General features: G+C 41.0%; 1 protein-coding gene across 9 annotated transcripts; it reads right to left on the minus strand.

Moving 5' to 3' along the window:
* Positions 1-30,784: 30,784 nt before the first annotated feature.
* LOC126213237 (uncharacterized) lies at positions 30,785-56,160 on the minus strand. 9 transcript variants are annotated; one of them, XM_049940894.1, is made up of 5 exons: positions 56,025-56,159; positions 54,006-54,092; positions 46,315-46,377; positions 32,967-33,040; positions 30,785-31,104 (listed from the first exon to the last, which is right to left on the minus strand). In XM_049940894.1, the coding sequence occupies exons 2-5, from the start codon at positions 54,072-54,074 to the stop codon at positions 31,077-31,079; spliced, it is 234 nt and encodes a 77-aa protein (XP_049796851.1). In that variant the 5' UTR covers positions 54,075-54,092; positions 56,025-56,159; the 3' UTR covers positions 30,785-31,076. The 9 variants fall into 9 exon arrangements, 7 of the variants coding, with proteins under 7 accessions (XP_049796851.1, XP_049796849.1, XP_049796845.1 ...); XM_049940892.1 differs by lacking the exon at positions 32,967-33,040 and having other exon boundaries at positions 54,006-54,084; positions 56,025-56,160; XM_049940888.1 differs by lacking the exon at positions 32,967-33,040.
* Between the last annotated feature and the right edge of the window lie 15,929 nt (positions 56,161-72,089).

Consider the following 72,089-nt stretch of genomic DNA (forward strand, 5'->3'; position numbering starts at 1 on the left):
AATTAATTTAATACCTAGAAATGCTTTATGGTGATTCATTTTAAGATCATCAAATATGGCTGATCCTCCATCACAGAATTTGGTAGGCGAACTTAGATTATTACATAGAATTATGTCTATCTTCTTTTAGATTTTTTGCTTTGATCTTTTTATCTTTTTTGGTGCTATTTATACTTTGTATATATATTCTTATTCTCAGCATTGAAATTATTATTCTGGGGTTTATACTTGTTCTCTTGGTTATTTTCGTGAGTTTCATCTTTTACTTTTGTATTGATTGCCTTTGAATATTCTTCTTTCTTTAAAGGGTGAGTATATCTTTGTATAAATTGCTTAAGTATTTCAATTTAAAATATTGTTTTGTGGAATCAATGATATGAAGTTTTTCATCTTAGGCCATGAAATTATGTTCTATTTGTTCTTTGAGTTTTTTCTTTGTTCTTTTCTGGAACTATAATTTTTATTTTAGGTATTTATTATTTAATAATTGATTATAGAGTTTTTCCTGAATGAGCACTTTTTAATTTGAATGGTTCTACAGTTGTTATAACTCTAATTTTGGATTGAATATCTCTTATTTTTATGTCTTGTTATGTGTATTTCTTCTTTCATGATTTATTAGAGAGAGGATTATATATCAGGAGAAGCAAATATAAATCGTTTTATTATTATTGTTTTAATATTTATTCTTTCTAAACTGTTTTTAATTATTAGTCCTAATTTGATTAGAATTTTTTTTAAGGATGGGATGTTTAGTTTAGGTTTGTTATTGTTTAGTTATTATCAAGATGTAAAATCTTATAGTGCTGGTATATTAACTGCTCTCTCTAATAGTATTGGTGATGTTGCTATTTTAATTCTATTGCTTGAATATTAAATGTTGGTGGTTGAAATTATATTATGATTTTATTTCTAATTGTTTTGAAATAAAATTTATTACTATACTAATTGTTTTGGCAGCTGTAACTAAATGACCTCTAATTCCTTTTTCTTCTTGACTTCCTGCTGCTATGTTTGCTCTTACTCCTGTTTCTGCTTTAGTTCATTCTTCCACTCCTGTTACTGCTGGAGTTTATTTATTGATTCGTTTTAGACCAATATTAGATACTTACAATTGTTGTTGGTTTTTACTTTTAATTGGTTGTATAACTATATTTATGGCTAGATTGGTTGCTAATTTTGAATTTGATTTAAAGAAGATTATTGCTCTTTCTACTTTAAGACAACTTGGTTTAATAATAAGAATTTTGGCTATTTGTTATCCAGAGTTAGATTTCTTTCATTTATTGGGGTCATGCTTTGTTTAAGGCATTATTATTTATGTGTGCAGGTTCAATAATTCATAATTTAAAGGGTTCTCAAAATATTCGTTTTATGGGCTCAATTGTTAATTTTATACCTTTCACTTCTGTTTGTTTTAATGTTTCTAGTTTGTATCTGTGTGGTATACCTCTTTTGGCAGGATTTTATTCAAAGGACTTGATTCTCGAAATGGTTTGTTTAAGTTGAATTAATTGTTTAATTTTTTTATTTTTTCTACTGGTTTAACAGCTGCTTATTCTTTCGTTTATTATTCAATATCTGGGGATAATTTTTATTCTAAATTTTCCTTTGATGATGAGGGTTATTATGTCATTTGGTATGATTCGTTTATTATTTGTTGCTGTTTTTGGTGGTAGTCTTATCATGATTGATTTTCCCTATTCCTGATGTGATTGCTTTGCCTTATTATTTAAAGTTTTTGACGATTATAGTTCTTTTAGGTGCTTATTTGGGTTATCTGATTTCTAAGTTTGATTGTTCTCATAATTTATTTTCTGCAAGTATGCTTTATTTTGTTAGATTTGCTGGTTTTATATGATTTATACCTTTTCCTTCAACTAAGTTTGTTAGATATGTTTCGTTAAAGTTGGGTTATTAATCATCAAAATCATTTGCTATTGCTGGGGTGAGTTATTTGTTGGCCAAGGTTTATATAGATTATTTATTTAGTTAATTGGTTATATCCAAGGTTGATATGATTCTAACTTTAAGATTTATCTTTTAACTTTTATTTTTTGAATGTTAATCTTAAGAATGTTATTTTTCTTATACTTAAATAGCTTATAATTACAGTGTGACACTGAAGATGTTAAGTATTTTTACTTTTAGGTATTTACAAATATGAATCTTATTATTACAGTGAAAATGTAATGTTTTATTTAAACTATATAAATTTTAGGAATGTTAACGGAGTTTAACTGCTAATATAAAAAGTTAGCAGCTTTCATATTGGCCTTACATCTCCTTAGTAGGAACTTTATAGTTAAAATTTTATTATTAACAGTAATACACCTGTTTTTGGCTTCAATTAGTAAGAATAAGGGTATTTTATTTACCAATGTTTCAGGTCGAAAACAACTGCAATATTTCGCTTCTTATTCTATTTAAGGTTGATTGATTATATCATTACTTTTTGAACGCAACCCAAATGTTATAGTTAACTACAACCCTTTATTCTGTTCATTGTAAGGCTCGTTTATTTCATTCGTGATGTAGTCCGCGTAATAGGACTAGAATAAAAAATACTGTTGATACTGTTCAGATTACAATGTTTGAGGTCTTGAAAATAATTACAATTGGACCATGACATTTCTACATCAAAGAATAGAAAAATTACTGCGATTAGGAAGAATCGAAGTGAGAACTGTATTCATTCTGATCTTTTTGGATCGAATTCACACTCGAATGGTGATCTGGTGCTGCATCAGCAGCAGGACAACCAACCATCCAACAAAACAGTTTTACAAAGGAGTCATTATCCAAACTCATATTTAGTGAAAAAGAACAACATTTACTCAGGAAAGCGCTAAAGTACAACATAGAACCCAGATTAAGTACTAACAGCCTTAAAACATCACAGACATTAAAAAAGCAGCTGATTTAGCTTATCTTAATAACACTGAACAGACTGTCCTAGCCCACAACATAAATACAATTATTCAGGAAAGCGTAAGTAACCTTTACGAAACCCCCAAAGCAGTGCATCAAGGGAGAAAGCTATTAAACTGCATAATCATGAAACTCAATAACAATGGAATGATTCTGAAAGTTGACAAAAGCAGTTCTGCAGTAATTATGAAAAACGATGAATACATATCTAAAGCACTTTCTTTTCTGAAGATAACGTAACAGAGCTCAAGCAAGATCCTATTATAAATTTCCAAAACAAAATCAGAAAAATGGTTAATAAATTTAATTTCTTCTTCAGAGAAAAAGAAGCAAAAACATGCATTTTAATGAATCCCACAACCCTAAGACAGAGGTCAACCAGAGAGACCGAGCAGGGTTGTGCAGTGGTTAGCACACTCGACTCACATTCAGGAGGACAACAGTTCTAACACGTCTCCAGCCATCCAGATTTAGATTTCTGTGGTTTCCCTAAAACATTTCAGAATAATGCTGGGATGGTTCCTTAGAAACAGCATGGCAGATTTCCTTCCAAATCCTTCCCTAGTCCGAGCTTGAGTTCCTTCTCTAATGACCTCATTGTTCACATGACATTAAACACTACTTTCCTCCTCCTCAACCTAAGTCTCAAGTTCCATTGAGTTCTACTGTTAATTCTGGGATAGACCTGCTTTCAAAGTCTCCCAATTACTAACCAAAATTCTGAAGCAGTACTATACATTTCATACATCACACTCAGTTAAGAACATTAATTTTAGTTTCTAATTCCTTAAAGAGATAAATATTCCTGCAGGTGTCAGGTTTGCCTCTTTTGATGTAACTAACATATTTACAAATGTACCAACTAAAGAAATAGTAGACGTAATTTTTGAAAACTTAATATCATATAAAAATGTTAACTGCAGAAATATCAGAAGTCAAGGACATGTTGCAGCAAATATTGTCTCAGAATTACTTTACATTCAATGGGAAAGTTCACCAACAGAATTAAGGTCTTTCCATGGGCAGTAGCCTATCAATTGTTCTTGCAGACATATTTCTCAATCGTCTGGAAAGTAAGTTCTTTAATGAAAACAATAGATTCAAAAGTAAAATAAGATATTACTGGAGATGTGTTGTTGATACCTTGCTTCTATTTGATGGAACAAAAAATGAGTTCAAAGAACTACTAGCAGTATTAAATTCTTCTCCCCGAACACATAAAACTCACTGTAGAACAACAGGACAACAAAAGCATAAATTTCCTGGACCTTAAAATTACCAACCATCAACAAAAAACATAAGTTTAGCATACACAGAAAACACACACACACACACACACACACACACACACACACACACACACACACACGCACACACAGATATTACACTGGACAACTCATCATGTCATCCACCACACAGAAACAAGCTGCATTTAGGTCCATGCTACACAGAGTACACTACCTTGCTCTAGAAGGAAACACCCTCAAGAATGAGATGGATACAATGAAGAGCATTGAGATAAGGAATGCCTACACAACGATATCAATTGACAATTTAGAGAGACAAATACACAAAGGCACGACAACAAATGACAACACTATTAAAGAAGAGAATATATTCGCTAGTCTCCTGTACCTGTACCCCATCTCACAAAAATAGCTGACCTTTAAAAAGAAAGAAATTTAACAGTTTCATTCTCAACTAATAATAAATTAGGAAACTTACTCATCCATAACACAAAATCAGATACTGAAACATACAATAGTGGAGTGCATGAAATATCATGGCCTAGTTGTCCTGCCTACTATGTATGGAAAACAAGCAGAAACTACAAAACCTGTTTTTTAGAACATGTAAATGCTTTCAGGCTCAACCACTTTGAAAAATCAGTCATAAGTTGGAGACGAACCATGTCATCAACAATCTAGAAAATAATTTGGTAGTATTACATAATGAAGCCAATGGTAAGACCCTGCATCTGTTAGAACTGGAGATACACCTCCACAAAATCAAAAAACCATAATCAATATCAAATGAACAAAGAGATTTCGCAAGCCACAGCTTTTTCTGTAATTTTAAAGAACTGTTCCAAAGTTATTCCTGCATATGTCAATTGTTTGATTATTAAATCTTTAGCACTATGAAAAATGCATCTTTAACCACACCTTGTACAAAAAGTCTGAAGTGTTTACGAACATCTGTTTGTGAAGGTGTCTCTTGAATGAAATGATGTGCTTGAAAACGATGGAGGAAACTACTTATTCCGTTACTAAATCGTTAAAAACGATTTTCTTGGATTATTTGCAAGTGTACACCATCTTTACCACTATTTTGCACATATTTTTCGCATCTGACTTATGAAATTCGTAACCTAACATCAAACCTTTTCTTCACAGGAATATGCACTTCATCACATTCAAGAGAACAAATAAAACCCGGATTAATACGAATTACACCTGAAGATAGACCACAGGATCCGAAACGCAGCGTGTACTGAATAAAACACGACAAATTATGACTAAAGGCGTTTTTTTAATTCATACCTCAAGTGTACGAATTTCTAATTTCTTTGTTGCTTGAGGGTTCTCATCTATTACAAGTAGAACATTGTCTATATCTTGCCAATCTATACAAGGAAAGTTCTGCAGAAGTAGTCACATCTTTATCGGATTTCGTAGTGCTAAGATGGGTGACTTGCAGTACGTGTTCAGAATGTAAAATTTTACACTTCCAAAAAATGTAGGATCCCACTACTACAGTATCAATGAGTCACAGCTGGAAATGGTCCACTCATACAAGTATCTGAATGTAGCAATTTTTAGGAATTTGAAAGTCAACAATCACACAGGTTTAGCTATAGGTAAAGCCAATGGCAGACATCAGTTCAGTGGTAGACTACAGGATAAACACTATGCGCCTCAAAGGAGATGGCTTACTCACTCTTACAACCCATTCTAGTACAAACCTGAAGCATTCAGTACTTCTATGAAACAGGACTGACATGAGATACTGAACATATACCATGAAGAGCAGCAGCTCAAATGGAGAATGGTTAATTTGAACCGTGAGACAGCATTATGGACATGCTAACAACTACCCCTTGACCAATGGTGCAGCAGCAAGTAGTGTAAGTGCTTCTACATCTAAATCCGCATCTACAAAGCTCTGCAATTCACACAAATGTTTGACAAAAGTTCACAGAACTACTTCCAGAATATTTATCTCCTCTTCTACTCTCAAAAACGATGTGGGGGAAATATGAACACTATCTTTCTGTGCAAGCTCCTTACTCTCATGTTGGGGACCACACTTTATAGTTTTCATAAGTTGCTATTTTCCCACCATAAAGTTATCTTCTCTAAATCATTTTGGATTTGTCTTCTTCTGATGAGTTTACTAGAAAATAAAGATCTGTAAACAAAGACAGCTGCTCAGATTGTCTCCTATATCATTTACATAAATTAGGAACGAAAGATGCCCTAATACATTTCCTTGGGGAACCAACTAATTACTTCAGTCCCATTAGAAGACTTCCTGTCAGTTCCTATGAACTACGACCATACTGACAGAAAAACAGGAATCTAGTGCCATGAGTATGACAATCTGAAGGCACATAATTTGACTGGAAGCCAAATATGACAAATGATGTTAACAGCCGTCTAAAAATCTATAATTATGGTATCAACTTGAGATACGCTATCACAAGCATTTATCACCACATGTGAATATGATACCAGTCATGTTTCCCAAAGACATATTCTGAATCTCCGCTGATTATGTGCCAATAGATCATTTTCTTTACAGTATTTCATAATGTAGGAACTCACTATTTGTTCCAGTAGATGGGTCCCACATTTCGCATGTAGTGACAAAATGTGGGCTGCAATATGAACATGACCTCATGCTTTTGAGGAACTACCTAAAACATGGACACTTTTACAGTGACTCCAGCTACATGACATCAAAACAGAAGATACACTATGTGATCATAAGTATCCAGAGACCTGACTGAAAATGTCTTACCAGTTCATAGCACCCTCCATCAGTAATGCTGGAATTAAATATGGTGTTCACCTACCCTTAGCTATGATAACAGCTTCCACTCTCCCAGGCATATGTTCAGTCAGGTGCTGCGAGATTTCTTGGGGAATAGCAGCTCATTCTTCATGGAGTGCTGGACTGAGGAGAGGTATCCATGTCGGTTGGTGACGCCTGGTTCGAAGTCTGTGTTCCAAAACAACCCGAATGTTTCCAGAATGGGATTTCCACTCTGCACCGGATAGTGCGCTGATATGAAACTTCCTGGCAGATTAAAACTGTGTGCCGGACCGAGACTCGAACTCGGGACCTTTGCCTTTCGCGGGCAAGTGCTCTACCAGCTGAGCTACCCAAGCACGACTCACGCCCTGTCCTCACAGCTTTACTTCTGCCAGTACCTCGTCTCCTCCCTACCGGTCCAGCACAGAGTTTTGATCTGCCGGGAAGTTTCAACCCGAGTGTTTTCTGTAGAATTCTGGTCAGGACTCTGTGCAGGCCAGACAATTACAGGGATGTCATTGTCGCGTAACCACTCCGCCACAGGCCATGCATCATGAACAGGTGCTCGATCGTGTAGAAATATGAAATCGCCATTCCTGAATTGCTCTTCAACAGTGGGAAGCAAGAAGGTGCTTAGAATACAAATGTAGACCTGTGCTGTGATAGTGCCACACAAAACAATGGGTGCAAGCCCCCTCCATGAAAAACGTGACCACAACGTAACACCACCACCTCCGAATCTTACTGTTGGCACTATACATGCTGGCAGATGACTTTCACTGGGCATCTGCTGTACCCACACCCCGCCATCGGATCGCCACATTGTGTACCCGGTACCATGATTCACACTCCACACATTTTTGCACTGTTCAATCGCCCCATGTTTAAGCTCCTTACACCAAGCAAGGCGTCGTTTGGCATTCACTGGCTTGATTTGTGGCTTATCTACGTCTACGTGATTACTCTGCTATTCACAATTATATGCCTGGAAGACGATTCAATGAACCACCTTCAAGCTGTCTCTCTACTGTTCCACTCCAGAACGGCATGCGGGAAAAACGAACAACTTAAATTTTTCTGTGCAGGCCCTGATTTGCTTTATTTTATCGTCATGATCATTTCCCCCTATGTAGGTAGGTGCCAACAGAATGTTTTCGAAATCGGAAGAGAAAACTGGTGATTGAAATTTCATGGGAAGATTCCATCGCAACGAAAAACGCTTTTGTTTTAATGATTGCCACTCCAATTCACATACCATATCTATGGCACGATCTCCCCTATTTCGCAATAATACAAAACAAGCTGCCCTTCTTTGTACTTTTTCGATGTCATTCGTCAATCCCACCTGATGCGGATCCTACACCGCACAGCAGTACTCCAGAATAGGGCAGGCGAGTGTTGTGTAAGCCGTCTCTTTAGTAGACCTGTTGCACCTTCTAAGTGTTTTGCCGATGAATCGCAGTCTTTGGTTTGTTCTATCCAAAATATCTATGTGATCGTTCCAATTTAGGATATTTGTAATTGTAATCCCTAAGTATTTAGTTGAATTTACAGCCTTCGGATCTGTGTGACATATCACGTAATCGAAATTTAGCTAGTTTCTTTCAGTACTCATGTGAGTAACTTCACACTTTTCCTTATTCAGGTTGAATTGCCAATTTTCGCACCATACAGATATCTTATCTAAATCATTTTGCAAGTCGTTTTTATCATCTGATGACTTTACAAGACGGTAAATGACAGCATCATCTGCCAACAATCTAAGCCAACTACTCAGATTGTCTCCTGTCATTAACATGGATCAGGAACAATAGAGTGCCTATAACACTTCCTTGGGAAACGCCAGATATTAGTTCTGTTTTACTCGATGACTTTCCATCTCTTACTACGAACTGTGACCATTCTGACAGGAAATCATGAATCCAGTCGCACAACTGAGGTGATACTCCGTAGGCACACAGTTTGGTTAGAAAATGCTTGTGAGGAACAGTGTCGAAAGCCTTCTGTAAATCTAACAATATGGCATCTATTTCACATCCCCTGTCGATAGCACTTATTACTTCACGAGTATAAAGAGCTAGTTGTGTTTCACAAGAACGAAATTTTCTGAAACCGTGCTGACTATGTGTCAATAAGGTTTTCTTCAAGGTACTTCATTATGTCCAAACACAGAATATGTTCCAACACCCTACTGCAAATCGATGTTAGTGATATAGGCCTGTAATTCAGCGGATTACTCCTACTTCCCTTTTTGGGTGTTCGAGTGACTTCAGCAATTTTCCAGTCTTTAGGTACGGATCTTTGTGAGAGAGTGGTTGTATACAATTGCTAAATATGGAACTATTTCGTAAGGATTATCTGAGAGGAATCTGACCGGAGGCCTTGCCTTTATTAAGTGATTTAAACTGCTTTGTTACTCTGAGGATATCTACTTCTATGTTTCTCATCTTGTTTCTCTCTTGTTTTTACCCCTTGTACCTGTTTCTTGCTTCTCTCTGTGGTTTTCTTTTCCTGTTTCCTCCATAGTAGTGTTGGTTGTCAGACTTGTTATTTTGGTTCTGCCTTTCTCCTGTCATTTTGGTGTATGCCTCCTTTTCCTTCTTTCCATTGCCTAATTCTTTTACTGATGACCGCGCAGTTTGGTCCCTTCCCCCTCCACCTCTTTTATACCACAAAACATCCCTTTTGGGGTTCTCCCACAAACAGTCAGACAGGTGCCCACTTAGCTGACCTTGACCAACTTAACCACTTTTATCTTAATACAGGAGCACCCACATTGCTTTCCCACTCCTTGCACACCTAGTCCTATTTGGACATATACTTCTGCATCACCCAGGTTGCCCATGATCTCAAGCGGTCCATTACTTCCGACACCTACTTGAGTGACCATTTCCTGTGTGCTATCCATATGCTGACTCCTACCACACCTGCATGCACACCCACATAGCAGGTTACTAAGGCTGACTGGGGGCTTTACTCCTCCCTGATGGCCTTTGACGAAGAAGGTTTCACCAGTTGTGATGACCAGGTGGAATATCTCAGAAACATTATCCTTACTGCTGCAGAACATTCCATTCCTCACGCTTCCTCTTTACAACGCCATGTCCTGGGGCATGTAGATGTGCTATCTGCGTTTTCAACCATCATCCTACGAAGGCAAATTGCATTCATTATACAGCAATGCATGCACAGTGTCGTGTTTTTCAGGTCAGCAAAAAAGCTTGCTGGATTTCATTTACAAGTTCTTTTAACAGTTCCACTCCCTTTGTCATGTGGGCCAACCTCTGACAGCTCTCTGGTGCCAAGATCCATTCTCCAGTTTCCAGTCTGACGGTAGCAGATGATGCTGTTGTAGACTCCACTGTGATCTCGTAACGCCTTGGGCCGCCATTTTGCGGAAATTTCGAACTTTTCCCACTATCCCTCTCCTTTCCTCCACCGGAAATGAGCAGAGGAGGCTCAGACAATACCCTTCTCAAAATCGAGTGTGCTACAATGACGCTGATACTATGAAGGAGCTAGTTCATGCTCTCACTTCATCCCGATCCTCCACCTCAGGGCCAGATCTGGTCATATTCAGATGTTTTAGCTCCTTTGTCTTGCAGGCAAGCACTTTCTGCTTAGTATGTACAACCTCACCTGGGCAGAGGGCACGTTTCCCAGGCACTGATGTGAAGCCAGTCATACCCATACCTAAGCCTGCGAAGGACAACCACCTTCCTTCTAGCTACCACCCCATCTCTCTCACGAGCTGTGTTTGCAAGGTAATGGAACATACGATTCATGGCCAGCTGGTATGGTGGCTAGTCTCTCGCAGTTTGCTTATGACTGCACACTATGGATTTCGAGTGTGCCATTCTGCAGTTAACCATCTTGTCATTTTGCCCACCAATGTCATGAATGATTTTCTGCACAAAACCCAGGGTGTGGCTGTCTCTCTCGATTGGGAGAAAGCCTACGTCGTGTGCTGGAGGACTTATCGTCTGCAGTCTCTCCATGTGGGGCTTCCGTGGTTACATGCCCAATTTCCATGAGGAATTTTTAAGAGTGTCTTTTCAAGGTATGTGTGGGTTCTGCCTTGTCGGACACCTACATCCAGGAAAATGGTGTGCCTCAGGGTTCTGTCCTGAGCATCATCCTCTTTGCTATTGCCATTAACCCTATAATGCCCTGTCTCCCTCCTGGTACATCAAGCTCTTTTTGTTGTTTTTTCCATTCATTGCAGTTATCCAAGGACCTTTCTCATTGAGTAACATCTTCAGCGATGTCTCGATCGTCTTTTCACATGAAGCATCGACAATGGCTTTCGCTCTTCCACTGATAGAAGAGTTGGTATGAATTTCTAGCATGCAGTTGATTCCTTCCACTGTCTTTACATCTTGGCCCTGTTGCTCTTCTCTTCATGGAAACTGAAATACCTAGGTATCTTGCTCGGTAGGAAAGTTTCTTGGTCCTCCCATGTCTCACCTGCAGCCCACTCTATGCGATCCCTCAATGGTACGCCACCATCCTCGGTTTGTACTGATCCCTTGCATGTTTGAAATTAGACTACCAGTGCTTTGTTCATGCATCTACACTTATGGCTCTTGCTCCAGCAGCTTAACTTCACACTACCTGCAACTTTCCTTGTAGGTGTGAACCCTTGACAATCTCGGATTCATGTGGTGGCCCACGTTCACCTTGGCCTTTATTTGCTTCCTTGGGACACTACTCCAGCCTTGCTCTATTCCATTGCTGCACAACATGCATATGGAACGTCATGATAGTACCTTTGTGTACACTGACGTTTCTCAGACTGACAATGGTGTCGGTATACCTTCATCATTGACGATGTTTTTCAGTATCGGCTTCCAGCACACTGCTCAGTAGCTACAGCAGAGCTCTGCGCCCTGTATCAATGCTGGATTACATCTGGTGACACAGCCTTTTAAATTGTCATCTGCTCACTATCAGTGACCTTCAAAGCCTCTGTGCACTGTACACTGCCCATCCCTTAATGCAGTGAGTCCAGGAAAACTGTCACTTGCTCACTCCTGATGGAGGCACTCTGATATTTGTGGGTTCCTAGTCGTGTTGGTCTGACAGGAAATGTGGCTGCTGATGCTGCTGCCAAGACTGCATACCTTGTACCTCAGCCCACTAGTTCTTACATTCCCTCTGGTGATCTGTGTGTTGCTCTCTGGCAGGAGGTGGTGTCACTTCGGCATTGCCACATGTCCTCCCTTCATGGGAATAAGCTCCAGGTTTTTCATCATCGGCTAGGACAATCTCCTCTCGACCTTCCCCCTGCTGCAGACAGGTCATTTTAATTTCGATATGTATTGGGCGCTGCGGTTTTAGCTATCAGCATTTGGTAAGTGGCGCTCCCCCACCAATTTGTGCACATTGCGCCCAACTTGTTACTGTCTGCCATTTCCCGAGGAATGCCCTTTTTTTAACTGTTCATATACCTGTTTGGATTTGCTGTCTCAGTTTTTCGCCGTTTTTTTTCTTAGTGAATGAGGTGCAGGCTGTCGACTACATTATAATTTTTATCCATTATAGCGATATGGCAAACCCCATTTAATTTTCAGTTATGGACCTCTGTTTCTCTTTAATGTATTTTGTATACATTTCTCCATGTGCCTGTGTTTAGCTGTCTTCTCTTCAGTCGATTGGGATTAATGTGTGGCAATTGTTATCTCCTCTTTTTCCTCCATGTTTCAGAGTTTTTACATGGGCACGTATGATCCTAGTTGTTTTTACACCCTGACACAAAATACAAGCAAATGTGCCTGTGAACAACTAAATTTTATTTCACAACTTTATATTTTGAGATAATGGTTAAATATTGGACTACCCCACACATACACTATGTGATCAAAAGTATCCCTACACCCCCAAAACATACGTTTAACATATTAGGTGCATTGTGCTGCCAGGTAGTCCATAACAGCGACCTCAGTAGTAATCAGACATCGTGAGAGATCAGAATGGTGTGCTCTACGGAACTCATGGGCGTTGAACTTCGTGAGATGATAGGGTGTCACTTGTCATACATCTTTACACGAAATTTCCCCACTCCTAAACATCCCTAGGTCCACTCTTTCTGATGTGATAATGAAGTGGAAAGGTGAATGGACGTGTACAGCACAAAAGCATACAGGCCGACCTCATCTGTTGACTGACACAGACTGCCAACGGTTAAGGAGGGTCATAATGTGTAATAGGCAGACACCTATCTAGACCATCACACAGGAATTCCAAATTGCATGAGGATCCGCTTCATGTACCATGCCAGTTAGGTGGGAGGTGAGAATACTTGCATTTCATGGTCGAGTGGCGGGTCATAAGTTCAGTTAGACAGTCAGTGAGAGCAGCACCACTAGTTCCTGCTACTAATAATGCACGTAAACCACTTGTGTCTTACATATTTTTACCAGCTTCAAACAGCAGTGACTGCCGTAATGGATAGAAACTGTGATTGTTGTGTACAGATGTGAGCTGAGTTGGCGACCCTTCACTCACAGCTCCAGGCTGCTTTGGCTTACATTACACAACTTGAGGCTGCTGCCCAGGTGCGTTACTATGGGGGATCAAATGCAGGGACGCGAGGGTCGTCGAGCACATCCCACATGTCCTCCGAGCGGTCCACTGCTGTGGCTGCCCCGTGTACTGCTTGAACTGAGATTGACCCCTCACCTGTGGTCGAGTGGGAGATCATTCTAAACTCTTGCATGCAGCATAAAACTTTCCAAGGGGCCCGATCGTAGTGCCTCCCCAGTTTGTTTGATGAACAGGTTTCAGGTGTTATCTGTGGCTGATGTCTCTGACCTGGATGCAGTCATCCACCCTGTTCCAAAGGAAGCTTCTTGGCCCACATGGTCTGGGCATTCACAGAGGGTGGGTTTGCTTGTAGTTGGAAGCTCCAACGTTAGGTGTGTAGTAGGGCCACCTAGGAACATGGCTGCCAAGGAGGGGAAGAAAGCCAGTGAGCATTCTGGGGGAGTCATTCCAGATATGGAAAGGGTGCTTCTGGATGCCATGGAGAGTACAGGGTGCAGCCAGCTGCAGGTGGTGGCTCATTTCGGTACCAATGACGTTTGTCTCTTTGGATTGGAGGAGACTGTCTGGTTTCAGGCGGCTAGTGGAAATGGTAAAGACTGCCAGTCTTGCTTCTGAGATTAAGGTGGAGCTCATCGATAGAACCAACTGTGGTCCTTTTAGTGCAGAGCCGAGTGGAGGGTCTGAATCAGAGGCTCAGGCGGTTCTGTGACCATGTAGGCTGCATATCCCTTGTCTTGTGCCATTGGGTGGTGGTTTTCCAGGTTCTGCTTAATAGGTCAGGAGCCCACTACACACAGGAAGTGGCTAGACGAGTACTGGCAGTTGTGTGGAACGGACTGGGCTGATTTTTAGGTTGGAGGGTCTCAGGGAACCTCAGAAGGGACATCCATCTAAAAGTAGGCAGGTAAAAAAAAAACTGTAAGGTAGTTTTAGAAAAGATTGGTATTGTAGTTGTAAATTGTCGTAGCTGTGTTCGGATAGACCCAGAGCTCCAAGACCTAATAGAAAGCACTGAAGCTCAAATACTTGTAGGTACAGAGAGGTGGCTAAAGCCGGAAATAAGTTCAGCCGACATTTTTTCGAACGATCTAACAGTGTTAAGAAAGGATAGATTAAATACAGTTGGTGGTGTATTTCTTGCTGTCAGAGGTAGTTTGCCTTGTAGCGACGTTGAAGTAGATAGTTCGTGTGAAATAGTATGGAAAGACCTTATACCTGACAATCGGACTAGACTATTAATTGGATCTTTTTACCGACCCTCCCCCCTGACTCAGACGATATAGTAGCTGAACAGTTGAAACAAAACTTTAGTCATTTCAAATAAGTACCCCACTCATGCAATTATAGTCGGTGGCGACTTTAACCTACCCTCAATATGCTGGAAAAAGTATACGTTTAAAGCCGGTGGCAGCCATGAAACGTCATCAGAAATTGTAATGAATACTTTCTCAGAAAATTATTTTGAATCATTAGTTCATGAACCCACTCGAACCGTAAATGGTTGCCAAAGCATACTTAACCTTTTAGTAACAAATAATCATCGACATATAGTGAGTATTGTGACGAATACAGGAATTTGCGACCACAAGGCAGCTGCTGTTATGCTGAATACTGTAACACCTACAATCATCAAAAAGAAACGCCATCTATTTAAAAAAGCTGGTAATGCTCTTAAACCCTTTTTCAGAGACAGTCTACACTCCTTCCGATCTGATCATGCAAGTGTAGAAAAGTTGTGGAATGTTTTCAAAGAGATAGTATCGACAGCCATTGAGAGATATATACCACATAAATTAGTAAGTGAGGGTACTGATCCCCCATGGTACACAGAATGGGTCAGATCGTTGTTGTAGAAGCAACGAAAAAAGCATGTCACATTTAAAAGAACGCAAAATCCCCAAGATCGGCAAAGTTTTACAGAAGTTTGAAATATGGCGCTTTCTTCAATGCAAGATGATTTTAATAATTTCCACAATGAAATTCAGCCTCGAAATCTGGCAGAAAACCCAAAGAGATTCTGGTCGTACATAAAGCACACCGGTGGCAAGATACAATCAATACCTTCACTGCGTGATAACGGTGAAGTCACTGATGACAGTGCCACTAAAGCAGAGTTATTAAACACGGTTTTTCGAAACTCCTTCAGCAAAGAAGAAGTAGTAAATATTCCTGAATTCCCATCAAGAACAACTGGCTGCCAGACAACGAGAGTAAAAAGGAAAAAGCAGCCATTCTGCGACACATTAAAACATCCACCCTAAAAGCACTAGGGTGGAGGACACAGACATGCACTAAAACTCAGATCGAATGGTAATACCCACCCTCATAGAGGAAATGTAAAACAGAATCAGCTGATGAGGCGTCATCTGCTAAAATCAATGATAAGCCTGGCAACCGAAGATGAAGTCACAGGGCAGCCAAAGGAGGACAAAGCAGAAGAATTTATGTCACTGTCAACCAGGTGCTGCGCTGACACTGAGGTGGGTCTTCACAGCGCAGGAGGTTGTCGTGGGTCGCCCAGGCATGGCCGATGCAGAGCCGGCGGAGAACCACCAAGTTCCTGTGAGAGGCTCTTATCAAGGACTTCCACCCACTCATGGTCCCCTTTATGGCTCAAAGTTTGTTGTGCATACTGAAATTTTGCCATTCCGTCTCCCAAAGCTGAAAAACCTTGTGACGTAATAAAGATAGCAGGTTAGTTGCGGGGATGCTTATCTCCAGAAGTGGTTTCCGTGAAGCCTGTTTGGCCAGCCTGTCTAAGTTTATTTCCTGGTATTCTGGCGTGACCAGGGGTGCAGATAAACACCACTGAACGAATGCACCGTTACAGGGCATAGATGGAATCCTGGATGGATGATACCAATGGATGACGAGGGTAGCTCTGGTCGACAGTTTTCAGGCTGCTCAAAGAGCCTGTACATAAAAAGAAATGACTCCCCAGGGCATGAACAGACACACTGAGGTCCATGATAAATGGCCACCAGCTCTGCAGTTAATACATTGCTGTATCTGGTAAGGAATTCTGTTCACAATATGGCTGCGTTGAACGTAGACAAAGCCAACACGACCATCAGCCATCGAGCCATTGATGTAAACCACTACAGAGCCCCAGAACATGTCAATAATCGAGAGGAAGTGAAAGCAGACAACTGCAGGGTTAATGGAGTCCTTATGGCCACCTGAAAGGTCCAGACAAAGCTGCAGCCGATGTGTACACCATGGAGGAGTACGTGAATGGACTTCAAGTGGAGGTAATAAAGGAAAGGATTCCAGTTCGGAGAGAAGGGACCACCCACGAATCACAATCATTAGCCCTGACCTGGGCTGCCGATGCAGGAGATGAACCACCATGGGTGGGGAAAGGAGACAGTAATTTGGATGTGCAGGAGAACTATGAGTTTGTGCAATGTAACTGGCCAGCAGTTGTGCATACTTAATCTGAAATGGAGGTACTCTGGCCTCCACAAGGACATTGGTTACTGGACTCATCCTAAAAGCTCCTGTCGCTAAATGTAGGCCACAGTGGAGCACTGGGTGGAGTAAATGCAACGCTGAGGGCGCCTCCAAACCATAAACCAGACTCCAATAGTCAGGGTGGGATTGAATGTAGAGCTGCAGCAGCATAGAGCTATCAGCACTCCAGTTGGTGTTACTTAGGCAGTAGAGAGCATTGAAGTGCTGCCAGTACTTCCACTTAAGCTCATGAAGTTGAGGATGAAATGTTGATCGGGTGTCGCAAACCACTCCTAAGAATCGATATGGCTCCACTACAGTTACTGGATCGTCATGAAGGTAAAGTTCTGGTTGCGGATGAGCGGTACGATGCCGACAGAAGTGCATGTCACACGACTTAGCGGCCGAAAACTGGAAACTGTGGGCTAGATACCATGACTGCATCTTCTGAATTGCTCCCTTAGGCGCCACTCAGCAACACCCTTACTGGTGGAGCAGTACGAAATGCACAAGTCGTCTGCATACGGAGAAGGTGAGATGGACGACTCAACACCTGCTGCTAGACAATTAATGGCCACCAAAAGCAGAGAAACACTTAATACATCGCCCTGTGGGAGCTCATTCTCCTGGATATGGAGCGAACTATGAGAGGCACTAACTCTGACACCAAAAGTGCCCAGTGACAGGAAATTCTCGATAAAAATCTAGAGCGTGCCTTGGAGACCCCCTCGTATAATGTGGCAAGGATATGATGTCGCCAGGTGGTGTCGTATACGTTTCATAAATCAAAAAAGTCGGCAACCAGGTGTTGGCAGCTGGAAAAGGCTTTTCAGATGGTAGGCTCAAGTGACAAGATTATCAGTGGTAGAGCGACCCTAGTGGAAGCCGCCCTGACATGAAGCCAGTAGGCCACTTGACTCCAGGACCCAACCCAACTGCCGACACACCATACATTCCAGCAGCATACAAATAACGTTGTTGAGGCTGATGGGGCGACAGCTATCCACATCAAGTGGGTTTTTACTGGGTTTGAGCACTGGAATGATGGTACTCTCCCGCCATTGCAATATAAAGATGCCATCGCACCAGATTCTGTTGAAGACAAGGAGATGACGATTGTAGTCAGATGAGAGATGTTTAATCATCTGACAGTGAATCTGATCTGGTCCAGTAGCTGTGTCAGGGTGATGTGCAAGGTACTGAGGATCTCTCACTTTGTAAAAGGTGCATTATAGAATTCACTTTGGAGTGTAGTGAACGAGAGATCTTGTCCTTCCAGCAGCCATTTGAGAGTGCGAAAGCCTGTTAGGTAGTTCTCTGATGCAGAGGCCCGAGCATAGTGCTCAGCAAAGCGCTTGGCAATCACTTTTGTGTCGGTAGATAACACGCCATTTAGGTTAACACTGGCAACACCTTTTGGAGTCAGGTACCTGAAAACAAGTTTGATTTTGGCCCAGACTTGGGAAGATTATGTATCGCACCAAATGCTCAAAACATACCTCTCGAAACACTCCTGCTTCCGTTGTTTGATAAGTAGGTGAACATAGGCATGGAGCCATTTGAAGGCTATGAGGTGCACCAGAGAAGGGTGCCACTTATGCCGCTGCAGAGCTAGCCAACGCTTGTCAATTGCTTCAGTGACTTCCGGCGACCACCAAGGGACTGCCTTTCGCTGGGACACCCTGAAGAGCGAGGGATCGTGTTTTCTGCCACAGAAACGATTGTTGTAATTACCTGCTCAACCATCACATCGATGTTGCCGTGTGGGGAAGGTTCGATGGTGACAGCAGAGGTGAAAGTTTTCCAATCTACCTTGTTTAAAGTCCATCTGGGCAGGCGTCCATGGGCCTGACGCCAGGGCAGTGGCAGGAAGATGGGGAAGTGGTCACTACCGCACAGGTCGTCATGTGCTCTCCAGTAGATAGATGGGAGAAGTCCTGGGCTGCCAATTGATAAATCAATGGCCGAATCACTACCATGAGCCACACTGAAAAGTGTGGTGGCCCCAGTATTTAAGAGGCAGAGGTCGAACTGAGACAGTAAAGTTTCAACGTCTTCTGCCTCAGCCAGTAAGCACAGTGCCTTTGGATTTCTCTCACTGGGTTCCCTGGCTGGGAGAACTTCACTGATTCAGTCTCCGGGACTGAGGATGAGCGTGAAGCCCTATGACCAACTGCTTTTGGGCTCTTCAGCCAATGTTGAGTAGTATCTTTCCCACTAGCAGAAACCCGGGAAGGCAGTGACCCAAGTGACCCCTTCCTAGCAAGAGGATCCAAAGAAGACTTACGTTTCTCCAGCTCAGAAGTGGGTACCGATATCCAGAACAGTTGTGCACGCACGTGTGTGTGTGTGTGGGGGGGGGGGGGGGGACCAACACGGAGGGAAGTGCCCCGCACCATCAAGGGGGCAGGTGCAGCCTTCTGGTTCTGAGAGGCGACAAATGTTCTCATAGTGGCTGTGTAAGAGGTCACAGCTAAAGGTTGTAGGTTCTCAAATTTCATCTTAGCCTCAGTCGGTCCGGGGTCTTATATTCCACGAATTTCCTCTCTTCTTTTAAAATCCTCGTGATCAAGGTGAATAATGCTCTCCACAGTTGACACAGATGGGAGGCAGGGCACATGGACTATTGGGATGTGATGGACATTCACAATATCGACATGTGACACTGGAAGTACCGCAGGCAGACATATGGCCACTTCCAGCACTTCAAGCACTTCATCGGGGGATGTATATATGGCTTGACGTCAAAGCAGTAGACCATCACCTTCACCTTCTCAGGCAATGTAGCACCCTCGAAGGCCAAGATGAAGGCACCAGTGGCAAACTGATTATTCCTCGGACCCCGATTGATGCGGCAGATGAAATGAACACATCGCCGCTCTAAACTGGCATGCAGCTCGTTGTCAGACTGCAAAACTAGGTCTACATCTGCATCTACATTTGTACTCCGCAAGCCACCCAACGGTGTGTGGCGGAAGGCACTTTACGTGCCACTGTCATTACCTCCCTTTTCTGTTCAAGTCCCTGTGGAATGTAATACCCTGGACCAGATTTAAGATCTTATGGAGTGTGATGGAAAGAGAAACATCCCCCAATTTGTCACAAGCGAGTTATACCTGTGATTGGCAGAGGATTCTGTTTTTATAAGAGCGCATTTTGGACAAACCCTCGACCTTCCTGAACTTGTCACCGAAATGCTCCACGAAAAATTGAGGTTTCATGGACATCAAAGATTCCCCATGAACTCTTGTACATACGAGGTACTGGGGCGAATAAGCTTCACTGCCATCTTTAGCCTGGCGTTCCTGCCATGATATGGCCAGGGAGGGGGACGATTTGGGCTCATTTCTTAGCATTGAAGTTAGACTTTTCCCACTGAAAGACTGCTGGCAGCGGACCACTAGCATGAGATGACATACTACACATCATGGTGTGTCATCTGCCCTGATGCCTCCAACCCAATGCCACCATCTCCGAACAGGGGCACTCCCCACAGGTGCCACCCAGCCTCAGCAACGATCACCTGGCAGGATGGCCGTTTCTGGGAATACCGATGCCCTAGGGAGATGGCCATCTACTCCATGGCATATGTGGGGAGTTAATGGCGCAGACATCAGCAGAGTGATCCCTGTGTTGTCGGGGGACGCTGCAACCAACAGGGTACACACACACTGGACTAGATACCGTGCTGGATATGAGGTGCAATGAAGTCCATGGTCACCATAGGCACAGAAAGTGACGCTGCATAGTGCATGGTCGAAACGCATCCAGGAGGGTGTCTCACCCAAGATATGCAGAACGGGCAGGACTGCAATGCGATGACGAGAAAGTGTGTTAAAGATCTCAATGCATGATAGACACGATGCACCATGTAAGGCACCCTTCCCCACTTGGCTCCCTCTTCAGGAAAGTTTAGAAAGATTGTCAAGCCACACAGGGGACAATCACAAAGGCCAAGACGTATGAGACTCCTTTTAGTCGCCTCTTACGACAGGCCGGAATACCTCGGGCATGTTCTAACCACCGGACTTGCAGAGTTGGGGAGGGCGGGGGGGCAGAAGGGATGGTGTGCTTTAGTCACTGAGCAGCAGAAGTGGGTGAGGAAGTTGCCCAACAAGCTGCGAGAGTCTTCCCTGGCGACACTGAATGATGGAGGGATGTAAGTGGTGCAAAGGGAGAAGGTCGAATGAGGATGGAAAAGGCGAATTGGAACAGCTTGAAGACGGGGAGTCAGGGAGACTGCTTTACTACTATGAACATCATCCGGTATGAGCAGCTTGACTCCCCAATAGATGAGCTTGGGGAAAGTAAAATCAGACCAGGAAGAAGTGCAAAATCTTAATGCAGTTGAGGACACAATTTTATTCCCTGAGAGCAGAATATAAGTGGATGCTGCAATTCTAAAAGCAGCCCTAAATCCTCTTTGTTGGATTGAAGGCCATGAACATCCATTCAGGGAGTCGGGATAAGGAAACAATGAATGGATGTCACCTCAGAGGATGCCGATTGCCATCCTGTCAAGATTCACTGCTACAGGTCACAGAGCCATGACAATCGTGTTCCATTTAGTCTACAGACGTGTCGGCTTTGTTGTGCAGACAGCTTGCAGAGTTCAATACACAGAAATGGTTAGTGGTGCACACCAGAGACACAAAGGCCAGCCAGGCCAAGGTATCACGTGGCGACACCACCAAAGAGGCTCTTTGAATTGGCGAAGGAGAATACCATTTGCCTTTCTTGGACTTCTTCGGACCTTTCTGGCTAGCAGATGAAGACTCAGGCTGTGGTTGACAGGAGAGTCATTCGAGTTCTTCACGGGAATATTCCTGCTGTCCTTCCTGGCCTGCCAGTTGTATAACTGGTGACTTCACCCTGTGTGGCCAGAGTTGGATGGCTTGTTGCACAACTGGAAGAAGGAATAGTCATGCTACCGTAACACTGGGCAATTTCACAACCTCAGAGTAGAATTTAAGGTCTCAGGTTTGCATGGAGCGAGATTTAGCAAGAACGGTACTATAAGTACCAGACAGCAGAAGGCAGGGTTTGAGACTAGCCAGTAACTTTCGAACGACCAGCTAAAGCACTTTTTCTTTTAGCTAGATCTCCTGGACACCCCACTCATCAAGATACATGGGGCTATCTCAAGAGGAGCAGCATGGTGGCCATTTCTGTTTATACGGCAGGGAGGAAGAGAACAATTGCCCTTGTGTGCATCCCCACCATAGATTAAACATTTGGCCAGGTGTCAACAAGACATTCGAGTGATTGAAACAATGACACTGGTAGCAGCACATCAGATTTAGAATACATGGCTGGAATGTGATAACTTCATAGCCTGCTTTGATCTTTGACGGAAGCACCAATCTATCAATGGTGTGTGAGAGAGAGAGAGAGAGAGAGAGAGAGAGAGAGAGAGAGAGCGCGTGTGAGTGCGCGCGTGCATGCACACTAAGGAGGCACCTACCTTTTTCATCACCAGATTGACGGCAATGGCACCCTGGTCAGAGTGGTATGTTTGGATTTCAGCCTTGATCAGACCATCCAGCAGCCTACTGTACACACCAACACAGAAACAGTTCAGAGTTCTATGGGCCTCAAAACAAACAGAATGTCGTTGAGAAGCAAAGCAGCAAGCAGTCGTCATGCTTGAGAATCAGAAGCAGTTTCCAAAAGCAAAGTGCTATTCCGCAAAATGAGAGCAGGACATCACAGGGCTTGAAATTGCATCAACACCTTTCTGAATTAGGAACAGATTTACTGTTGTGAAGGACTGACCATCTTCAGCAAGTGAAACCACGAAGAGTAGACAACATTCCATTAGAACTACTGATAGCCTGATAGGCGAAATACCCTCAGATTTCAAGAAGAATACAATAATTCCAATCACAAAGAAAGCAGTTGTTTGAAAATTGCCAAGCTGTCAGTTTAATAAGTCACAGCTGCAAAATATTAACACGAATTTCTTACAGATGACTGGAAAAACTGGTAGAAGCTGACCTCACGGAAAATCAGTTTGGATTCCATACAAATGTTGGAACACGCGAGGCAATACTGAACCTACGACTTATCCAAATCTTCATCACCTGCATCTACATGGATACTCCGCAAATCACGTGCAAGTGCCTGGCAGAGAGTTCATTGAACGCAGAAGATAGATTTATGAAAGGCAAACCAGCATTTGTAGACTTAGAGAAAACTTTTGACAATGTTGACTAACACTGTCTGTCAAAGTTTGAAGGTGGCAGGAGTCAAATTCAGAGAACAAAAAGGTATTTACAATTTCTACAGAAACCAGGTGGCAGTTATGAGTCAAGTGGCATGAAAGGGAAGCAATGGTTGGGAAGGGAGTGGCACAGAGTTGTAGCCTATTCCTGATGCTATTCGATCACCATATTAAGCAAGCAGGAAAGGAAACAAAATACAAATTAGGAGTAGGAATTAAAATCCATGGATAAGAAACAAAAACCAGCCAATAACTTTTCTCAATCTACATGCAATATTAGTGATGTAAATGCTTGCAATATTCTCAAGATCATCCCACACCAAATTTAGTCTGGGATCCTCACTGATACAATCACTGTGACAAGATACTCCCAACAGAACTTCAAGAAAATGACAAATATGTTCAAATTAATACAGCTTGTGCAAATCTCTAATACAAACATATAATTTGCTCATCAGCTTTTCTAACCCACATTCCCATGATTCCACCTTGTGCTACATTTCACTGTGCTCTTTGCAGAGACACTAACAGCTCTCTGCTACGCTGTTACTTCACAGCACAGCCAGCACAGCACAACACACACTGACTCTGACCATCGTCTGGTGACCCAAGTTTGCCTCATGTTGCAGTGTTGTGCTTTTCCTATCCACACACCTTTTATCACTCGTCTTGAGCCTTCACCTGCCTATTGTTGCCCGCATTTATCAACTTAACTTCTTCTCACACTCACAGCTTTAGTGCAAATGAGTTCAGGCATTTGACACCCATTTCTGGGCAATGTATTATTGTTCTGGTAATCTTTGACTTCTCCTCATCAACAGTAGTGTCTTGCACTGGACCCAAGATAACATACAAGATTTTCAGCCTGCTAAAATTATTTAGCATTGACTGCCAGTATGACAATCAAGGACCTGGTTCTAGAAAGCAACAGGGTAATTTAATTGAACACTATTTAGAATTACTTTAGGACTGGCAACTAGAAATTAAATAGTGTGGTGATACAAGCATTCATTCAGTCTATCCCAAGGGATATACCTTCACCACACTGCCAATATATTTCCCAAGTGCAGTACAGTTCAGTTTTAGGCAGCTCACTGTCCTATGGAAGCATTCACTGCACTATGGTATTTTGTTTGCATTCATTTCATATACTTCTAGTTGCAATGTTACCTGTCATTACTGTTAGCAGTTGTGGACTGTGCAGAGCTTAATGCTAAAAGCCACTTCAGCAAATGTTATTCAGTGGATATATCAATACATTTCTAACATTTGTAGACTTAGAGAAAGCTTTTGACAATGTTGACTGGAATACTCTCTTTCAAATTCTGAAGTTAGTACAGGGAGCGAAAGGCTATTTACAATTTGTACAGAAAGCAGATGGCAGTTATAAGAGTCGAGGGACATGAAAGGGAAGGAGTGGTTGGGAAGGGAGTGAGACAAAGTTGTAGCCTCTCCCCAATGCTATTCAATCTGTATATTGAGCAAGCAGTAAAGGAAACAAAAGAAAAGCTCTGAGTACGTATTAAAATCCATGGAGAAGAAATAAAAACTTTGAGGTTCGCTGATGACGTTGTAAGCAAAGGACCTGGAAGAGCAGTTGAATGAAATGGAGAGTGTCTTGAAAGGAGGGTATAAGATGAACATCAACAAAAGCAAAACAAGGATAATGGAATGTAGTCGAATTAAATCAGGTGATGCTGAGGGAATTAGATTAGGAAATGAGACACTTAAAGTAGTAAAGGAGTTTCGCTATTTGAGGAGCAAAATAACTGATGATGGTCGAAGTAGTGCGGATATAAAATGTAGACTGGCAATAGCAAGGAAGCCGTTTCTGAAGACGAGAAATTTGTTAACATCGAGTATAGTTGTAAGTGTCAGGAAGTCGTTTCTGAAAGTATTTGTATGGAGTGTAGCCATGTATGGAAGTGAAACATGGATGATAAATAGTTTAGACAAGAAGAGAATAGAAGCTTTCAAAATGTGGTGCTACAGAAGAATGCTTAAGATTAGATGGGTAGATCACATAACTAATGAGGTGTTGAATACAATTGGGGAGAAGAGGAGTCTGTGGCACAACTTGACCAGAAGAAGGGATAGGTTAGTAGAACATGTTGTGAGGCATTAAGGGATTACCAATTTAGTACTGGAGAGCAGCGTGGAGGGTAAAAGTCGTGAAGGGAGATCAAGAGATGAATACACTAAGCAGATTCAGAAGGATGTAGGCTGCAGTAGGTACTGGGAGATGAAGCTTGCATAGGATAGAGTAGCATGGATAGCTGCATCAAACCAGTCTCAGGACTGAAGACCACAACAACAACAACATATCAATATCACTCCTGTTCAAGGCATTGCGATATAAAATCAGTTGAGAGAAATGGTTTGTGCATAATCTGCCTACATCATCAACACCTTTTGTTGATAGTGCTCCCGAATGTACTGTTGTTGATGAGAAACATATGCTAAAATAAAAAGAGGAAATTATTGGCTTCAGAACCCGTAAGTGGAAGTAAGTGAAAAATTTGAAAAGGTAGAGCATATAAATCCAATACCTCTCAACAAACCAGTTGGCCACATACAAAAACTTACAGGTTGACAAAAACATACAGGCATAAAATAATTAGGCTGATAACTTCTCACTGGCACTTCAACCCAACGGAATTGATATGGGCCTAAATTGAAGATTATGTTGCAAAACATTGATGAAACAAGTAAAAAAGGTACACTGTCCAGTTGGGGAACTCAGTGATGAAGCTGTTAAGAGAATTACCACAGAATGTGTGGTGTATTTACCTGCAGAGCAGATTGTATTTTCATTACTAAGAAGGCTTTTATTGGCAACTACAATCAAATGAAGTGCACCTCAGGAATTCAGCACTAGTGACACTAACTAAATTTTAATTTTTTGAATCATAATTGTTGTAATTAGAAGGTAGTGAATGATGTTATCACTAGTCTTCTTACTTTCAAACTGTTACATTTCCTTACCTCTACCAAAATTGGTAACTTTCTTGTTACATGGATTTGTAATGTTTGATCAGAAAATGTAATGTCATGTTAACTGTAAATCCTGTGCTGTGTTTCTCTCAACAAAACAGATGACTGATACCTTATCACATGAGCAGAGCATCACACATAATATTAAATTTAAATTAATCTTATGTTAGCCGTCTCTGATAGAGTTTGGAGCTGTTGAAAATAAGATAAATTCCAAGTATTTTGCTAACACAATTTGGTCATTTAAACTCAGTAACAAAGTTTCCCTACGACTCAAATTTTCAGGAACATTAGATAATGGATTTTCGAAAATATTCTGCATATAAAACAAAATTTATTGCCACAAACAAATCTAAAATGAGAATGTAGTGCAACTCTTCCAGAACCCACTTCCACCTTTGTACACTGATTAGTATGCAAATTAGAGTGTGTTCAATGAAATGTCAGATCATACCAACAGTCAAAGAAGAATGAGGCAACTGCATTTTGCATCTCATTGTGTTCCTGCTGTAATGTCAATACCAAAGTACTTTTGGGGACAGTATAGATCACAAGCCTCAGTTTTAATTTTACTGTAGATTGTGATTTTACACACAATCATTTTCATAATTTCAATGTTATTGATCTACTAGTGTTCTAGTGCTTTAAATTCAGCTGTAGCTTGTACCCATGTGTCAACAGTTCTCAACCTGTTTTCTCAGGTAATGCTCTACAGACCAGCTTTCATGCATGCTATGGACAACCATTTTCGCTCTGGAATTTGCTATGACAGTGCCAAGCACAGATTTTCCCATTCAATTTGTCCCATTCATTTGTCAAGTATTATGTTGAACACACTTGAACAATGATGACGATGTTTTTCAACACCCTCACAGTGCTGTGTAATCATTGTCTGTGAGTACTGTGATCTTTAAGAAATGGGTTCCTTATTCTCTCATAATAAATGTCAGATTAGAGTCCATACCCCTGCCTATTAATATCCGATTCTTTGTACACCTATATCTACACCAGACTAGTCACCCAATGGTGCATGGAAGAGCGTACAACTGGTACCACTACATCCATTACTTCACCCTTTCCTACTCCATATCAAGGTGGTGTCTGTGGGAGAACAATTGCCAGGAAGCATCTATATTAGCTCTAATGCCTCCTATTTTGTTGCCACACTCATTTTGCAAGATATATACTGGAATAAATAGTACATTGTCCAAATCTTGCTGTGTACTGAATTACACTATATCCTCAAAAAAGCTCTTCTTTATCTACTAGTTTAGAGTTGCAAGTGCATGATGAGGTTCCACTATTGACTATGTAACTAACATAAAAATTAACTACACTCTATTTAAAGTTCCTATTTGATATGTGTAATAGTAGCATTTTTCCCCAAGTGAGATGGAAACACATCTGACTAGTTCACTACCTGATGTCTTAACACTTATCCAATCATCCTGTCCCTTCTTTTAGTCAGCATTTTCTGTACATTTCTTTCCTTAACAGTTCTACTGAGTTCTCCATATTCCTTGTAAGTTCACTTAATTTTCAGTGGCATTCTCTAATCCCACATCTGAAATGTTTCAGTTCCCTTCTTTCCATTTTCCAATCACGTCTACCCAGTAAAAATTCCAATATTCACCACAACTGATCTTAGTCCACAGAGCTGGATACTGTTACAAAGAATAGATTTCTAGTAAGTGTTAAAAATTTTTCTAAACAGCATTAAATTTGACTGTTTGCTTTCCCAGCAAAGACTGTTTAAGGTTTCTTGGGTCTCCAGCCGGGTGGTAGCATTGATATCTTGCAACGTTTTTGACAAAAAGGGATATGAATGATATCAGAGCCATGATCAATTTGGCTGGAAAAGAACTGGACATTGCCACAATCGCAGTCCTCAAGAAAGAAGTGAATTTTGCCCCTATCCCCAGAACAAACCCGAAACGAGACATTATAGTGGTGTGGAAGAAGCAGTAAGGGCTTCCAAAGGAGGAAGCAGAGGAAGTCAGGTGGGAAACTTCCAGAATAATCGACAGATCTCAGTTGCCTACAAATAATGTATCTGCGGAAGAACGAGCAGCTCTCTGATCCCTTAGAGATGACGGTGATATAACGATCCTACCAGCAGATAAAGGGAACACTACAGTGCTATTAAGCACTGCCGAGTACCGGTAGAAAATAAACCTGCTGCCAAAACACGAGGCCTATAAGATGCTGAAGAAGGATCCAACCCCGACGATGAGTAGAAAGATGATAGCTCTGCTGAAGAAATCTGGCTTACCTGAGCCAATGAAGAAGTGGCTGTACCCTAGAGTGCCAGCAATACCACACCTCTATGGACTCCCTAAGATCCATAAGGAAGGGGTACCTCTCGACAGATTGCAGACTCCAACTCTCATAGTTAAGGACTTGCTAAATGCCTAGCAACACTGAAAAACCCCTTGTGTGACACTGCAGCCACCATGTGAGAAACTCAGCCAAATTCGTAAAAATACTCAGGGACATGCTACTACAAATCGAGGAGCTTCAACATGACGTCGCTTTTCACGAAAGTGTCCTTCAAGACTCCTTGACACTTTTAGCCCAGCACAACCACAAAGTCAGCCTCTTCGAACAAGCACTAACAACCTACTTTTAGCACCACAGGGAATTCATCGAACAGATTGACAATGTGGCCATGGGCTTCACACTGGCTCCTGTGAATTCAAACCTATATATCGAACATTTTGAGGAGGTGGCCCTTCAAAGTGCAGACAGAAACGAAAGCACTTCTTACGCTATGTCGACGACACTTTTGTTATATGCGGACATGGAAAACAGGTGCTAGATGAGTTTCAGGAACACCTCAACAGCATCCATCCAAACACCAAATTTATAATGGAAATAGAGGAAAATGGATGCCTCCCCTTCCTTGATATTTTAATTAAGAGGAAGGCAGATGGTTCACTAGGTCTTGCAGTACATAGGAAGAAGACACACACAGACCTATACCTTCATGCAACAACCTGCCACCATCCAGCACAAAGACAAACAGTACTTAAATGGCTCTGAGCACTATGGAACTTCTGTGGTCATCAGTCCCCTAGAACTTAGAACTACTTAAACCTAACTAACCTAAGGTCATCACACACATCCACACCCGAGGCAGGATTCAAACCTGCAACCGTAGCGGTCGTGCAGTTCCAAACTGCAGCGCCTAGAACCCTCGGCCACTCCGGCCGGCCAAACAGTACATAGGGCGCATGCCATCTGCAACTAAGACAGCCAACCATCCGAGCTCCAACACCTGAGGGAAGTCTTCCTCCAAAATTGCTAAAGTGAAACGCAGATGAACAGGGCACTGAAAAGGAAGAAGGAAGCAGTGAGAACCCCAGATTATGATGAAGTAGGAGACAAACGACTCGCTTTCCTTCCGTACACGGTTCCACTCTCAGCCAAAATTGCACTATTTCTTGGCAAATATAATATCAAAACCGTTCTCCAACTACCACCAAAGACAGGGAGCTCCTAGGTACTGCCAAAGACCTGCTGATCCTTAACACACCAGGAGTATAAAGCATACCATGCAAATGCATAAAACAATACATTGGGCAAACACAGCACTGTACATCTAAACGCTGTGAAGAACGTATCAGATGTGTGCGACTAGGCCACACAGAAAAATCAGCTGAAGCAAAATACAGCATAAATGAAAAAAAACACCAACTTCAAAAACACAAAGGTTCAGTGCCGAGCATCTGGCTTCTGGGAAAGCATTATCAAAGAGTCCATAGAAATAAGGTTTCACAACAATCTGGTCAACAGAGATGAGGGATCTCAACTCGGCGCAGCATGGAACTCTGCGATTGCAGCAGTCCATCGGGAGCTTACCCGTCAACGTCTTCCGCCACGGACGTAGACAGAATGCTTACACTGAGAACCAAACATGGCTGCCAAGGGCGACTGTCATCACCATCACCGTGTGCATGCCACTGGTCCACCGTGGCTACCCAAGGTCTACTTGAAGGGGGTGACTGCACATATAAATAACCCACTCTCCACCAATCTCAAAACTTAGCCAGAAGATGGGTAGTATGACAATTCCTGAAACGTTGCGAGATATCAACACTACCATGCAGCTGAAGACCTGAGAAACCTTCATCAGCATTAAGTTTAGTACACTATGGTGATAGTTAATTAAATGAATATGGAATTTCACACACTATCACTTAATGTGCTAAATTTAATGCTGTTTACAAGAATTCTGGCAATCACAATGTTTTCTCCTTGCAAGCAGTTTGGGATAAGCAATGTTCCATTACACTGTAAATTTATGTCATGCATACTGGATAAACCCATTGTCTTTACACAGAGCAAACATAATTCCAGTAATGCAGTATGTTTTTCATTAAATACTGCAGAGAAAAGAAATAGTGTGACAAATACCATACTTATCTGATAACATACTGCTTACAGTTGATTGCTTTACCTCTTACATCTTTTCTATTACAGAACTGTGACACAGACAAATTGACAGCTGCTGCAAAGAAGTCTTCTTTGGTACATTTGTTCCAAGAACAAATTTGAGACATTTATTATTTACATTTACAATAAAATTATGATGTGTTACAGTTAATAAACTTATGTTTCGTACAAGTTTCATTCAAATACCATTACACACAACAGAACAATATACCTACAGTCAACTGAAATACTATAAAAATTCTGGAGAAGTGCTCATATCCTAGGTTTTAATGATTCATCATTTATGATCACTGGAATTTACTGCACCAAATGCATTTCATGATATTCATACAGTACTTCATGCACAATGCATCACTGATGTGAAAACTTACATCATGCTCAATGCCATCTAAATCCCGTTTCAGTTCTAGGTCTTGCTTTATACGAAGACTAGGCATTACAATCCTTGGTGGATCTTGAAGAAACTGAAAAAAGAAAGAATGGCATATTCAAAGCTTCTGTTCTTGTGATTGTGTTACACATCAAGTGGGGCTAAAAAGCTATTGGTCACATGTATTCACTTACTGGCATTAGGTAACAAGAAAATGTGTCACATTAAATTAGATTTACTTTCATTCCAATTGATTCATACTGAGGAGGCCCTACAGGACGTAGGAAATGTCAGAAAAACATGATGATCATTTGAAATCAAAGTTCTGTTTACTTTGGAGGTAGACACATTAGATATCAACCAAGCAGAGATTATTTCATCCCTGCCAAGGAGCTACTACTAGTACTACTACTCCCCTCCCTCTCTCTCCCTCTCCCTCTCCCTCCCCCCCCCCCCCCCCCCCCGCTCTGAATGTGCCAAGGTGCAGGCTCCAATAAGAACATTTGATTTTATGATGATCTCAGCTCCCTATTTTGTGACCTATGTTATTCAGTGGAAGATGATAGGGTACCTCTGCAAAGCCAGTGAGGGCACTATGGTCAAGAAGAAACTAAGCAACTAGCAGGTTATATGCAGAATGCATTTTTTAGGTCATAAAACCACCTGTAAAGACAATAAGCAGTTATATGCAGATCTAAGTGTGGGTCACCAAATTTTGGTACTGAGGAAAATACATGTCTAATGTCACAAAAACTAATGCAAACCTGAAGTAAAAGTAAAGCTTTCAACAACCTGGAGTTAGTTATTAACATCTTAGTGCTCTGTTAGACATTGTCTTACTGGATGTGGTACACCACTGGCTTCATCCAACTTTTGAACTCACTGACACAGTAAGTTACATGAGGACCTAGAGCTTCACAATGGAATGGAAACTGTAATTTTCCACATAGACAATTTCCATGTGAAAAAGTGACAGATGATGCCTGGGATGGAACCCAGAACACTTGAATTTGTAGCCTCACACCCATTCAATAAGCAATCCTCTTACTCTTAGAAAAGTGTATATGCATTCAAGACAAGATCCAGAGTTTCATTAACTAACACTGGCATTATACACAACACTGGAAGGAAAACTAGAAATAATTAGCTACAAAATCAGATATTCCATGCTGAGGACCCACTAAAAGATGCTCCACAGAACACAGGCAGTAATACATTATCATGAAAAATAAGTACTGGACAATGAGATAAATCTGCCTTTATCTCATTGCATGTTACGGAAATTTGGAATCTGCATGCAGGTAAGTATCAATTGTGAGGAGAAAATAATTTTGAAGTGTCAAATGTGATGTGGAAAAAGTAACTATTTGAGTTCCAACATCCACCCACCATAGTACATTAATGCTTAAGAAATAGTCTGGTAAATATTGTATACAAATCAAAATCCTCTATCATACTGCAGTGACAGGATATATATACTTGTCAGCTACATAATTGAAGATGCATGAATTCAAACAGTGAAAAAGATTTGGAGGAAAATTACATCAATAAAGTACAACATGACATGAGGTTGACCAAATATAGACAACATGAGCCATGCTGTCCATTTCATTCAAGAGATTTAGAGAATCCATGCAAAATGTAGATCTAAATTTTGAGAGGACAAACTGAACTCTTTCATATCAAAATCATGTCCTGTGACATTAGCACAGCTGTGAAAACAAAAATTCCTGTGAAAATCTACAAAACATGTATTCCAAAACATTAGCCTGTGTAACTGTTTAGAAAACACACACAACAGGGAAATATTTATTCTGTTAGCAATAAACATGCCCAAAATAATAAATTCTCTAAATACAGAGATTGGAACATGAGCAATGGACTACTGAAGCATCACAGATTGCTACTGTTAAAAACAAACTCTGGAAGACAGGAACATACTTCTGCCCAACAAACCTTGTAAGGTGATCAAACATGATGCAACAGCCAATACACCCAGTATGAGGAATGTTGTGGAATACAGTGAGGACCTGAAAATGTTAACAACATTACATAGTTACATGACAGCAGATATCTCTACAGCAAATTCAAATGAAGCTAAATCCCCTGAATCCCCATGGTCAACCAAAAGTTGAACATATGAGAACCACCAAGACAGCTTATATAAGAAGCTTCCATTAATTTATAAGCAACATCGTATCTTGCAAAACATGAAACAAAAAACGAAAACTCCAGAACTTCTGAACAAAAATTTTAGAAAAGGGATCAAAGACATCTCTACGGTTGATAGTTGACATCGATGCAGATTGTAGCAGAACAGAAGACAGTAACAGAAAAGACATAATTGCAATGCTTTGCCTTAGAAATTTCCTCCACTAAAGAACATAAAAATGCATTTCACATTTCTTCTACAGCACAGATACTAAAATTACAGACACATAATTGACTAAAGTGGGGACAGGAGGGAGAAGGAAAAACCAAACTTTTTCTACACAATTGACCACTAGACCTGAAGAGGTAGCCATCAGATGAAATAAAACAAGTGGATGTTGCAGGATCACCTCTGGCAATGGAACTGTTATTTTATGGAACAGTGGCGTTTCATGGGAATAGAAAAATGCACAGGTCATTTCAGGTTGTAAGAAGAGGCACAGCAAACGTTTGGAGCTAAAGACCTAAACAGCAGATAATTTTGTTCTCCTGTATGATTTTGGAAAGAACAGTTCCTCTGCATGAATAAAAATGAATCATACAGTCATTCATCAAGTAAAATTGACTACTCTATTCACTCACTGTTCTGCTGAATGCAATCAGCGAATACAATTTTGAATACCAGGTGATTTAAGCTAATCAGAAACGTTCATATAGTGATCTAGTGACTGTCTAATATTAGAGATTTGTCTAACAACAGATGTAAAAATTTATTTTGGCTGCACTGATAAGTTAAACCTCGATTTCTTGCATTTTATGGTCTGCCACCTTAACCATTATGGACACATCCCTGTGAAAATAAGAACTTGACTGAAAAGGGTATCTTGCAGATCATCCTCTTCAATTTCCTTCAGATTTACAGTATTTGGAGTTTAGTGCTGGAACATCAATTTCCTAAACCAGCACTAGGCAGTAACCAAACTAAAAAAAATTTGACTTTGAAGATCGGAAGACTTCTGAGTGCTGCCTACTACAAAACATTTCCTATTTATTAACACAATTGCTGGTAATTGGAAGAATAGCATATAAGTACCTTAATGAAAAAGTTGCTGGTTCAGATCTCCTAGTAGGAACTACTACTTTTTAAAAAATTCCATGTCTACTAACAAACTGCAAATTTAACAAATACTGAATTGTAATGGTTTGGTAAAAATTACATGTTTTTTCATCATTCAACATATTAAAACAAAAATTTTGATACATTCATGCGAGATTTATTTATTTTCAATTTGATGCTCTCCATTTTTGTACCAAAATGTAAATTTTTAACAATACTCGCATTTTTATGTAACTTTTAACTAAAAATAACTATAAGAAAAGTGTGACTTAGCATGAATTAAAATTATTATTTGTTTTACATATGGAATTTAAATAAAACTAAAAGAACTGGTAGCACTTAGTGTGATCTGAACCATCAATTTTATGATTATTATAATATTATCCTATGCACTCAGCTACAGACAACTATGTAATACATTTTTTACACTTGCCAGCACTCACAAATCACCCAATTGCCGAATGCATTTCTTTTTTCTACTTTTATGGAGAACGGTATCATACTGCTTTACCAAATAATTGGCTGGCCACTGACCTTCAAATCCTGAACCTATGATGAAAATCTATGAGGACACACAACTGACATCCCCTTGGCAGCCCTGGAGGCATGCTTGGTTAGGGTAATTGTTAAAGTAACTGATCCTGAAACTAGGAGTTACAGCCTCAAATCTGAGACCAAGCAACAGTTTTCATCTGTTGGTTTGTATGTGTACCAATGCAGTCATACAGAATTGTTATTTATCTTCATATAGATAATGAAGTAATTCTACAGATATACATGCTAGAACTATTTCTCCTGCTCAAAGACAGCACTTTAAACAATAGTTCACCGTCCCCACCCCAAATGAGCCCCATGGACACTGCCGAGGCAGGGTTGCTTGCATGTCAACAACATTGAAAACAGTGTTAGGTGCAAACACAAATAAGTATTATCTGAGGAGATATCAAACTTAGACATGGATCCTCAAGAGGGGCAAAATACTTTTCAGCAGTTGCAGGAGCAATGGTCTGGATTATCAACTGACCTGGCCTTGTAGCATTAACCAACTTCCTGTACCAATAATGCAAATGGCTGAAAGCAAAGCGAAACTGTAGCTCTCTTTGTTTTTCTTCTCAAGAGCATGCAGCTCTATTGCACGAAATTATCTTAGGCAAAATATTCAGGAGGTAAAATAGTCCCCCATTAAGATCTCCAGGCAGAGTCTACTCAGGAGGATGTTATCAGGAAAAGCAGGCCAGGCAGTCTATATGTCTGAGTGTGGAGTATTATAAGTAGGATAAGCATATATCAATAGGGGCAAGATAGATATTGGCTACAGGAAAATTAAAGAGATCTTTAGAGAAAAGAGAAGCACTTGGATGAATATCAAGAGCTCAGATGTAAAACCAGTTCTAAGTGAAGAAGAGAAAGCAGAAAGGTGGAAGAATTATATAGAGGGTCTATAGAAGGGTAATTACTGTAGGGCAATATCATGGAAATAGAACAGGATGTAGATGAAGATGAAATGGGAGAAATGATACTGCATGACAAATTTGACAAAGCAGTGAGAGACCTGAGTCAAAACAAGGCCCTGAAAGTATACAACATTCCATTACAACTACTGATAGCCTTCGAAAGGCCAGCCCTGACAGACCTCTACCATGTGGTGAGTAGGATGTAGGAGATAGGTGAAATACCCCTCAGACTTTAAGAAGAATATAGTAATTCCAATCACAAAGAAAGAAGGTTTTAAACAGATGTGAAAATAACTAAACTATTAGTTTGGTAAGTCATGGGTGCAAAATACTAACATGAATACATTACAGATGAATGGAAAAACTGGTAGAAGCTGACCTTGGGAAAAATCAGTTTTGATTACATAGAAATGTTTGAAAACATGAGGCAATACTGACCCTACAACTTGTCTTGCAACACAGATTAAGGAAAGGAAAACCTATATTTCTAGCGTTTGCAGACTTGAAGAATCCTTTTGACAATGTTAACTTGATTACTCTCTCTAAAATTCTGAATGTTTCAGGGATCAAACACAGGGAACAAAAGGCTATTTACAATTTGTACAGTAAGCAGACAGCAGTTATAAAGAGTTGAGGGGCATGAAAGAGAAAGAGCAGTTGGGAAGGGTGTCAGACAGGGTTGTAGCCTAGCCCTGATGGTATTGAATCTGTATACTGAGCAAGCAGTGAGGAAAAAAAAATTCGGAGCAGAAATTAAAATCCATGGAGAAGAAATAAGAACTTTGACGTTTGCCGACAACATTTTAATTATGTCAGAGACAGTGAAGTACCTGGAAGAACAGTTGAACAGAAGGAACAGTGTATTTAAAGGAGAATTTAAGATGAACATCAACAAAAGCAAAATGGGGATAATGGAATGTAGTCGAATTAAATCAGTGATGCCGAGGGATTTATATTAGGAAATGAGACACAAAGTAGTATATGAGTTTTCCTATTTGGGGAGCAAAATAACTGATGATGGTCAATGTACACAGGATATAAAATGTAGGGTGGCCGTGGCAGGTAAAGCTTTTCTCGAGAAGACAAATTTGTTAACATCGAGTATAGATTTAACTGTTGGGAATTCTTTTCTGTAAGTATTTGTTTGGAGTGTAGTCTTGTATGTAAGTGGACAAGATGGATGACAAACAGTTTAAACAAGAAGAGAATAGAAGCAAACATCAAACAATGGAAAATCCAGAATGGAATGTAACAATACCAGAGAAGGAGTCTCTACTCATGATACAGCAGTGATGCTGAGTCACGATAGGCACAATAAAAAGATTCACACAATTAAGGCTTTCGGCCATTAAGGCCTTTGTCAGCAGTAGACACCCATTCGCACGCGGTCTCAGAGAGCTGAGAGCACAGCTTCGCAGTGTGGTCTCAGCTCCCCGCATGTGTGTGTGTGTGTGTGTGTGTGTGTGTGTGTGTGTGTGTGTGTGTGTGTGAAAATAGAAGCTTATGTGGTGCTATGGAAGAATGGTGAAGATTAGATAGGTAGATCATGTAACTAATGAGGAGGTACTGAATAGAATCGGGGAGATGAGGAATTTGTGGCACAACTTGACTAGAAAAAGGTATCTGTTGGTAGGACATGTTCTGAGGCATCAATGGATCCCCCATTTAGTATAGGAGGGCTGTGTGGAGGGTAAAAGTCAAAGAGAGAGACAAAGTGATGAATACACTAAGCAAATTCAGAAAGATGTAGAGTGGTTGGTTGGTTGTTTGAGGTTTAAGGGACCAAACAGCGAGGTCATCAGTCCCTTGTTTCAAATATACTCCATTCTGCTAACGGGACATCTCAGAAAAGTCAGAACAATAAAACGGAAAAAGGGAAAAAACGTAAAGGGCAGTCACGTTGTCATTGGTAAAAACAAATGAGGGAAGTCGGCAAGAGAACGAACCCAACACTATGCTGAAGCAGCATAGGCAAGACCACCTGTGACTTAAAAGGTACAACTGCTATAATGCAGAAAATACGTATGGGAATAAAAAGACTAACCAAGCCTTAAAAAAGGGTAAAAAGAGTAAAAGGGGAAGAAAAGAGGATTCCCATCAGGGAGGTGAATCGGGAATCTCTAAACACTGCCTACAGTGGGAGACACCCAAACACTCACCGCCCTGCCCCAACACCAGAGAGATTAAAAACCTTAAAACTGAGAATAAAAACCACTCTCCTGGAGGAAACCGAGAACCAGAGAGACCATCCGGGAATCGTCAGCCAACATCAAAGGTAAAGTGTGGGGGAGTCTGTACTTAGTACGCAGAGCCAAAAGAAGGGGGCATTCAACCAAAATGTGGGCCACTGACTGGAAGGCTCCACAACCACATAGCGGGGGTGGCTCATCACGCAAAAGAAAACCATGGGTCAGCCTGGTATGACCAATGCGGAGACGACACAGTGTGGTCGAGTCCTTTCGGGAGAGGCGATAGGAAGAACGCCATGGGCCTGGTGTCACCTTAATTGCACGAAGTTTATTAGACAGTGGAGTAGCCTCCCAAGAATTGGCCCATGACTGCGCGAAGTGGGATTTGATGTGAAGCCGTAAATCCGCTGCAGGAGGGGTTACAGGAAACGGGGGGTAAGTAACTGCTCCCCCAGCCAAACGATCAGCGAGCTCATTTCCCGGGATACCCACATGGCCAGGGACCCATAGGAAGTCAATGGAACAAGCAGCACGGTGAATATCAGCGAGATGGTCATGGATGGCAGAGACCAAGGGATGGCGCGAAAAACACCGGTCAATAGCAAGAAGGCCACTCATCGAGTCCGTACATAACAAAACGCGGTTGTGTTGGGATTGTTTAATAAAGGTAAGGGCCCGGGAAATTGCCATCAATTCCGCAGTAAACACCCCACATGTAGGTGGCAGCAGATGATTTTCCGTTCCAACAGAGGACGTGAAGGCATACCCAACATGATCAGTAGATTTAGAGCCATCAGTGTAAAAAACAACAGCATCCCGAAACTCCCATAAAATTTTGCGGAAAAAGGAACGAAACACCACCGGGGGGATGGAATCTTTCGGACCGCGGCGGAGATCCATCCGAATTCGAGGCCGAGGAACTAACCAAGGAGGGGTGGAGGGGAGGGAGCGAGGAAGACAGGACAAAGAAGGAAAGTGAAAATCACGGTAAAGAGACGCAAGGCGCAGCCCAACCGGTAAACCCGCCCGAGGGCGGGAGTCGGGTGGGCGACGTCCATGGTCTGGGAACAGGATAGAATAGGAAGGATGAGAGGGAGAAGAACGGATAGTGAGGGCATAAGACACCAGAAGCTGGGACCGCCGAACAGAAAGGGGTGGGATCCCAGCTTCAACCAGGAGACTATCAACAGGGCTAGTAGGGAAGGCACCGGTGGCCAAACGGATACCACGATGGTGGACTGGATCCAGCACGTGCAGTGTGGAAGGAGCAGCTGAACCATAAACTTGACAACCATAGTCCAAACGAGACAGAACTAGAGCACGATAAAGACGGAGGAGGAGAGAACGGTCCGCACCCCAAGAGGAGTGGGCAAGGAAGCGAAGGACATTGAGTTTACGTAAACATCCTACCTTCAGGAGTCTGATATGGGGCAACCAAGTGAGCTTGTTGTCGAAAAGAAGACCCAGGAAACGAAACTGTGAAACCACAGGCAATCGTTGTGCAGCGAGATAGAGCTCTGGATCAGGGTGGACCGTAGTACAGCGACAGAAGTGGACCACCCGCGATTTTAAAGGAGAGAATTGAAACCCGTGTGAGAGGGTCCATGCAGAGGCACGCCGTATAGCCACCTGGAGCTGCCGTTCTGCAGATGCCATCGAGGAGGAACTAACCCAAATGCAGAAATCATCCACATACAGGGCAGGGGCGACCAAGGGACCGACAGAGGCCACAAGTCCATTGATAGAAATGAGGAAAAGAAGGACGCTCAAGACAGAACCCTGTGGGATGCCCGTCTCCTGGGTCCGTGGAGAACTAAAAGCAGTACCAACTCTAACTCTGAATGACCGATGGATCAGGAACTGGCGGATAAAATTCGGGAGTGGGCCCCGAAGACCCCACTGATGAAGGGTTAGTAAGATGTGATAGCGCCAGGCCGTGTCATATGCCTTGCGAAGGTCAAAAAACACTGCAACCAAATGGCGGCGCTGGGAAAAAGCCTGCCGAACTGCGGATTCCAAGCGAAGTAAATGATCGATTGGAGATCGTCCCTCTCGAAAGCCACACTGGTAAGGGGACAATAGATCCCGAGATTCGAGGACCCAAGTGAGCCGACGGGCTACCATCCGTTCAAGTAACTTACAAACAACATTGGTCAAACTAATTGGCCGATAGCTGTCAACAGATAGGGGGTTCTTACCAGGCTTAAGGACAGGAACCACAATGCTATCCCTCCACTGAGAAGGGAAGTCACCCTGGAGCCAGATACGGTTAAACACCCGAAGAAGATGTTGCCGTTGTGGAGCACTGAGATGTTGAAGCAGTTGGTTATGAATGGAATCTGGGCCAGGGGCCGTATCATGAGAAGAAGATAGAGCAGAAAGAAATTCCCATTCAGTAAAAGGTGCGTTATAAGATTCTGACTCACAAGTGGTGAAACATAAGGTGAGAGCTTCAGCCTGCTGTTTGTGATGAAGGAAAGCAGCGGGATAGGAGGCTGACGCCGATGCCACTGCAAAATGGGTCGCAAGATGTTCGGCGATAACTAATGGGTCCGTACAAATGCCATCTGGGAGGTGAAGGCCTGGTAGGGTGGACTGCCGATGGCAACCTTGGAGAGAACGAAGTGTAGCCCATACCCGCGACAGAGGGACAGTGGAACCAAGGGAAGAAACGAATCGTTCCCAACATATCCGCTTGCTCTGTTTGATTAAATAACGGGCTTTAGCGCGAAGGCGTTTAAAAGTAGTAAGGCTGGCTACGGATGGGTGCCTCTTGAAGTGTTGCAAAGCTCGACGGCGATCACGAATGGCAATGGCAATGGCCGGACTCCACCACGGGACTTGCCGGTGACGAAATAGTCCAGATGAGCGCGGGACAGCAACGTTATCAGCGCGAACAATCGCGTCAGACACGTCACGTAGGACGTCATCAATACAACCCGACAAAGAGGGAGAAAACTCGACCTGTGCAGTGTATAGAGGCCAATCGGCGCGGTGGAAAGACCAACGAGGTAACCTGTCCATCGGGGAGCGCGAAGGGAGCGTGATAATCAACGGGAAATGGTCACTATCACAAAGGTCGTCGTGTGGCGACCAGTGTAATGAAGGGACGAGAGAGGGAGAAGAAAGAGAAAGATCAATGGCAGAAAAGGTACCATGACCAGCACTGAAATGAGTAGGGGAGCCATCATTAAGAAGGCACAGGTCGTTGTCTGCAATAAATTGGTCTATAAGAAGACCTCGTCTAGATGGAAAGGCACTGCCCCACAAAGGATGATGAGCATTAAAATCCCCAAGGAGGAGGAAGGGAGGAGGAAGTTGCTGAAGAAGGGTGGTTGAGGCAGCAGGTGTAAGAGCCCTGTCAGGAGGGAGATAAAGATTGCAAACGGTGACTGCAGAGTCTAAGTGGACCCTAACAGCAACCGCTTCCAATGTAGTTTGGAGAGGAATCCACGTGCAAGCAATGTCGGTACGGACCAACGTACAAACGCCACCAGAAGCCCGCAAGGGTCCGACCCGATTTCGACAGAAAACACGGAACCCACGGAGGGTCGGTGAGTGAGCATCAGTAAAATGAGATTCCTGGAGAACCACACAAGCTGCAGAGTAGGACGAAAGAAGGGATTTCAATTCCGGAAGGTGTCGATAGTAGCCATTACAATTCCATTGGAGAACCACAGAACGATGGTTTAAATGAGGGCTGAACACGCTAAATCCAGTCATACTGCCGGGTCCCCACCCGTCACAGACAAGGAGGGGGCGACATCCATAAACGACAGGTCAGAATCCAGTTGTGAAGTCGGGGAAGGGACCTCCGGTGACACCAGAGGCTCTTTGTCCCGGGACTTATGTTTCTTCTTCTTTTCAGGCTGAGATCGAGGAGGGCTGTGTGGCATAAAGGAGCCAGCTGCAGCGAGATCAGGAACAGAAAGAGACCGGGCGACCTGGGGGCCGACAGACCGCGGCTCTCGCGGTCGCCGCGCGGCAGCAGACCTTTGACCTGGAAGGTGCCGGGAAGGGGCATCCCGGGAGAGGCGCCCTTGACCGGCAGACGCCGAAGGAGTGGGACACTTCTCCGGCTGGGGAGGGGGAGCAGCACCCAGAGGAGAAGGTGTGGGAGCCGCAGGGGAGGGGGGAGGAGTGGGGTCCGGGATGGGGGTAAGGAAGGGGGGGGAAGGGGGGAAGATGTAACCAAGGCGTAACTTGATGTCATGGACACAGGGTGCAGTCGTGCATATTTCTTACGGGCCTCTGTGTAGCTTAAACGATCGAGGGACTTATACTCTTGTATCTTTTTTTCTTTCTTATATACTGGGCAATCTGGTGAACGTGGAGAATGACTACCACGACAATTTACACATACAGGAGGGGGAACACAAGGACTCCCCTCATGGAGTGGACGTCCACAGTCACCACAGAGAGGGTCCTGGGAACAGCGAGAAGACATGTGGCCAAAACGCAAGCACTTAAAACACCGCATCGGAGGTGGGATGTACGGCTTCACATCACAGCGATAGACCATAATCTTAACTTTCTCAGGAAGGGTATCCCCTTCAAAGGCCAGGATAAAGGCACCAGTATCAATACGGTTATCTTTAGGACCCTTCTGAACACGCCGAACAAAGTGAACACCCCGCCGTGCGAGATTGTCCCGAAGTTCCTCATCAGTTTGAAGGATGAGGTCCCTGTGGAAAATCACACCTTGTACCATATTTAGAGACTGGTGAGGGGTAATAGACACAGGAATCGTGCCAAGATGGGTACAGGCACGAAGGGCCGCAGATTGGGCAGCTGAAGTAGTTTTAATCAGCAACGAACCCGACCGCATCTTGCTCAGGGAGTCCACTTCGCCAAACTTGTCTTCAATGTGTTCCACAAAGAATAAAGGCTTGACACTGGTGAAAGTATCTCCATCAGTCCTGGTGCAAACTAGATAACGGGGGAAAGGTTTTGCCCCTAGACGACGGGCCTGACCCTCTTCCCAGGGGGTAGCCATGGAAGGGAAGACCGAAGGGGCAAGAGAAGCAGCACTTGAGGAATCAGTACCACGCAGAGAGACGGCCGCAGAACGGCCAGAGTTTTGGACCCTTATGCGTTCCATCTGCATAGCGTCCGCCCTGATACCACCCACTCCGATCAGGGGCTCTCCTCACGGGCGCCACCCAGCCACAGCAAGGGCCGTCTGGCACGGCGGCCATTGCCGGGAGTTCCGATGCTCCAGGATGACGAGCAACCACTCCAAGGCATGCATGAGGAGGTCACAGCTCAGGTATCAGAAGTGTGATCCCTGTGTGTTCAGGGGGCTCAACCAAAAGGGTACATAGCGACCCCACCACACGGGCTGGCTACCGTGCTGGCTATGCACCCTAGCATCAGACCACGACGTGAAAGAAAAGGTGGAATGTACTAGGAGGGCGCACGTCGGAGACACTAGGTAAGGTGCTCTTCCCCAAATGGCTCACACTACGGAAGAGAAATTTTGGAATGGAGGTCAAACCCCAGAGGGGGACCAAGGAATGCCAAAAGGAGGAGATAAGTACGCAACAAAGCCAGAGAGTAAAACCAACAGAACCAGGAGGATAGCGGGGCCAACATAAGCAAGGACACCAAGAGAGGGAGAGGAGAGGGCGAGGGGAAAGGAGCATGGAGGGGAAAGGAGGGGAAGGAAAAGGAAATGCAGCCCGGGAGAGAAAGAAGGCTGCAATGGCTCGGGGCCCCGTGCTCGCCACGCACGTATCCACAAAAGAGATGTGGACCCCCTGGGGGGGATGTAGAGTGCAGTACGTACTTTGAGATGAAGTTTGCAGAGGATAGGGTAGTATGGGGAGCTACACGAAACCAGTCTCTGAACTGACGATGATGACAACAGCCTAGGGAGGTTAGAGACTTTAAAAAGGAACCATTGATAGGTTGTATTCAGTTGTAGTAAGAGCTGAAGTGCAGTGGCAGAAAAAACAAGACTTCTGGTCAGGTCAGTACAGGATTATCTTAAAAAAATCAAATAGGAGTCATGCAGGGAGAGCCCCAGTAATGAGCAAGAAAATAGGAACACGAGTAAGCTATTATCAACAGCAATGTCAATGAATTACCATAGCTGAAATAGGCATGAAGGAAATACAACAGTGGTAGAAATTTGTATGGCAACAAGACCAGCAGAAGAATGGAATAGGAAAAAGTTTGATGAGTAATTATTCAATAGCTAAGGAAGATGAAAGCCAATTCTAGAAGGTAATGAAATTCAATAGTAGGAACAGGATGCACAATAGTTACGAGAACATCCAATGGCATAAATGACTGAAAGGGGGAAGCTGCCTGGTAGAATTTTGCACATTGCATGAATTAGTCACTGCAAACATTTGTTTCAAGTATCATGAAAGAAGCTAGTGTATGTGGAATAACCTGGAAAAACCGAAAGGTTTCAAGCAGATTATGTAATGTCAAAAACAAAGGTTTCAAAACAGGATTGTGAACTACAAAACATTTCCAGTGATAAATGTGGAATCTGGCTAGAGTTGTTTTTATTAACTGCAGAGTAATGTTGTTGAAATGGTAAAAGTAGAATTTAAGTACATGGGATTTGGGTACGTTGAATGAACCAAAAATCATTGATAGTTTGAAAATGAGCATTAGGCAACAAGAGGGTAATTATACACTGTGTGATGAATAGGCAGCTTTGAGATGAAACAGTGAAGGCAGGAGGAAACATAGTTAAAAAGTAAGGCCTAGTACAAATACCTTAACAACTCATGAGATGCTGAATTTAACTGATGTGAAGAGAAAATTCAAACATGTGGCTATTAAAACAGACAAAAGGGAATACAGACATTACGGAATGATGTTAACAGAACATGCAATATAGCTAGACAAGAATGGTTGTAAGGCAAAGGGGAAAAAACTTGCGCAAGAAAGGGGAAAGGAAGTAGTTGTAGACAAGACTGGAGATTTTATGAGATGGCCAGAATTTGATACAACACTGAAAGAGCAAAGTCTTAACAAGGCCATTGCAGTTGATGACATTCCCTCAGGATTATTGGGATACTTGGGAAAGCCATCCATGACAAAATTATTCCACTTATGTTCAAGATACGAGATAGCTGACAAAGTTATACATCAACCAGAATGTAATAATTCAAATTCGAAGAAAGGCAGGTGCTAACAGGTGTGAATACTATCGGACCAGACCATCAGATATCATGCTTGCAAGAATGGAAAAGCTTTTAGAGGGTTAACCTTACGGAAGATCACTTTGGGTACCAGGAACATGTAACACAAGGCAATACTGATACTATGGCTTACCTTAGACGAGTTAAAGAAAGACAAAATTGTGTTTACAGCTTTTGCAGATTTACTGAAATGCTTTTGAGAATGTGGAGTTGACTGCACTCTTTGGAATTTGGACAGCAGCAGAATAAATAGAGAGGAAGCCCAAGTTTGTTTGCAACTTTCACAGAAACCAGACTCCAGTCGTAAGAGCTGAAAGACATGAAATGGGAGCATTGCGTAGGAAATGAGACAGGGTTGTAGCCTACATCTGATATGCACTCTGTACGATGAAGACATGAAGGAAATCTCAAAGATAAAGGAAACTGTGTGTTTACCAATGACAATGTAATTCTATCAACAAAACCAGCATCTTGAAATTGTCGATGAAGGGATTTGTGGGAGGTAAAAGCTGGAAGAGTAAAATTGTATAGTATTACTAGAAGAGATTGTACGACAAACATCAATAAAAGCAATAGAATCTAGCTGAAATAGGTAAGTCAATGTTGAGTTTCAACTAGAAAATGAGGCACTAAAAGTAGCAGACAACTTTTGCTATTTGGGCACCAAAGTAACTGACAATGGCTGAAGTAAGAAAGAAATAAAGTGAAGACTAGGAATATCAAGGGACATGGGCCAAATAATGAGGACTGTTCACATCTAATATAAATTTAAGTGTTGGGAAGTATTTTCTGAAGATATTTGCAGTGCAGCCCTGTATGGAAGTCAAACATAAATGATAGGCAATTCAGACAAGATGAGAATGGAAGCATCTGAAATGTGCTACAGAAGAATGCTGAAGATTTGATGGGTAGACGAAACAAATGAGGGAGGAACATAGGGACCAATTTCACTAACACAAGGAACCTGTTAATAGCACAAATTCTGAGGCATCTAGGTATAGTCAATTTGGTAATGGAGGGATATGTGAGGGTAAAAAGTGTAGAGGGAGACTATGGCATGAAGACAAGAAGCAAGTTCGAATGGATGTAGTAGGTGACAGTCATCAGAGATTAAAAGGTTTATAGAGGGTAGACTGAAGTGCATCAAGCCAATCTATATTATATTCACCAAAACTGAGCCATAACATGACACTGCTTAATTTCATACAGTCACACAAATTCTAGACTTACCTGTTTTTTCACTTGCTCATCCAATTCTTCTTTTACTTTCATGGTACATGTGTGTAACTGAACCTGTGGTGAATAGTAAAAAAATATCTGCAAGGAGTTCTTTTAAGAAGACAATTTTAGATATATTACAAACAAGTATCACATATTGTAAGTCTATGACACTTCTAAGGAATAAATGACTCATTCTTTTCAGAGAGTGGCCTTCTCCGTGACAGTCAGTAAGGTGCATTTCAACGGTAATGATCAGAAAGTTATATGAATGATCAGTGGCAACATGTTTGAAAATTTATTAGCATCTTGCACTTCATTTTCCTATGCTGCTATTTTCAATCATATTTCCTACTTCCATAATCTTTATTTACTTATCATTAAGTATTTTATATGAAATGCGCATCATATAAAAAACAGTAGTGTAATGAAATCAGTGGGTACAACTAGAATCTTTAATATTAAAATCAACAATACCCATATCATACAACTAATTGCAACAAGAATTTTCTATCAGCCAATCACACAGTTTTATTTTGAAATATTAAAATGATGTGGATGAAGCAGGGAGGGAATAATAAGTAAGATTTTTGAGGCCATTCACTTACTGAGAGTTTCCTGTTCTTGCTAGCCTATGACTTGGGATGTGGATTTTTGCATTACTTACAGTATCTTGTTTGTAAACTGCTTTCTGGGAACACATTCTTTAACATTCTCCCCGATGCCAAAAGCAGAGTCATAGAGATATCAAAAACTATTAGTATTCCAAGCCTGGTAAACAAAATACAGACGGCACTGTATGTTCCACTTAGCATATCACACGGACCTTTTTTTATGTTACTGATATCAGGGGAATTAACACATATCTGAACCAAACACTCTTCTCAGTTTACACCCGAGGTAGAACAATCTTAAGGACTTTTCTTGCAGATTTGGTTGGTGTGTTTTTTTCCAGTTCACTTTCCCATTAACATGAAATCTGGCATGTTTACTTTCTATACTGACTTGCAGACAAATACAATGAAACAGTATTAAAAAATTGAGGTTCTGGACAAAGCCCTTCTGAAATAGAGAACACATTCACAGGAACACAACACACACATGGCCACTGTCTCCAGGAACTGGGAATGACCATCTGCTTTTGGTATGAGCAACCATCTGTTAGGGTGGGTTGTGAGATATGAGGAGGCACGAGGCAGCGAGAGATGGATAGCAGTGTAAAAGGGAGGAGGGGTGGGGGAAGATAATGTGTTCTCTGTGATAGCATGGAAGGATGTGGCAGAGACAGTATGAGTTGCTAAAGGTAGTTTTGGGAAGCTGTACTGTGGGAGGGGAAGGGGAGGAGAGAAATTGAGAAAGGGAAAATAGTAATTGCACTGGGAGGAAATGTGTGTAATTTGTGTGTGTGTGTGGGGGGGGGGGTGAAGTGAGAGCAGGGAAAGGGGATATGGGTAGAGGACATGGACTAGCATAGGCTGAGTCTAGAGGGGTTACAAGAAATAATATGTTGTGTTAGAAGATAGAATCCAGTTGGGGCCAGCTGTGAAGCAGTTACTGAAGTGAACCACATCATGCTGGGGGCACTTCCAGCAAGTGGGTGGTCCAGCTTTCTTGGCCACACTTTGGCAGTGGTCACTCCTGCAGACAGAGCTATTTAGTTGTCATGCCTATGTAGGATACAGCACAGTGGCTGCAGGTGGGTAGTTGCCAATCACAAGGTTGCTTTCACAGGTAGCCCTGCCTTTGTGTTGCAGATGTCTGACAGGGCTGCAGGAAACATGCATGTAGCTCTGTTTCAGGGATATGAGACATGAGGGAAGAGGTTGGAAGCAGGGCTGGAGTAGTGATGAGCAAGAATATGTTATCAGTTCAATTGGAGACAAAACAACTGTGTGAAGGGTGGAGAGATTATTCCTCATTTCAAGGCATGAGAGGTAGGGTAAATTCCAGCAGAAAAGTGATTCTGTTGCTTCAGTCATGGGTAGTACTGACTTGCAAGGGGAGTGCTACTCTATGAGTATGTGGGAGATGGGGTCGACCAAAGCGTCCGATCCCACCCGTCGGCTTGGACCCATGACTTAAGGCTACTGTGGTGTGTGACATCATGGCTGTGTGGAATTTAGTTTGTGAGAGTGGCGTATTTGTAGGTGTTTTGATGTTATTGGTGGTGCTCTCTGGTGGTGTGTTTATGGGTAGCGTGTTACGTGGTGTATGATGTTCATTTGCATGGTAGCATTGCACGTGTGTGGTACTGGTAGTGACTGTGCTTTCAGTGGAATATTTTTCAGGGAGTTAACAATTTTGGCTTTGTTATGTCAATGTTACTTTTTTTTGATTGGCGTGTGTGAATTTTGGTAAACTGCTTTTCTTATGTCTTTGGTAGGTATGGATATGACTGGCAGGGTCAAGAGTTTTCAGTTGTCGGCGATGATGGGGGACAGTACGTTGTCTCTACTAAAATTTCTTCAACTATTCGGATTTTTGGATGAAGTCTGGAAGTTTTCAGTGTCTTGTGAAGAAATGCGGCTTACTAAACTTCTGGCATCTCTGATCAGGGATGGCTATATGTGGAGGCATCTTAAGGATAACAGGTGAAGGGAAATGTTCGATTCCAATTCGTGGGATCGGGAGCTGCTGTTGAGCTTTGTAGATCAAGCAAAGTGTCCGATTCCACTGTATATTGTGTTTAGTGGAATTTGAGTAGTTTTGTGCGATAGTTTTTTTGTCGTTTTGTGTCGTTTAGTATGGTGGTGTGTGTCTAAATTTGTTCGTATTTACTTTGTCCCCACCCAAAAACCCCCAATTTCCTACGCTTGTCCCACTAGTTTCCTTAGGTTTTTGTGGAACGTGTGTGTTGGTTTTTAATTGTATTTTCGTGTTAGTGGTCATGTTTATGTAATGACATCATAGGCGCCATATTGTAGTCTTAGTGTATGTTCGTTTCCGCCATATTTGTGACGTCATGGGTCAAGGGAGATGGGTGGAATCGGACGCTTCTATATTTGTGACTGACAAGACAAGGCATGGGAATTCCGTTTCTGGGGAAAGCCTGTAAAGGAAATTTTAGGCTGTGCACGCCTCAGTGTGACCCTTAGCGTTTCCTTCAAACCACATTGTTTCCCAATATTCTTAGCTGGTGGAGTCTCCTTACATTTCCTTTCCCCATAACACTCTGCATGAGAAAAGGTCTACCTTGCACACCTACAAATTCTTTCATCACCACCACTACCAGAACCACTAGTGGTAGCAACTGCAGTAGTAGAAGTACTGCCAGCATTAACTTTTAGTTCATAGTATTATTCACTGACACTGCTACTTCAGACACTCAAATCATTGTAATACTATTAGCCATATTAAAACTTAGTTTCAGAAAAATATGATATAAAACGGGAAACAATGGTCCAATTTAATAGAGGGTCTGATGGACTTAATCAGATCAGGTTCATGAGGTGGCCTATGAATAAATTTGCAGAACATGGTGACATACAGTTGGCCTTTGATGTACTGCAGATTTGTTTGTAGGCAATCCCTTCAATAGGGAAGTAATTGTGTGTGAGAATGTAGTTGGACATGGCAACCAGGAATGGGCTGTAGGTTAGGAGACAGTCAGACACTGGGGAAGGTACTGTTCAGAGACAAAGTCATGTGTGTTGGGGGATGTGATCATAGAGGGTGATAGCACTTTCCTAAATTGTACAAAATGGAAACTCTTCCTACAACATATCACTCATCCCCATAACCCCCCATAGCATCAATGTTCTGTCGTCTGTATGCTCCGCCCCACCTATTCCCTACCCTGCTCTCATTCTAGCACTGAGCAGTGCACACACCTACCCCACAACTCTCCCCCCCCCCCCCACCCCCCGTACAGCCTCCCAAAGCTGCACCTAGAAGCCCTATTCTGTCACCCTATGTCCTTGACCAATCCCACAGGCAGCTCAGCATCACCTCCACATTTTCTGTGTTTGATTTTACTTTCTCTGGTCTTTGGAAAATGTAACTGAGGCACCCGAGTTGTCGGCAACTGAGTTTTGCTTTTCACCATTGGACTAGTTCAGATACAACCTCACATGAAAAGCTGGAACAGCGACTGCTCAGTCACACAGCTTTGAGCTAATGGAAAAACAGATACATTTACAATATAGATGTAACACATGAAATGAAAGTGCATTGTAGTCGTCACTTCTGTAGTTGTTCCAATAAGAAGTGATAAGAAGGCATGTGTGCTAAATCTACGATGACTTGCCTTTACCAACTGCTTACAGTTTGAGATCAATGGTAGACCTACAGTACCACTAGAAGAATGAACATCCTGAATATGAGCAAGACACTACAAACACCAAGTTCATAGAAAGAAAAGTAAGTGAGACATTGAAAGTACAAAGGTTTTCTTCCTTCGGGGGTGGGGGGGGGTGGAGGGAGAGGAAGGTCCTACTTGACCCAGACTTTGGCAGTTGACACTTACAAAAACCTGTCAAGGCTACTTTCATAATGTGACATTGTCTAGCATGGGTATACATTTGTGTTTTCACTGCTTCCAGATAAACTTTCAAGATGAATGATTCAGAGCAAAGACATCTTTATAGAGTCAAGTGTTTTGATCTAGCTACAACAACACAAATTAATTACAGCACTTTCATGAAGTAAAAAGTGAACAATGTATTTTCCAAACAAGTTCAATGATGAGAGAATTATCCGTAGAATGTTGATGGCCACACACTGGGAACTTCAAATCCTGCTGATCTCAGAAATACTGAATCAAGAAGTGAGCTCTAACAGCAGCTTTAGCATGTTTTAATTTGCCAGAAGCTGACAGTGACATTCTGCTATAATTATTTCTTTTATGAGCACCAAATCTGTAGGCATATGTTGTGTGTTACAGATGTGTCATATTTGAGCCCACACAGTTTAACTCTGTGATTATACTAACATTTAAGTAATTTATGTGTTACCAAATATTTAGAGTGGTAATGTGAAAATCTACTCAAAGAGCATTGCAAACATTCTGTAGTTAAAACTGTAACACTCCTTTACTCTTTTAGTATCAGCATTACCACCATTTCCTTCTTAGGGTTGTAAATTATACTACCAACTGCTCATTCATTTAATAGTATTTAAGCTCCTCAAAGGCTTTCAACAAGAGCTCTTTGTCACCTACCACTTCCCTATATTTAATAGATTCTGAATACCTACCCCCAAATCAAAAACTGATCAAGAACAGTAATATTGCTAACAAGAACATAAACAAGAACATAAGACCAATTAGATGAGCAATAGCAAAAATAATACACCAGGAAAACAATATTGTAGGTCATGAGTTTAGATTTCACCATCAGGCACCATGACAAATAGACTGCCAGCCATTATCTTTGCAATAAGTGTACACACACACACACACACACACACACACACACACACACACACACACACACACACACACACACACACACACACACACACACACACACACACACACACACACACACACACATATATATATATATATATATATATACCCCTCTTGTCTGAGAAAGCAACTATGGTCAACTTAAAAACTGACCACAAATAGTGCATCTGATCAATTCATCCAGCAAGCCATACAACTGATCTACAGTAGCAGCTGAATCATCTGCACTCTAGCAAGTAAAGTCCTACTCATATCCATTAATAATACCACTTTCTAAGAAATGAACAAATCTAGACATTAACAACACACCAAACTAAATCTCAAAGTAGAAAATTAATTTGTAACAAGTGATTGCAAACACCACAATAGTTCAAGGGAAATACGGAAGCGTCCGATCCCGCCCATCTGCTTTGACCCATGACGTCACAAATATGGCGGAAACAAAAACAAACACACACACTTTCCACAAGAAGCCTAATGACACTAACGGGACAAGCGCGGGAAATGGGGTGTTTTGGGTGGGGGGCAAACTAAATATAAACAAATTTAGACGCCTTGCGTAGCTACAACGTGTAAGTGAAGACAGCCATGCATGAATTCCCACCCACCTCCCCAGGAGTCGTAACCCCTGCAACCCATAGAAGATAAAGATGCTTCAGTAGCTGATTCGTGTTTTTTGTCTTTTTAAAAAAAATCTCACGGGATAGAACGAACAGATCAGAAAGATAAATATAATAAACTAAAACAGAAATTGGAGGAAACAGATAATTAAAATAAGTAATAAGTGGTTCTAAATCTAAAAAAAAAAATTTCGCGAGATAGAACGAACAGATGAGAAAAGTAAATAAAATAAGATAAAACAGAAGTGGAGACAGCCACACTCAAACCAAACTCCGCACCGTCATGACGTCACACACGACAACACCCTTACGTCATGGGTCAAAGCCGAGGCGTGGGATCGGACGCTTCTACATCTACATCTATACTCCGCAAGCCACCTGACGGTGTGTGGCGGAGGGTACCTTCAGTACCTCTATCGGTTCTCCCTTCTATTCCAGTCTCGTATTGTTCGTGGAAAGAAGGATTGTCGGTATGCCTCTGTGGGGACTCTAATCTCTCTGATTTTATCCTCATGGTCTCTTCGTGAGATATACGTAGGAGGGAGCAATATACTGCTTGACTCTTCGGTGAAGGTATGTTCACGAAACTTTGACAAAAGCCCGTACTGAGCTACTGAGCGTCTCTCCTGCAGAGTCTTCCACTGGAGTTTATCTATCATCTCCGTAACGCTTTCGCGATTACTAAATGATCCTGTAACGAAGCGCACTGCTCTCCGTTGGATCTTCTCTATGGCTTGTATCAACCCTATCTGGTAAGGATCCCACACAGCTGAGCAGTATTCAAGCAGTGGGCGAACAAGCGTACTGTACCCTACTTAACAAGCGTACTGTACCCTACTTCCTTTGTTTTCGGATTGCATTTCCTTAGGATTCTTCCAATGAATCTCAGTCTGGCATCTGCTTTACCGACGATCAACATTATATGATCATTCCATTTTAAATCACTCCTAATGCGTGCTCCCAGATAATTTATGGTATTAACTGCTTCCAGTTGCTGACCTGCTATTTTGTAACTAAATGATAAAGGATCTATCTTTCTGTGTATTCGCAGCACATTACACTTGTCTACATTGAGATTCAATTGCCATTCCCTGCATCATGTGTCAATTCGCTGCAGATCCTCCGTACAATTTTCCATTGCTACAACCTCTCGATACACCACAGCATCGTCTGCAAAAAGCCTCAGTGAACCCCCGATGTCGTTCACCAGGTCATTTATGTATCCTGTGAATAGCAACGGTCCTACGTCACTCCCCTGCGGCACACCTGAAATCACTCTTACTTCGGAAGACTTCTCTCCATTGAGAATAACATGCTGCGTCCTGTTATCTAGGAACTCCTCAATCCAGTTCAAGAACATGTGACAATTTCCTAGTAGACAACAAACCTGTAATCATTAACTACTGGCATTCCAACATCACACTAACAATAAGCTACAGAAATTTTAAAAGAAATTAAATATTGGAGAGCAGCATTATATACTACAAAATACCAATCCATTGGAAATATGTTGCACAGCCAAGAGTCACAACTTCATTTGGTCAAGAATCAAAACCAACAGCCAGTACCAAATATTTCATCTAACAAACAACAGGGAAGGTAATCTGCTTGTTTACACACCACATTGCACAGAGAAATTAATGAAACAATGGTAAAAAACACAAGAAGCTATTTACCAAGGAGCCTGGTTCAGCATATACTTCATTCTTCTCTTTTTTCAGCCAACTAGTTCCCTTGGAGTCCATGAGTGCTCTCCTAATCCACTGAAAAACAAGAAAGCAAAAGTTATATTGTTTAAATTGTTACTATTCAACACAGTGCACAGGCAACGTTTTCTGGCTGCAGCAAACGAGCCAATGCATATTAAAAATTAAAAACTGGCTGAGGAACAAAGAACCTGATAGAAAGAACTGATTTACAACTTGCTGGTTATAAGGACTCTGAAGCCTCACTGTCATTAATGGAAAACACAACTCAATTTGACAGAAAACAAAAACCACACACAATGGAAACAAATGACTTACAGTTACTGCTGTTACTTAGTAGCATTTGCTTGTGGTATACAATCCTATTCTGAATATGGTAGCTGACATAGCTTGCTTTTTCCACATAAATTTCTAAGTGTCATGTGAAGCAACTAAGATGAAGTGAATTTACCAGACAAAACTATTTACTGTAGACAATTTTACGTATGAAGAATAAAAGATTAAAATGAGTCTCGAGCTATATCTAAGCCTGTCAATGTGTCCTGCAAATTCCTTAATATACAGAATAATGTAAGAGGTTTATAATTATGTTCTTAGCAACGTATGCAAGGACCGAAAAGAATTATTTCTCAATCATACTGGCTGCACTTTCAATCAATCTATAAACCCATATTTGCTCATGGTATTCAGAAAAGCAGAACATGAAAATCCACCCACACAGACAGAACTTTCTTCTTTTTCAGTCAGTTTAGTATGTATTTTTAACAACTGTTTCCTTATACAGTCATCTATATTCAACGTTATCAACTCAATATAGAGCAATGCTGCAATCTTTACCCAGTCACTAAAAAACACACACTGCTGCCTGAACGTTGCATGGAAAAATAAATGATTCTTGACTGTCAAGATTTAACACCGATTAAATTCCTCTAACAAGACTTAGTGAAATTACTTTCTCATAAGCGTACCCATGACAATGTTCTGTGGTTTTGAGATGCTTTTGTCGATGGCAATTACACATACCCATTCGGCCTTACAGAGTCAATTACATTTCCCATATCCTTCCATAGATTGAAACGTGCACATTACTACAAACAGCAGTTAACACTATTTATTAAACTATGGAGCACATAGGCACATTGATAATCCATGGAAAACGCAACACAATGAATTCCCTCTACAGCATTCTCTTTCATACCAACATAACCAATCCCTGATAATCTGTATTAACGTGTGCTAACGAATCTGATGTATCGGCAGTACAACGGTTTGCGCTACAACCCGGGCGAACTACAGATTACAGTGAACTCTTACTGTCCCTGTTCCTTCCTTCACAAATATTGTTACCGAACTTCGCATGCACAACACAAGTAAATATAACAATATGAATGCAGCGTGTGTGTGAACTTCATGAGGGCCTTTTTTCGTCCATGACAAAGTATTTCACATTGACCCTCACTTTCTCTAACCACCACAGCATATAGACACTTTTCCGGTAATTATAGACAACAAATCAAAATTTCTGGGGGTTCTCTTGCCAAATCACGGGAAACATTTTGCAATTTTATCGGACAGAACGAAAACAGCAAGCATATTACATACCCACACGTCGATCTGGTATTTTTCGTAATTGCCGAACAGCACAGGTACGTAATGTGCGCTAATATGTTTGTCTAAACACTAGTCACCTCCTGCTCGGAATGCGGAAACACAAGCTCACTGAAAATAACAAGTGTTTGGTTCTGATACACATAACCTGAAATAATTACTTACGAAATTCTAAGGCTATCTCAAACCATAACCAGAGGCACCAAAGATGATACAAGAATTAAATGTGGAACAAACTTATCATTCAAATGGGCCCAATAAATGAAATTAAACCTATATAATAACTGTACGAACAGTTACTATAGCATCATTACAAGGCATTGGCAAACAACTTCATTCGAGGCAGTTAGCTGTAATGATACTTAAATATTGACTTACTACCACACTCAATATGCGTCTTTCCGTGATGTCCTGTCTCCACCATCAAATCACTTATACATTACACAGAAAACGCAACATAATACCGTACAAACGCATGACACGAACTACTAAACTGTACAGCCGTCTGCTGCTGTGGTCAAAGTCAATAAATGCGGAAGAAAGAACCTACCACGGAGGTCGTTCTAACATTCTTGGAATCAGAGCTGCATATCTGCTAGGAAAAAAAGTCGTTTGTTGGTTAATTTTGGGGAGGAGACCAAACAGTGAGGTCATTGGGCCCGTTGCCTTCTCTGAAAACTAACTAGAACAGACAGTTAGGAAGCTCACTCATGATGAAAATATATTGTTTCTAACGGCAACAAATAGACCTGACCTCTTTGAGGATGTCCACATCAGTGAACGTGATATGGTTGTGGCAGCAAATGACTAACAGAGTGCAAAGAATAACTGAAACAAGTCATATATATATATATATATATATATATATATATATATATATATATATATATGCTTTGTTTTACATCTATGACACAGTAGTCTCTATTTCTTTAGCTGCTTCTTTACAGTAACTGTATACTGTAGAGATTGCTTCCCATTATGAACTGTTCTACTGGGTACATATGTGTCCAGTGCATGCTCAACTATTCTTTTAAACTTGAGCCAGCATTCCTCTACATACTGCTGCCCTGTGCTTAAACTTTCAGTTCCTCATTGAGATACGACACTACTAATTTTTTTACCTACTTTACTGAATACACACACACACACACACACACACACACACACACACACACACATATATGTTGTTGTTGTTGTTGTGGTCTTCAGTCCTGAGACTGGTTTGATGCAGCTCTCCATGCTACTCTATCCTGTGCAAGCTTCTTCATCTCCCAGTACCTACTGCAACCTACATCCTTCTGAATCTGCTTAGTGTATTGATCTCTTGGTCTCCCTCTACGATTTTTACCCTCCACGCTGCCCTCCAATGCTAAATTTGTGATCCCTTGATGCCTCAAAACATGTCCTACCAACCGATCCCTTCTTCTAGTCAAGTTGTGCCACAAACTTCTCTTCTCCCCAATCCTATTCAATACCTCCTCATTAGTTACGTGATCTACCCACCTTATCTTCAGCATTCTTCTGTAGCACCACATTTCGAAAGCTTCTATTCTCTTCTTGTCCAAACTGGTTATCGTCCATGTTTCACTTCCATATATATATATATATATATATATATATATATATATATAAAGCATAGAGCTGTAGCTACAGAATTGCTGAATAAAACGCATTTGTCTGTCAAGAGATCAATGTGTGAGGCTTTCAATGACTGCTGCAGCAGAATATTGTCAAATTTTCTGTCAGCTGCCCATGTCGAATATCGATGCTGTGATTCTGACGTGGAGCTATGAAGGAATAAACATAAATAAACCCAGACCAGGTAGACCTCACGTACTGATGGGCAGGAATTGCCGGGCATTGTTGTCAAATGATATTTCACAAACCCCAAAGCAATTCTGGTTGTATGTAAAGGCTGTTAGAGGCACAAAAGTTACTGTCGAGTCCCCAGCGAAGGAAACAGGAACTGAAACTGAGGGTAGCAAAGCAAAATCTGAAATGCTTAACTCTGTTTTCAGATTTTCCATTTCAAAGAAAAACACAGGATAAATGTCCCAATTTAGTCCTCATAACACTGAAAAGATGAGGGAAGTAAGTACTAGTGTGAGTGGTGCTGATAAACCACTGAAATCGTTATACTTGAGTAAACCTCGAGGGCCCAATGGAATCCCTGTCAGATTCTACACCGAATTTACGCTAAGTTAGCCCCCCTTCTAACTAAACTCTCTCACAGATGCCTCAAACAAAACATGGTGCCTAGTAGTTTGAAGAAAGCACAGGTCACGTCCATCTATAAGATGGTAGTAGAAGTAATCCAGAAGGTAGTAGAAGCATCCTTGACATCCATTTGGTTTAGGATCTTAGAACATACTCTGAGCCCAAACATTATGAGGTATCTCGAACAGAATTACCTCCTCCATGCCAGCCAGCAAGGATTCCGAAAATATCAGTTATGTGAATCCCAACTCATTCTTTTCTCACATGACATACTAAAATCTTTGGATCAAGGCAGTCAGGTAGATGCAGTATTTATTGATTTTCGAAAAGCATCTGACTCAGCACCACACCCATGCTTCTTATCAAAAGTACATTCATATGGAGTATTAATTGAACTTTGCGACTGGATTGAGGAATTTTGGTAGGGAGGATGCAGCATGTTATTTTGGATGGAGAGTCGTCGTTACATGTAGTAATAACTTCAGATGTGCCCCAGGGAAGTGTGTTAGGCTCTTGCTGTTCATAGCGTATATTAATGACCTTGCATACAATATTAACAGTAAGTTCAGACTTTTTGCAGATGATGCAGTCATCCATAATGAAGTACTGTCGGAAAGAAGCTGTGTAAATTTTCAGCCAGATCGTGATAAGATGTCAAAGGCATGTAATAACTGACAACTTGCTTTAAATGATCAGAAACATAACACTGTGCACTTCAACACGAAAAAGTGTAGTATCCTATGAGTATAATACCAGTGAGGCAAGCTATACAAATACCTGGGTATAACCCTTTCTAGGGATATGAGGTGGCCCAGTCGGTCAAAAGCAGAAGGTAGACTCCAGTTTATTGGTAGAATATTGGGGAAGTGCAATTAGTCTACAAAGGAAATTGCTTACAAATCAGTCATGTGACTGGTTCTAGCATATTTTTCAAGTGTGTGTGACCTGTCCCAGAAAGGGCTAACCGGGGATTTGAAAGTATACAGAGAAGGGCAGCACAAATGGACACAGGTTTCTTTGAGCTTTGTGAAAATGTCACAGAGATGCTGAAGAAGCTGAACTGCAGAATTTGAAGACAGAAATAAACTATCCTAAGAAAGATTACTAACAAAGTATTGAGAACCGACTTTGAATGATGACTATTCGAATATATTATAACCCCTTATGTATCAATCACATAGGTATAGTGAGGGAAAGATTAGATTAATTACAGCACATGCAGAGGCGTTCAATCAGTCATGTTTCCCATGTTCCAAGGGAATGAAATGGGAAGAAACACTAATAACTGGTATTTGGACATACCCTGTACCATTGTCTTCAGGCTGGCCTACAGAGCATAGATGTTGATGTAGGTACACGGGAAATTGTCTACAGTTATCATTTACTTGTGCCAAAAGCCAAAATAAGAATTAATCACTATGTCTAAATCAATGAACATAACATATCGTTAAAATCTTCGAAGAGAGGCGTGTGTACAGATTTATCTGGCACCTAAAAAGGTTGTTTGATGAAAATGTTTGGCACTACATGAAAAAAATTGTACTCTAGAAACCTGTTATTTTATTTTATGTGTCTACAAAAGCTGCTCACGGAAATTGACAATGGCTGGGAGAGTGGTGTACTCACCATGCGCTCCTCCATATCCCAATCTGATGATGCCTAAAGATTGAGGATGAAATGGTGGCCAGTCAGTACTATTGAACCTTCAAGGCCTGTTTGGATGGTGTTTGCTTATTTCTTTTTGTTAGAAAAACAATCGGTATTTTCTTTAAAATATGTTGTGATAATTTGAGAAAGTTGGGTAGAAATACTGTTATTACTCTGCTTAGCCAGTGAGACAACAAGAAGACATAAAGTGTGGTATCATTCTGTAGGTTGTGTACAAGGTGAGTACCAAGCAATTCTTACAACATGATATGTATGTTGTAGTTAAATTATTTCAGTAGGAGCATATATCAACTTCCTACTTTCGAAGTTGTTCATAGCTAAAGTTTTTTGAGATTGCAGATATGAGCAAAAATGGTTAATCTATGTGGTGGAAATGTATCATATCTGTGCTATCATGCACATGGGTAGGTTCTGGTTGTGTGTAAGCATGTGTCATTGTGTAATTAGTGGAAGGGGATTTGTAGTTTCACTGCAGCTCACTGAATTCTACAAATGTTGAACGTCAACACAATATTGGCAAATGTATTCAGATCATAGTACTGGCGACATACATTTGAGCATCTATCCAGTGAATTTCAGAAAGGAAGTAAATAAGGTTACTGTTGGCCATATACTTTCAACTTGACTCTAGCTTTTAATACAGGAACATGGATATTCAATGTTCAATTATATTATAGTACACTTGAACAAAGCATATGTACAAAATTTATTATAGAGTAACATTATTGTTTTGTCATTTTTAACTGACATTGGGTGCAAGGATGAAAAAGTATTAGCTCTCAATTGTATCTTCTGGTCATAGTACACTACATGGAACAAAACATGCAAGAATTTAAAAATTTGTATTTGGGGACATGATATAAATTTTGGAGAGATGACAGGTAAATGCCACATGTCAAATATCGAAGTGTCATTTGAAGTTTCACTCGAACTTATAATGCATCTTTAATATGAGTATCGGATTTTTAAATGGTGTCCAATATGCAGCTCTACAACTATGCAACATTTGTTCTTGTTATTCGAAAGTGGTCCAGAGATAGAAATTTTATTATGATTGCTACATCTGTAAACATCATCCAGCATCTCATGTAAGTACCCCAAAAATGTATTTTTGAGGATACTGTAGAGGCACTATAACGCTGACATGTCAGTATCTATCACCTGCAGTTTCAGGCACACTGGGTTTGCGTCCAAAATTTGTGTTCCTCATCTTTAAATGTAGCTTGATACATGATTCAAGAAGTACTCTAAATTTGTTTTTGTAATTCAGAAATTATTTATAAAACAATTTTCAGGTTTGAATGGTAATTCTTTTAAAGGTGAATGTGTGATTTCCATTTTATTCCTGCCTGAAATCCGTTTTGGTATCCTTTGCATTTTCTTTCATGTGAAATTAATTATTCGAATGCCACGCTCTATACTACTACATAATACCTGCCTCAATAATTTCAGTTGACACAGACGCCATATAGAAAACTGTGTAACTATGCAGAAATTGCAGCACCCCGATTACTGTGGCATCACTCAATTGAAGCCACTTGTAGTTATGTCATAATAGATAATGTCGTTTTAACTATTTGGCACCACTTTCATTCACCCACATTAATTAGTGTCAGAAGTAAATCGAGCAATTGCCATTATGGTTTCAGTGCTTCTGAAGCTAGTATGCAGTATTGGTAGCTTTGATATTTATACCTGTGTATTAGGATAATATGCAGATTCAGATTTAGACTATATCAAAGATCTCTACAAAAAGTGCCGGTTTTAGTACTGTTTGTTGTGCTACAGCCACCGGAAGTTGTGTGTCTGCCAGTCCAACTGGCACCCATACAGACTTATTTCTAAAAATTATGTTGCAACTGTATGGTTGTAAATAAGTTATATTATAGCCTACTAAAAGAAATTATTAGTTAATTTTGTGTGCATGTTGAAAAATATCCTATATATTCTTTGAAATGCAGAGAGAATGTTGCGAAAGTCTGATCAGAATAATAATGTTACCGTACTTAAGCCAAAAAAGAGAAAAAGATGTGGAGCATTATTTCATTATTGGCAAGCACCAAGTAACTTTGACAACATCATGCGTTTTTTTATTCCAAACAGCATGTGCCCTGACTGTGACTATATGATGTGTATATTAACAGGAATATAATATTTAGTTTCTACATTTAGGGTTGCTAGCAATGAAACGTTTGGCCACTGCAGTTCTGGGCACATCATTGTTAATTTATATTGTTTATGCTGTCCCGTTATATGATGCACAGTTAAGATTTCTGTCTGAGTAAGCAAGTATTATTGGATAGTTAATGGAAGATGATTTGTAGTTTCACATTAGCTCACTCATTTCTACAAATGGTAAAATTAAATACAGTATTGGCAGTATATTCGGATTTTAGGGTTGGCAGCTTCAATGCTCTCAATCCTTCCCACTCCAATGGCCAGTGGCGATCGATATTCCAAATACTGCTTTTCGTAGCTCTTACATGCCCCATTCTCGAACCTGGCTGCTTCCCATTTAGGGAAGTCTGTGTTAACTCAGTGTCGAACTATAGCCATAATGTTGAGAGAAAAGATATAATTACAAAAGTAAGTAAATTGGTGTGAAATAGCTAATTCTTCATATACATTCCTTTCCTAGGTAGACAGTGTAGAGCTTGTACAGAAATCTTAAAGTGAAAATTAGAACAACAACGATTTCCATGACAATAGTCTTTATAATGACAGTGATTCATTTGTAAACAATTCGAGTAAAAGGATAGCGGAAACAGACCACCCTGAAGAGATTCAAAAAATATCAAACAATGAAAAGTTTTGGTTTGTAATGGTTATTTAAATATGCTTGCATGAAAGTGCACTTCTTGTTTTAATGTATATCCTAATTGTTGGCAAGTGACCTTACGGTTTCCACAATGAGGCTTGTGCAATTCCCTGTGGCACGCTCACCACCAGGTGGTGGCGATTTAAATATGTGTGTACACAGATGCCCTATGTCCCCATTACAGAGTACAAAGCGTTAGACACTGACCTAGTGGATTTGAGGAAGGAAGTAAGGCGGTTTCTGGTGACAGTATAACTTCAGATTAAGTATACTCTTTACTATAGGAAATGAACAAGATTACAGAGATTAAGTGTAGTTTTCAACAATGCAAAGGAATTGTATTAGAGTGTCTTTCAGTGCACTTGCACGATGCATAATTCCAAATTCGTTATAGAGTAACTTCAATATTTACTCTTATTTAACTGATATGGGGTGCAGGAGTGATTTGCAACCAAAGTGACGCCACAGCAAGTGGCATAACAGAAACAGTTTCATCAGTTGGTAATCATTGTTATTTTTGGATTGATTTAATTTTGCTTCAGGAAGCGATTAATAGCATTCAAAATACAATTACTTCATGTAAACCTTTTGTTAATAACATTATAATGTTGTAAGAAAATAATTGTGTTAAAGAAATGTGCGAAGTGCATTAGATGAATATTTAACTGTTTATTTTCAGATTTTTACTAAAAATTAGTTTAGAAATAAAGTCAAGAAAAGAATCCAGAAGGTAAAGTCACACTCAGTTTGTGCTTTGTTCGTCTCCAAGTCTGAGTGTTTTGTTAACTTGAGCGTCTACTGTAAGCTTCATACTGGTAGAAGAAAGTCTATGACAAAAGTTCATCAATCACTTTTTATTCTAATTTGCTAATGTCAATTAAAAAGACTCCACTTTCAAAAGTTTCCTTATATTGGAAAGGTACTACAGCCAGTTATAGATTTCTACATAAATACATATCAAGCAGCTGTACAAAACTTTTGTTTTGTTTGTTCACAAAATTTGTTTTCTGATGGCACTTTTGTGATACTTCACCCCATATTTCCATCAACCTGCTCATTATACATCTGTTCCCTAAGCTTAAACTGGCACATTACTTCTCTGAAGTTTCTTATAATGAGAAATGAGAATCATAGATCTCTACGTACTTTAAAGAAATAGTCTATAGGCAAGATTTCTATCTAAACAGTTTCTTATTGACTGGTTTCAACAGTTAAGATTGTCACCTTTAGATCTTTAAAAACTTGCTCGGATCTACATCATGTTCCATTGTGCATTCATCACTCATGTGATGTTCACATTTGAGTGGAGATCGGATTGCACATTCCTCACAGGTTTGACAAAAAGTTCATTACAAATAGAATTGTCTCAAGTAAAAACATACACAGCTAAAATGCACCTTGTGAAACTTGTCTACACAGCACTCTTTTGATGCTTGTCAGTTGTTCAAATTCATAATGTATAGCAAGAGTGCACATTTATACCACTGTTTACATTTACATAAAGAGTGAAGGACATGTTGGAACCTTTTGACTCAAAATTCATAGTGCTGTTTAACATCTCTGGTTGCTTGTGGTAAACATGTCACAACTAGTTCACTTGGTCTCTGCCACATGCCACTCAGGGCAACACGTCTTTCTCCACAAACGCACTGTAGAAAAATGAAAGAATAAAAATGTGTTAGTCTCTTCATATTAGTTCAAGCTGCTCAAAATAATTAGCAGTGTCCTAAGGTTGTCTAGTTCTAGAGTACATCATTTACTGGTGTCATGCTGCTCATGACTAATTCTCGTGTGAAATTTTTCAGTGTCAGATATACATATCATCTGCTATGTATTTACTATCAGATAGGAATACAGAGAAATTTTTATCACTGTGTGGCATACAAGCCCAATCAATTTTTTTTAAATCGGTTTTTTGCGTTGTTTCAATTCAGTCCCAGGAAGAGTTCAGTGCATTTCTCATCCTTCTGAAGAACTGGAAACTGAATTTTCTGTTTTATGCCATAATGTTATTTTCTCTGTGCTTTTAAATCCGTCCAAGGCAGTTTCTATCTATATTATCAATTACATTGTCAGCGACCATATTACTCCTTCCTTTCAACTCTTCCAAATTAAGTGGCAATGGAAGCAGGAACGTGGTGATCTTTGACTTAACCCCATAAGAAGAAATCATATGAAGCTAAGACAGGTGACTGTGGGGGGCCACTGGAGAAGAGGGTCACATTAGGAACCATTTGCATTTCGACACTGAGGCAGTTTGGCATTGAGATAATCATAAATGGCTGAAAGAAAGTAAGGTGGAGCATTTTGTAGTTGCAAAATGAACCCTTCACTTGCTTGCTGTACCTCTGGCATAAGCCACAGCTGCAGTGTGTGTAGGTACACGAAATCAGGCACAGTTTTCTCCGGGAAGAAAAGTAGTCTGTAAACTTTTGAAGAGGACGTGGCACAAAAGACGTTAATGTTAGGTGAACCACGAATTTTTTCTATAATCTCGTGTGTATGATTCACCTTTCGAGACACACAAAACTTGTCTTCATCACTGAAAATAAACATTGTCAAAAACTGCTTTCCACTTGTTGTCACTTGAAGTCGTCGCTTGTAGCTGGATTGGTTTTAAGCCTGTATTACATGATGTACCTAAGATGTAGTCCTAGGCCTATGCAGCAGAGCCCCAAGCGTACATGTTTGGAACTGCACATTGGTTAATGTCACTTGATTACATCATGCAGAAAGAGTAGTCCTGGTGTAAGTCCAGGCATTCACACTAGATGGTAATTACGTGCAAATCTTGAAGTGGGCTGACTGATTTCTTGTAAAGGTGTTCATTCAAATTAAAAATGTCTGAGAACTAGAAGTTTCTATTTATTAAGTAATTGCTTCTATTTCTTGTTATTATTATTTATTATGTAATTGTCGTTCTCTTATGTAACTATCATCGAACTATATTATTTCTGTTCTGAATTATCGGCTTAACTGTTTGTTTCAAGTTATGACATATGGAATCACAAGAATATGTTTGTATGAACTGCGTTGTTACATCATTATGCACTTGGAGGATGCAGTTGTTTTTGGGTCTACTGGGCACGCAGTATTTGTCACTCATAGGGTTAGGGCAGTATAATGATGACCACAAGGCAGATATTGTGGGGATCAAACCAGGCTGGGAGAAAGGTTGGAAGTTGATGGCATGTATTCCCTATTGCTGAAGGAACTGACACAGATCTGCAGGAATTCTGGAACTTCGTGCGAATGGGGCGGCTTATTTCGACAAGCGGCTGTCGATGATGCAAGAAGTAATTCACTCAACTGATACCGTAATGTTAGACACTTTCATCTAGTCAGAAGGGACCATTAAATCATTTTTTACTCCTTTTGTAATCGAGCACTCTCACCTACTCTTGCCAGTTTCTTCTTCCTGGCATGTTGAAATATAGCAAAAGATGAAATCAAATCAAATGTGACCTTCCAGCAATTATGGCACTACATATAGAAAAACAAAGTACACATATAATGTTGTATTACTCAGAACTAAACGTTTGCCGACGTGCTGATGACTGTATACAGACACGTTTCCTCACCAAACACATGATTTAGACCGCTAAATGCTTGCCTATTTCTTTCTATTTGTAGGATACGAAACAATCAGTACAAAGACTGATTTCCAGTAACAATTTGTGTAAAAGAAAGTTTATAGGCAAAATATCGATTTTGTTTAATTATCATATTTATGAAAATTTAATCGCTGAAATATGTGGTAAATTTACACTACGGAAACCTGAAGCTGAAGTGCGTTTACAATAAGTTGCGACTCTCAACAGTTCAGTATGGAACGAGTGAAGAGAAGAGCAGTTTGCCAGTGTGTGCTGGGCGGGTTAGCAGGTGACCACAGTGTAATGCCAGTACACACCTACTCGGCGCAGAACCATTCAGGCTCGCTTAACTACCGCTCAAGCCAGCCAATCTGCGATCTCTCTGAAACGATTTTAAAGAATCTATTTGGTAATAAACTGTCATTCTCGCGCATCTTATAGCTTAATTCGCCAGCTTCATGATGAATAACCTAGCATTTCGTTAATGGTCATATTATTGTGATATTTCGCTAGTAGGTAAACTATGCAAGAAATTCGTAGTCTGCAGTGAAAAGTAGGTACCGCTATGAATCTGTGTTTGGTTCATGTCAGATTACATGTTACTGTGTATTAAATGTAGATAATATATTGAATCATTCTTTAAACTTGGAAGTATATCGCTGTCTGTTTCCAATCTCGAGAAAATAGAATGTATTTAAATCTCTCCATCGCGAACTCGTGTGTCAGTGAGAAACTAGAACGACGTATTCAAAATTTCCTCGTACCTCATAAATGATCTGTGATACCGAAACAAGATTTCTGCAAATGATAGCACGAGAGCGTTTTGGCATATGATTAATATGTGAAACTTCTATTTCTGCCTCGACATTCGAGGGACTCTAGGCTTTTTCAATGAAATAATGTAATTATTTAGAACCATAGATAACTTGTGAAACGAGAACTGCTGTAGGTTTTGTAACAGTACAAGCAAAGAAGTTACAAGTTTATCTCTATACTGAGGTTCGGCTGTTCCTCAAACTATTGACCTGACTTGCACTTAGTTGTTAGTTTAATAATCCACTATGTCATTATTCTGCCGCAATTTCAACTGTATTAGTCCAGTAACGGGGTGCTTTTGGTTGCAAAAGTTGAGATAGAATTTTCATCTTGTGCATATAGTTGAGAGCATGTAGAATCCACGTTTTCGACCTCCAAAACTCGCAGGACAATTTCTGTGGACAGAAAACCACAAACTTTCGCTACATTTCTCGGGTTTTCACCTATTACTCGGTCACTATGCATCCTACTCAGAATTTAACTATTACCAAAATGAAGGAGCATTAAATTTTACATCGAATGATTACGTAAATGCCAATGTCTGTGTACCCATCTGGCTGCAGTAAGTTGTCAAAGTTCGTTCATTTTTAGCAACTGATCTAAAAAGTCGTCTTCAGTTCCTGTAACTCAAAAATGCCTACTCCAAATGGTAAAGGTCATCAAAGTTGTAGAGCATGAAATTTCATGTTACGAAAGCATCTAGTTTTGCAGTTTTAGTCACTATAAAGTGTTCCTACTATTGAAACCAAAGGTCTCTTTTTTTTTTCCAGCAAAGTTATTCAATGAAATGAATTTCCAGTGGGAAGACGGCTCTCTAATGAGCCGATATATGTTTCTATGTACATCTTTTCATGTTTCTTCATTCGTGTGTATTTTTATTCATTTTTATCCATCACTTTATTGGTGGCAGTGGGTTGCTAAAATGAAAACCAAGTATGTAGCAATGGCCAGTATGTGTTTATGTGCGAGTAATACACAAGTGTGTACAAATGAACAAATAAAAGGGCATGAGAGTATTTAAGAAAGCAGAATTTAAATAACAGTGATTCACATTGTGACAAATCTCAATTCTATCGAGGTCGTTTGGGAGACTGCGGCAGTTACCGGTCCAGTGTCCGATCTTCAGGATCCATTATGTCACCTTCACCACTTACTTGTTCTGTAAGTTATCTTCCATCCCTTCCTCACCCTCGTCGAACACAATTTTTGGGGCATTCACGCAAGATAAGCCACAACAGTGTTTGCATGTCGAGGAGTAATTCTGTCCACATTTGCGACATCCACGTATTGCTGTGCATCCTGTTTTGCAAGTGCAGGACACCATCTTCAGTACTGTGAGTGCTGCCACATCTTTCCTCATCACCATGGGAAACAAGCCTGATAAGATTTCCTTCCAGCCCAGCTAGCATGGATCAGTTTTCTTCCCCAACCAAGATTGCACCTGATGGTAGGATCGCAATGAGTGGCGACTTGCTGCGTCCGATGCTGACAGTAGCCTTTCAAGTTTGGGAGATTTTTTCTGGAAGACTTTACGAAAAGCTCGTAGAAAGTTACACAGTTGGAATTCCATAACAGTGCAAATGTCAGCTGTTCTCCTACCTGTGCTATCTCGAGGGACTAAGGTGTTAACGAATTCAGCACCTTGCACTTTGATGTGTGGCTGTTGCTCCACAAGGCTTATTAATTTCCTGTTTCATTCGCCAAAAAAAGTAGAAGATGTGGTAGCGCGTCTTGTAAGGCATAACTGAAAAAGCAGATTCAGGATACAAAGTGAAAGAATTACTGGAGTACCACACTCCAGGTTACTTTCCCTCTTCCCTGTTTATGGAAGCACAAGTTGTTGTAGTTGTTTTGTCGACCCATTAGGAGAACAAGCAACTGACTGTACTCGCTCACGACTGCCACACTGTCAGACTCAGCAACTTGGGAAATAGCCGTTTTCACAATTAATGAATCCGCAACTTCTTCTGCCTGTTCCATTTTAATATCTCCGTCCTCAAAATATTTCATACAGATGATTCCAAACTTTTCTTTGATGTGCCAAGTAACCTTATGGAGCAGGTGACCTCCATTCACAACAAGGCTTTTTATTTTGGGTACTTCGTCTGTTGGAGAGGTATGAATGCATCATAGCGATATGATTTGGTATCCTTATTGAGACCATCTTCTGTTAACAACGACATGGGGGATGGGGAAAGTTCAAATGAGGAACAGAACTTCACATCTTTATCAGATTGCTTGGTAACACATAGTCTGTAAAACAATGTTAATGAATTTATGGTATAAATCCTCCTCTGCCCTATCTTGAGTGCCGTAGTGCAGGATGCAAGTGTGGTAAGGCACCTTGGTGTTGTGTTGAAATGAGATGTTCTTCAAGTTCTCTCTTTTCATTCAGGTGATCCGTTAATTTCCTCTACTAATAACTCATGAAAGTTCACCCATTCATCACCAATTACTCCACTGTTTATTGACATAATGACATTACATTTTGGAAAAGATGGATGTTTTGACAACCAGTTATTCAGATTGTCATTGTCTGCTACATTTCCATCTGTGCGTGAGGCTCTTGAATCTACATGTTGCTCGCTTGTTCCTTCTTATATACCAGAGAATTTTTAATTTTTTTACAAATCTCCTGTAAGGTTTCGATCCCTGAAGTCCACTTTAAGAGCAAAGAATCCGAAAACCGCCATCCGTGAATTGAGCCACGTTTCGCTTTCATTGTCCTTATTAAAGTTTGCTCTATCGTCATATCTGACCATATGCCACACTAAAATTTTACACTTCACCTAATGGTGAAGTAGCCTTCAGATGTAAATTTGTTGAATTCAGCAGCATCCATTCAGTCTTCCAATATGAGCATCTCTTGGGAGTACATTTGCAGCGCCTTTTGTTTATTTATATTGTCAAAGACGATCTAATCATGTTAGCATTCTTGTGCTTCTTCCGACAAGAACTGTGCACTTCAGCCAGCTTCAAATCTTCGATCATACGAGAAGGTATTTGATTTTAATAAACATTGCTTTTGTTGTGGTTAGGAAATTGATGCCCACTGGGAGAACCTTAGCAGACTTCCCTACGCAAAGCGAAATATTTTTGATAAAGTGATGAAACTTGAATTAAAAGATACCTGACTCGAATGACTACACACTGCTAGCAAATTAAAGTCCCAAGCACACTTAACCCTTATAAAATAGATGCTGTTGTTCCGTTTGAACCCCAAGACGATTAATATTGTCGAAAACTGAGAAACTTGATGCTTTTGTAACATGAAATTTCATGCTCTACAACTTTAATAACTTGATATTTTAAATTTGGAGTGGCTCTTTCTAAGCTAAGGCGTTGGAGGCGGCTTTCGAACCATGTTGGGAAGAAATGACCGAAATTTGACAACTGACTGTGGCCAAATAGCTGCACAGATTTTGACATTTAACAGTCATTCAAAGAATAATTGCATGCGCTTTCATTTTTGTAATGATAAATTTTCAGTAGGATGCATAATTTTCGATTAATTGGAGGAAATCAGGAAAAGTGGCAAAATTTCGTGCTTTTTCTGGCAGAAAAGGTTGTCCTGAGGGTTTTGAAGATCGAAAACTTGTATTTTACATATTCTCAACTATATAGACAAGATAAAAAATCTCCTACGTCCATTTTTGCAAGCAAAGGGCTTTTTTGTGACGCTGTTACTGGTATATATTAGAATGTTAATGAGATGAATATTTCTAAACTCTGCTGTGTTTTGGCACAAGAAGCATATTTTAATATGGCAACATGAGAAGACACATTTTTCAAAACTTATCACAGTTCTTCATGAACCAACGTCTCCTCAACTATCTTCTTGTTATGGCTGACACCGCAAGCCTAATCCTGCCATGTGCCACTTGAAGTGGGTTCTTTTGTCAGTATTTCAACCTCAGTGAACATAAACTTCTTGTTGTTTTTTGTCGCATTACTTTTCACTTAAACCCATGTTCTCTGACGGATTTAAATGTGCATGATAAGGAGGAAGTCTGATTAAACTACTCCCTTTACCATTAGCCAGTTCGTCGACCTGGTAGTGCGAGATTTTGGCTTGTACAGCATTACAAGTTACACTAACTTCGCCTTATACATGCTAGGTTCAGCTTTATCTTAAGGAACAGCTGTTTGAACCCAGAGCAAAATATCCACTTGTCTCCCCTGCATTGTTGGAGCTTTATGCATCTCAGCAGAGGAGTGTGGTGTTTCGTCCATTACTGTTGTCGAATTCCGAAGAATGTTTTGCAGCAGAACGTTAACTTCCCAGCCAGTGAACGTGTTATTGGGTGATACTTTTGCTTAAAATCTCGTGTTCAGATATACTGCATTGTTTTTATTAATGCAGTGCGAATACTACAGAACCTTACAACCACAGAACAGTGTGGTAGGTAAAGCCAGCTCGCCACTGGTGTTACCTTAGCACTGGGTAAGGATGTCACGTTCCCCTCCTGTCAGCCAAACGTCTAAAGTCGCAACTAATTTTAAATGCGCTATAACTGCTGGCCACATATGTCAACAACAGCAGACCATAAAAAACAACAAACAGAAATCATACTAATACTCAGAGTACTCCCTTCTGAGTATGTGCAAGTTGTGGCCATCTAATGTACATGTCCAAATTTGTGCATGCACAATTCACAGGAGTCTAGAACTGCACTCTCTTTCTGAGTGCAGATAATGTTTCTGCTAATTCTCTCAGTTCCTCTCAATTACATCCGTTCTACTGCCAGATGGCTGTCACAAGTGCTGTCTGTGGCGGATCATTTTCTAATGCCCCTTTACATACAGACTTTCTTGTAGAATGCACCAGACAGCTGACTGCGGTATTTGCAGTTCTCTGCTCAGATGAAACGTTGATTTCTTCAGACAAATGTTTCTCCCGCACACATACTCTGCCTTCTCTGCCTGTGCTTCCTTCCATTCTTTTTTTCTTCATGACGCATAAGCAGTTATAATGAACATGTGACAACTATTATATTCATACATGTAGTGTACTTTTATCATCTTTTATTATGGTTGGCTGCTCATATCTGCTAAACTACGTAACCTTACTACTGTAGTGGGTCGGGGTTTTGTGACACTAGATATTGAGCATCTGTGACAGAGGAGAGCACAGGTCATTATTTTGTTGGGGATGGCGGGAGGGAAAGCGACACTTTGTGGGCGGTGGATGGGCTCTTTCCTTGACTCAGTGGGTGAGGTGTAAGTGAAACATTGGTGGTTCCACTATCAGTCATTTATTGAGACACGAGAGCCTTTAAACAAACAGAGTAGTACAATGTGTTCTGACTCGCTCCATTCCTTGCGACAGCAGAG

This window comes from Schistocerca nitens, chromosome 11 (genome assembly GCF_023898315.1).
Source record: "Schistocerca nitens isolate TAMUIC-IGC-003100 chromosome 11, iqSchNite1.1, whole genome shotgun sequence".
Lineage (NCBI taxonomy): Eukaryota > Metazoa > Arthropoda > Insecta > Orthoptera > Acrididae > Schistocerca > Schistocerca nitens.

Coding starts and splice junctions, on each gene's coding strand:
- LOC126213237 (XM_049940892.1), bottom strand. CDS start 54,074: ATGGACTCCAAGGGAACTAGTTGGCTGAAAAAAGAGAAGAATGAAGTA. Junction 46,378..54,005: donor ATGCTGAACCAGGCTCCTTG/GTAAATAGCTTC, acceptor TATTCACCACAG/GTTCAGTTACACACATGTAC. Junction 31,105..46,314: donor ATGAGCAAGTGAAAAAACAG/GTAAGTCTAGAA, acceptor TTCTTTTTTCAG/TTTCTTCAAGATCCACCAAG.